This window comes from Magnolia sinica, chromosome 16, assembly GCF_029962835.1.
Source record: "Magnolia sinica isolate HGM2019 chromosome 16, MsV1, whole genome shotgun sequence".
NCBI lineage: Eukaryota > Viridiplantae > Streptophyta > Magnoliopsida > Magnoliales > Magnoliaceae > Magnolia > Magnolia sinica.
The window spans coordinates 20,125,538-20,197,626 of NC_080588.1; the positions used below are offsets into that span (position 1 = coordinate 20,125,538).

The window sequence follows — 72,089 nt, forward strand, 5'->3', positions numbered from 1 at the left end:
CATCGAACTAAAAGTCTTTCAATGTTTCCATTCATCGGCGCTGCCTCATATTCAAGTCACGCTGCGTGAAAATATACTTAAGGCTCTTGTGGTCGCAAAAGAGCTCAAACTCCTCTCCATAGAGATAATGTCTCCAGAGCTTTAATGCGAAAATGAAAGCTGCTAACTCCAGGTCGTGCGTAGGGTAATTCTCTTCGTGTTTCTTCAACTGACGCGAAGCATAAGCAATCACCCTGTCCTTCTGCATAAGGGCACAACCCAGACCAACGCGAGAGGCGTCAGTATAAATAATATACTTAACCCCTTGATCTGGCAATACTAGCACAGGGGCAGACGTCAACTTGTCCTTCAGCTCTTGAAAAGCTTCCTCCGCCCTCTCATTCCAAGCGAACTTCAAATCTTTCCGTGTCAACTCCGACAACGGTCTGGCTATCTTCGAGAAGTCTTGAATGAAGCGTCGATAATAGCCTACAAAACTCAGAAAGCTCATTACCTCAGTAACTGAACCAGGCTGCTTCCAGTCCTGCACTGCAGCTACCTTGGCAAGATCGACAGCTATCCATTCCTTGGACACCACATGTCCGATGAACTTGACTTCCTCCTTCCAGAAATCACACTTCTTGAACTGCGCAAAAAGCTGATTCTTCCTGAGAGTATCCAAAATCACTCTTAAGTGCTCCACGTGCTCTTCCCGACTCGCAGAATAAATCAAAATGTCATCGATAAAGACAATGATGAATCGGAACAAGAATGGCCGAAACACCCTGTTCATCAGATCCATGAACATGGCCGGTGCGTTCGTAAGACCGAATGACATCACAAGGAACTCATAGTGATCGAAGCTAGTCCTGAAAGCGGTCTTCTGCACGTCCTCATTCTTGACGCGTAACTGATGATACCTTGACTGCATATCAACCTTCGAAAAGTACCATGCCCCCTTCAATTGATCAAACAGATCATCAATCCTAGGCAAAGGGTACTTATTCTTCACAGTTACCAGATTCAACCTGCGATAATCAATACATAATCACAAGGAACCATCTTTCTTCTTCACAAACAAGACAAGTGCTCCCCAAGGAGACACACTAGGCCGAATAAAGCCCAATTTCAACAAACCATCTATCTTCTTCCTCAACTCCTCCATTTCACTCGGAGGCATAAGATAGGTGGGCAAAGAAATGGGCGCCGCACCAGGCATGAGATCGATAGTAAAATTAATCTCGCGCTAAGGAGGTAATCCAGGAGTCGACTCAAACACATCTTCGAACTCCCGAACTACAGGCGTGCTTTCAAACGCCAATCCAGCCATACAACAATTACAACACAACTTCAACGATAAACAACATGCATTCCATTTAACAAAATTTGTCGCAATACAAGTAGTGCAGCATTACATGAATCATGACAGGGAAAGCATGTGAACTACAACATCTAAAACTTCAAACAACAACAAACAACTACAAACAACTTCCAACTACAAAGCCAACAACGGCTACACACAAAAAGAAACCACAAAATAAAGCAAAGGATGATCACAACAACAACTACTCGTCGGAATCAGGAGATGGAGGCGGGGCACCCTTATCCTGCAAACAACATAGGATAGACTTCAGAGTTCGAGTCACCTTCTTAAACTTATGCTTCACAAGGCCTCGAAGATCCATGATATCCTGCCGTAGAACAACCTACCCTTCCTCAAGCCGAGCAATACGGGTATCCCTGGCAGCCTGATCTGCGCTCTGCTCTGGTGCCACAGGAGGAGAGCTCTCACTCGTATCCTGTGCCTCAACCTCTTCCTCGTCCTGCTCTGCTTCTTCTTCAATCCCAGCACCACCTTCAGCATAACTCTCATCCGTATCACTCTCTGACTCATCCTCACTCTCTGAGGCCTGTCGACGAGGACCAATCTCCACCTACTTAAGGGTCGTCAGATTAAGATGACGAACAGGAACTAGCTTCTCTGCTCCAAGCCTATAGCCAAACTCATGTGCAAGCTTACAGATAAGTCGGTCAAAAGGAATCGATTCGGTCCTCCTAGTCGAACGAGCGATAAGGATAATCTGACGCAAGATGTACGTCGACACACATAACTTCGCTCCTTTCCCCACCTGATACAGAAAATCTACCATCAAGTGAGTATACTCGCTGCGATTACTCCACCTCGGATAAACATTGAACGTACACATGTGGTGAAGCAAGCGGAAGTCGTCCGTCATGTTGGTAGCTAGAAGACTTCTATTAGGCTGTCATTTACCAAACGACCACACAGGAATCGGGTGCGACGATCCCTCTCGCGCATATTGTTCAAATTCTTCTCACTGACATGCACCTCACCAAGTGGCACATTCAGGAGTCGGGATATCAAAGCGACGTTGACCGTGGCCTCCCGACCGCTACCACAAGGAATCTTGAACTGCAGAGGCTCCAATGAAGGATCACAAATATTGGCATAAAAAGCTCGAACAGTACTTGCATTCGCGCGATACTCACCCTCAAACAAGGGACACCAACCAGCTTCTTCCAGGCGCTCCAACAACAGAAACTCGCCATATAGCCGCGGATCAACATGAGCCTCAAAAAGGACCCTACAGCCTTCATAGACTCTATGCGACAACTCCGCCAACAAGGTTCTACCAATGGGAGCTCGAGAATCAAGGTCTCGCTTGGTCTGGAATTCACGATCGACGGTCGTGCTCGCGGCGGCACCTCTCGGCCTCCGTGCACGGGTTGGGCGACTAGGCCTGGCTTCATCCACGGGTGTTCTCTTCTTCCCCATCAAAGAAAGAATGGTGGAGATGGAAAAGATGGCCGTGATAAACTCAAAGAGGGCCATGAGAAATGAGAGAAAGAGAGAAATAGGAAGGATGGTGAAGCTTCCACACACTTGAGATCCCAAAAGAGGATTTGAGAGCCCAAATGAGAAGAAAAGGAGATGTAAACAGCAATGGGAGGTGAGGTTTTAAGATAGGTTGGTAGGGTGTGCACGAAAATGGAAGAAGAAGAAGATTTGGAAGAGATTTGGTGAAGATTGGAGAAGAACTTGAAGGAAAGGAGAGCTTAGGAGGGAGGATTGTGAAGGAAGTAGGGTTTAGAATAGGTTTTAATCAACAAACCGTGGAAGGATGGGCCACACTAGGCCATACACTCGTCGGCCCGAGCCGGCCCGCTCGGCCTGGCCCGTTAATCGGTGAGGACATCGCCGGTCTCTGGACCGTCCGGCGATGGCTCGCCGTTCGGGCAAGGTCCTCCTGGTCCCTTAGCTCCAAAATGATGTGGGTCCCCCCTGGGCCCCACTGGAAATGCCCCGATCGGCCCTTTTGCATGATTCGACGCCTATCGAGCAATTCTGGCAGAAATCTGATACAAACAGAGATTTCTTAAAGATTGAAGGGTTGAAATGGGATGATAAACCATCTAATCTCATTAATAGATGGTCTAGGACAGGTTTCGGGTCGCTGTGTGTGATCAATAGAGAGCATAGACTCGATCTCGGCGATCGTTTTTAGTAAACTTTCGCCGATGGAAGCAACGGAACACAAACACAATCTACAATAAACTCGCACGCAAATACACTAAAGTGGTGACAGCGTGCTGTGTGTGACCATAACCCAGGTCCGGTTTAATCCAATTCATGCTCTGATACCAACTTGTAACGCCCTAAAATTCGGGGGTCGAGCATAACTCAGCTCCCGAGTTCCAAAACATCACTTATGCAACATATTTAATGATGGATGTATGTTGTCTGTATTAGTGCATAAAACATTGAATAAATTAAGCCAAATAGCAAATATAATTCAGGATAAGTGAAGAACGCAAGTGGAAGACTTAAAGAAATATATGTGTACATGTGTAAATCCCTGAAGTACATATACATACCGGGTCGTAATACAAGTGTTGTTATCAAAATTACAAGTATCAAATTACATCATTTAATTCCCAAAAGAAATTCCAGCATCCCGCGCATCAGAACAAGGCTCACTAGAACTCGTCTGAAAACTGCATAAAAGAGAAAGCAGCATCATCATCCTCGATCTCCGGCTCTGCCTCAAAGGTTGCATCAACATCTGCAACATCAGCAACTAAGACAAAGTCCGGTGGGTGTTTAACACCGCCCCAGAACGTGAGAGTGAGTGATCAACTCAGTGGAATAATAAAGCAAAGGTTAACATGTTATCAGTTCAATCAAGCAGTAATGATAAAGCAGAACAATCAAACATGTCCTAAGTACTCTTGTTAATGCAAGGATGTATGCAGAATGATGCGTGCCCTCGCGCGTACACCCTCAGCGTCTTCATCTTACGTTATGCATGACATCGCCTCAAAGTGCGCCACGTCTACAAAGCACATGCAAATGCGATGCATGAACATGATTACCAAGTTGTTATTAGTCATTTTCATATAGCAGGATTGGGAAGCTAAGGTACCTTCCTCATATCACCATCCAAACAGGTGATCCATTCTAGGGTCGTCAGTCCTAGACAATCTCATATGATTATATATTTTCAGGTCGTTGCAAAGGGCTCGTCACCAATCAATGCACACCTATCACACCTTCGTTACTACACTAAGGCTCGTCACCTCAATGCGGTATCCAGGTATGCTCGAGGTCACTACAAAGGGCTCGTCACCAATCAATGTAGGCCAACAGTACGAATATAGTGTCTCATACCACCATAATCGGCTCACGAGTTTGATTGCTCACTAGTCACTGCGGGGAGGATTGTCACCCCAGCGTAGGCCGACAGCTCGACCACGGTGTCCCATACCACCATGTCCGACTCATGAGTCTTAGCGAATCAAGGTACCATGGTTAATAGGATTTCATCGGTAAGTTTGGTACCTAGATTCAAACATACATAGTGAACATACATCGAATAATCTGGTTACTTGACGAACTCGACTAGCACGAGCGCACGTTGGGTTAAACGACATAGAGTGCGCAAACACTCCGTGTGGCCAAACCACTGCCGACAACTCTGATACGACTCGGGTTCGTCTAATCACGTCCTACATGGCGAAAGCAACCTCAGTCACGAACTTAAGGCCAATTACCGATTTCCTGGACTAACTCATATTCCCACACACATTCCACTACAACAGATATTCATATCTACAATTTAGAATAGTAAAGGAACAACAACTCAAATCATGTAGTACGTAAGCATTTGAAGAATATCAACTTAACATGGATTTAAGCATAAGCAAGACTTGAAATTAAACAACAAAAAATATGACTTGCATGAAGGAAATCATACACACTAGTGGGAGAGTTGAGAATCGCTTCTCAACGCCCATACTAGGTTGATATATCACACTTTAGATCATTCAGATATTTCTACAAACACTTAGAATACATAATTCAACATACATGACGTATGTTGGAATACACACATTCGGACAATTCCTTCTACCAAGGAGTTGTCGTAGATACAGTTAGCATAAGTACACAACAAATAATCATGGCAATCACATGTTCAAATTTTATACGTATACGGTACTTTATACATACACAGAATACATAAATCTCAATGTAACACATGCATATCAGGAACGCAAAATAAACATAACATTTGGCATGTGAAATGTCATCCATAACAAGAATAAATCATTCACTGGCATTGAAAGCCTTGAAAACCATAACCTATACGATTAAAGTCTGCACCTTAATCCAGAAAAGAACACCGAACTGATTTTAGACGATTTGTCTTCGTCAACGGCGACAAGATAACCTAAGGCAAAAATAGAAATGAGCTACAACAACACAAAGACTCTTCTAAGCTCTAACACAAATTAGGGTTAAGTTAACTTACCCAAGGATGAACTTAGAATTGCCGAAATAACGATTCAAAAGTGAAGTTTTAAGGATGAAGAAGAACAGGAAAGAATCTAGGATGATTCACCAACTTCTCTCTCACTTTCTCTCTCTTTCTTAGCTTGGGTTAGGAAATTCGTATGGAAAAGAGAGTTAGGGTTTTAAGGTATATATATAGGCCTAACATTGATGAAAATAACCCCAGGGCCAAGGTATACTTAGGTTATAACCAAAACAAGCCTCTCTCGATCCAACGAAGCACTACCGGTGAGCCTATTACCACGAAAGGTCGAACTTAAGCTCACTGACCATGGATCTGTCAAGCTGAGTTTTCGTACCGATCGGATCTTCAGATCAGCCACGGCGGACCACACTCAATTCAACGGTCACCGAATCTCGATCAGGTCCACAAGCACAAGGACATGCCTAGGCCACCTTTCCTGATCAGAGGGTGAAATTGGGTCAGAATCCAACGGTCAGATTGCTTAAAATCATGGCATAAGCAACATGACTCAGATTTCATAAAATCTTATTTAATTTCCAACTGTTCTCACAATCTTCATTCCGGACTCAATCAAATCGACCGAGAACATCACATGGACTTGATTTTTGAGGTGATGGCCAAGTCCAACATGGTGACCGCAACAGCCTAAGATCATCGCTATCGGACTTTCGACGCGCGGTCCAGGTCCGATCCAGAACTTCCAAAAATTTCCAAGAGCAACTAGCTTTAGCGATGAATCCCAGATTTCAGAGTAACCTAGCGCTAACTATTCTACAGATTTTGAGTCATGCAGATCAAATTTAAAGTGATTGATGCAAATTTCACAAGCAATCGAGTTAGCGCTAATTACCCCAAAAAGCTTCTAAGGAAAACAGAGGTAGTACTCGGGTCTTGGCACAAAATTTTTCGGGTCATTACAATTACCAAGTTACCGAAGACAAGGAAGGGACACGACTCCATTTGGGTGATTATGGACCGATTGACCAAATCGGCTCATTTTCTCCCTATTAAAGTTTCGAACTCTACAGATGATTTAGCCAGGCTGTATATAAAAGAGATTGTACGACTACATGGAGTTCCTATGAAAATTATGTCAGATCGAGACACGCGATTCACGTCTATCTTCTGAACTCAAATCCAAGAAGCAATGGGGGTAAAACTGAAGTTCAGTACCGTGTTCCACCCACAGACCAATGGGTAGACGAAACGAGTAAATCAGGTATTAGAAGATATGTTGCGGACATGTGTGCTCGATTTCAAGGACAGTTGGGATGACTGTCTTCCCTATGCTGAGTTTGCTTATAACAACAGTTTTCAAGTGAGCATTGGCATGGCTCCATACGAAGCATTGTATGGGCGTCCATGTCGAGCACCACATTGTTGGGCAAAGGTTGGTGAGAAGAGTCTGATTGGCCCAGATTTAGTACAGGCGACCTCAGAGAAGATTGACATTATCAAGCGTCGACTTCTAGCAGCACAGAGTAGACAGAAGAGCTACGCCGATACCCGACGACGACAACTATAATTTGAGGTTGGGGACCACGTGTTTTTTAAGGTTTTCCCCATAAAGGGAGTACTCCATTTCAACAAGAAGGGGAAGCTTATGCCGAGGTTCATAGGCCCATTCCAGATTCTAGACTGAGTGAGTGTGGTAGTATACCGCCTCGCCTTGCCCACACCACTCGCAGGCGTGCATAACAGATTTCATGTATCAATGCTGAAGAAATATGTTCCTGATCCTACTCACATTATTAAGTGGGAGCATGTATAGCTAAGTGAAGATGCTACAAACGTACTTCGACCAACGCGTATTCTTGATAGGAAGGAACAAGTACTACGCAGCAAAGTTATCCCGCTTGTGAAGGTATTATGGACACACCATACTGAGGAAGAGGCGACCTAGGAAACAGAAGCCGAAGTCCGTAAGAACTATCCTCAAATTCTCGAGGAGTACGAAAAGGTACTAATTTCAAGGATAAAATTTTTCTTTAAGGGGGGTAGATTGTAACATCTCGAAAAAATTCATACAAAGACCCAAGTACCACCTCAGGCAGAAATCCATAATGACCGAATCCTTTAGAAATTAGACGAAAATTAATTTAGTGATAAACTAAATTAATCAGTGAATTATCTTGAACCACTATATATACGAACTGCAAGACCCAAAACCATTAGAATCGCTAACTCAACATTACCAAAAAACCCAGGAGTAATCTCAAAACCCAATTACTCTCGGGAGTGCATTGAAACTCTGTATCGGACCTGAACCGTGCGTCAAAAGTCTGATTATCGTGAAACTATAAGGTTATCACCACCTTATTGGGCTTGACAACCATCATGGGAATCGAGCCCAAATAGTATGCAAAAGCGTACAACTTGAGCCTTGAGCAAAGTGTGTGAGAAACACGAATATCTTTAGAAAATGAACCAAAACTTAAGTGAATTGAACCATTCACTTACGGGAAAAATTGAAGACTTCGGATCGTCAGATTCTGACCAAACAATACCCTTGGATCAGGAAGATTTCCCTGCACAGGTCAATATACTTGTGGCGCCGATCGGGTGATGATGACCGTTGAACTGATGCGGGTCCTCCACGGTCGATCCACAAATCCAATCGAACCAAAACCTTAACCTAGCATAGATCCATGGTCAGGGAACTTACTCCATAATGTAGGTGAGTAATCAGCCTTCAGATGAGTCTTGTTTGCCCGAAATAGACACCCTTTGGCTATAACCTAAGTATATCATGGCCCTGGGGCCATTTGAACTAGTTCTGGGCCTATTTAAGAACCTTAAACCACCCCTCTTATTCCATATGAATTCTCTAACCCTAAGAGAGAGAAGAGAGGAAAGAGGAGAGAGTGAGAGATCTGTGAATTGTTGCTGGGATTCACTTCCACTGCACCACGAGCCGAATCATCTCTCCCGCTTCACTATACCATTGATTTCAAATACAATTTGGGTAAGAAATCATAACCCTAATCTCATTTTAGGAATCTAAATAGAGGAATCTACATAGTAGCTAACCCATTTCATGATTTAGGTAGCCATTGTACTGTAGACGGGGACGTAGTGTACGAACTGAGTTCATAGCAGGCGTACCAACGAAAGGTGGAGACTATAAATGTTTAGGTTATGGTTTTCAAGGCTTTCAATGTTAGGAATGATTTATGTCTAACTTGATTGCTGTCATACTACCTTAGTTACGATGTATTCGATAAATTATATATGTGTGCGAACTATGTGAATACAAAATGCTTTCTATGTGTTTGTTAAAATGTTTGAATGAATGCAAAATCCTGATTTGTACTTATCATTATTTCTAGTCTTAGATACATGCCTGTTATATACTTTATAACCTGTGTTGTGAAATGAATTGCTAAAATTCATTTTGTAACAAGTCTAATCTATATACTTAGGAATGTATAGTCTAAGTGTTTGTTAAAATGTCTGAAAGAGATGTTGTTGATGGATTGTACTTATTAAGTGTATTAAGACGGGATTCTTAGTTTCCTTAGTCGTATGAATAGTTTCCTCCATGTAATGTAAATTACTATTAATTGCTTTATGTATAAAGTGCCTATGTAAAATGACATGTTCTATGTGTTTGATAAAATGCTCAAATGATTACTGAATTTGAATTATTTATAAAATGCTGTTATGATTAACATATGTGATTCTCTTTTGCATTTAAGTATGATTGGGACTACTATGTAGTCCAGGAAATTGGTAACGGTTCCTGAGTGAGTGGCCGAACTAGTTTTGCCACATTTGATACGTTTGATGAATCTGAGTCGTACGGTGATTGTCGATAGTGGTTAGGCCACGTGGAGTGCTCATGGGCTCCATATCGATTAATTTAATGTACGCTCATACCAATCGCACTTGTCAATTAACCCGATTGACCTATTGTGTGTTTACCATGTCTAGATACTACTGCTTGAATCTAATGTACCACTTACCAATGTAAAGACCGTTTAACCATGGTACCAAGATCTGCTAAGACTTCTGAGCTAGACATGGTGGTGCATGGGACACTGTGGTCGAGCTGTTGGCCTACGGTGGGGTGACGAGCCTCCCCGTAGTAACTAATAAGCAACCCAAACTCGTGAGCCGAATATGGTGGTGTATGGGACACTGTATTCGAGCTATCGGCTTACGTTCAGGTGACGAGCCTCGCGTAGTGACCTCGAGTATAAAAATAGGCCTACGTTCGGGTGACGAGCCTCTTCGCAGTGACCTCGAGTGTAAACTCATGAACTTACCTATCTACTGCTTTCATCAGGTGTGATGCCTTACAACTTGCCTATCGTATATACTTAACTATGATTAACGACCCTAGATGGATCATTGTTTGGGTAAGTGATATAAAGGGAGGTACCTTAGCTTCCCAAATCTGTTGTATAAATAAGCCTAATAAATTACTTTGCTAACACGACCATGCACTGCATTGCATGTGCTTTAGCAAGGAAGGGCACATTTAGGGAGTTTGGCATGCGCGATCGTGAGATGATGTCGCTGAGGGAGTGCAGGCGAGGGCATGCATCATTATAACATACCATTCCTGCATTAATAAGAGTACTTAGGATGTGATTGTTGTATTGCTTTATCATTACTGCTTAACTGAATTAATAACATGTTAACCTTTGCCTTATAGTACCACTGAGTTGATCACTCACTCCCACTCTGGGACGGTGTTTTAAAACATCAACCAGACTTTGATATAGATGTAGGTTGTGATGCGGCTTACGTGACGGAGCCGGACTTCATGGATGAGGAGGAGGAGTTCTCCTGTATTCAGCTATCAGGCGGGTCCCTGTAAACCTTGTTCTGATTCGAAGGGATTATAGGATTACTTGGATTAATAGGACAGTCACATTTTTGATATTTTATAAATTTTGGAACAAAAACATGTATATATTCAGCCCGGAACAGATTCATACTCCGGATGGTGAACACTTTTATGTTGTAATTCAAATACTTAAGTCTTCCACTTGCTTAATTTAATTGCACCTGGAGTATGATATGTTATTTTAGATTAATCCCACTCATGTTTAATGCACTAATATGGACATCATTAAATCATCATTATCTGTTGCATAAGTGATGCACCGGAACTCGGGAGTTGAGTCTTTGCTCGACCCTCAATTTTTAGGGCGTTACATATTTAGTATTTGATTAGTCGGATGGTCTTTGACTAACCTTCACGTAATATTGTTTGATTTAGATGAAGAATCAGGTATATTAATCACATTGACATCATCCTAATTAGGACTAGGTGTAATCTGTTAATCATCTATCATAACATTTATAAATTCTTGTATCACCCTAGTTCTTTTGTTAAGAACACAGTATGCTCGACTATTTAGAGCATAACCTAGAAATATTCCATCATCACTCTTGGCTTCAACTTTTCCCAAATTTTCTCGGTTACGTAAAATAAAACATTTACTTCCAAAAGTTTGAAAATAATTAACTGCGGGCTTTTTATTAAACCATAATTCATGAGCTGTTTTATTTTTAGCTTTTCTAATATAAACACGGTTTATTGTATAGCATGTGGTACTAACAGCTTTAGCTCATAATTTTTTTAGTAGATTCATGCTATTTAGCATTACACTAGCTGTCTCTTGAAGAATTCTATTTTTTCTTTTAACAATTCCATTTTGTTGAGGCATTTTTGGAGTAGAGAATTCATGCAATATACCATGATCATTGCAGTACTTCTCAAAGTTGCTATTTTTGAATTCGGTAACATGATCACTTCTATTTTTTTACCACAGTTAACTCTTTTTCAGTCTGGACACATTTTAAGATTTTCCTAGCCTTATCAAGAGTATCTAATTTCTCTCTCAGAAAGGCTACACAAGTAAATCTAGTGTAGTCATCAACTACAACTAGAAAATATTTCTTTTTACCTGTACTCTTCGTTCTAGTTGTTCCGACTAAATCCATATGGAGAAGTTCAAGAGGAATAGTCGTGGCTAAGGAGTTCACTTTCTTGTGATTACTCCTAATTTGCTTACCAATTTGACATACGCTACAAACTTTTTCTACCTTTTTCAGTTTGGGTTGGCCAATTAAGTGGTCTCTTTTACTCAATTTATATAGATCTCTATACTTTACATGTCCAAGACATTTAAGCCATAGTTCAATCTCGTCTGTTGGACCATGTAACATGAATGGTTTGTTGAGGAAGAGTTGTTAATTATATTGCAATTTTTAGATGTTCTACGACCATTTAATATTACATTTTCTTTTTCATTTATAATCTTACATCCGTGACCTAAAAATTTTACACTATAATTATTATTACAGATCTGAGATATACTTAAAAGATTATGTTTTAATCCTTTAACATATAGCACATTTTCAAAGAGAGGTAAGTTAGAAAGTTGTACATTACCTTGGCTAATTATCTTGCAGTTGCTTCCATCTCCGAATGTAATTGAGTCGCCATTTACTTCATTGATGCTTGAGAATATCGCCTTATTACTTGTCATGTGTCTTGAACATCCACTATCCAATACTATCTTGAATGGTTAATAACTTTAAAAGCTACGTGGGCAATAAGACACTTAACCTTTGAAACCCATTTCATTACAGTTCTACGTTTAGGAGGATCTCTTGTTTTTTGTTATATTTGGGAGTTAGGATTTCTCTTTTTTCTATATACTCTTGTATTATCCGAGTTGGATTTCAATAACTCTTTAAGCAAGTCCATAATTTTTTCAACCAAGGGAGGTTTATTTTCTTTTGATGTTTATAGCTGATGGCATTATTATTTATTTTAGAGTCTTGAAAAGGTTTTGATTTTTTGAAGTCATTCCTTATATAGTTAGAATATCTTAGAGCCTTTCCTTTAGAGTTCGAGAATACTCTCTCTTACAAAGATAGGAGCAGAATCTTTGATTTTCAAAGAGTTATTTTTAATATAACCCAGACTAGACTTGTCACCACATCGCGTTGATGAGGTTGACAGTTTTTCAAGTTTTTGGTCACCAAGGGCATATTTCCAAGTGTCCTTAGAACTCTGAAGGGAAGAAACTTCAAGTTTTAGTTTCTCATTTTCTGTTTTAAGTTTTTGCAATTCAGAAGACTTAAAACTCAAATATAATTTTTTTTTTTCAAAACAATCGAAAGCATGAGATTTTTTTAAAACAACTTTTTCAAGTTCTAATTTTTGTTTAGCATAATTTTCTTTCTGAATTTTCAATTTGACAGCTATTTTACAACTCTCTGTATAGGGCATTATAAGCATCTTGAAGATCATCTTCATTTTCAAGGTCACTTCTTAGAGTTTCATAGTTAGACATATCACAGCTGTCTTAAGAAGTGACTCTTGCTATTGTTATAAAGGTTTTCACATCGTTTGCATTTTCTTGGTCTGATTCACCAGATTTAGAGTTAGTTTCAAACTCTGACGATTCATCCCAAATAGCTATCATGCCTTTCCTTTTAAATTTATCCTTTTTTAGGACATGTAGAAGCTAAGTACCCATATTCATAGCAGTTAAAACATTGATTGTCTTTTGTTTTAGATTTCCAAAATTTTGATTTTCTTTTTCTTTTATCAGATGGTTTTTGAAAATCTGCTCCTCTTAATTTTGAAATTTCTATAAAATTTCTTTGTTAACATTGCCATATCATCTTCATTTTCAAAAATCAGAATTTGCACTAGTTTCTTTTGAATTAGATTTAGAAGATTTAAGATCAATGGACTTAACTTTAAGAGCTTTGAAATTCAGCTCATAAGTTTAAAGAGAACCAACTAACTCCTTAACTTTCATAACATATATATCACTTAACTCCTGTATAACAGTAACCTTTGAATTAAACCTATCAGGTAGTGATCGCAGTATTTTTGCGCAAAACTTGTTTTCAGGGATTCTATCTCCAAGACCCCACATGGAATTTACTATGTCATTCAATTTCATATAGAAGTCCATAAAGGACTAATTTTCTTCCATACGGATCTCCTCAAATTTGGTTGTGAGGATTTAACTTTTAGATTTTTTTTTACTATAGTAGTTACTTCATGTGTCATTTCGAAAATATCCCATACTTGTTTAGTTGTATCGCAAGAAATAATTCTTTTGAATTCATCAGGTGATATAGCACAAGTAATAGCATTTAAGGTTTGCATTTGCACTGCTTTTACTTTTCTGAACCGTAGTCCAAAAAGAAAATGTGGTTTCTTTCATTGATATGGTTCCATCATCGGCTAATACTTCCATCATAGGAGGGATCCATTTAGTTATAGTGGCTTGCCACACACTTTCATCTAAGGATTAGAGGAAAATCATCGTCTTGGCTTTCCAATATGAATAGTTAAATCCATCAAATGTAAGTGGCCTGGTAATGGACAAGCTATCGAAATTTGACATAATAAAGCTCTAGATCTAGCTCAAGGAAGTAAATCTAAATATAAAAAAAAAGAGCAACCCTCTCTGATACCACTTGAAAAGGAGAGCTTAAGATGTCCTAGAGGGGGGTAAATAGGACAATGCCAAATAATCGAAATAAATATTGAATATGTAAATAAAGCAAAGTCTCAATTACTTAAGTATTGAAATGTTGATTCCAAATAATTTGTAGGACAACCTTCACCTAAAGTTTTAGGCAGGACAACCTTATTTCATGAATTTCTTTAAAATCAAAACCTCAAACTTGTAAAAGTAAACTTAAAATATTACAACATTCACCACTCAACTGAAAATAAATACAATCAATCCACCACAAATAAAATAAAGGCATTCACCACATGGCACAAAGGATTATAGTGGTTCAATGCTTTAAAAATAGCCACACCTACTATACTCCTAAAATTACTTCCCTCATAATTTTGGCTTTCACTATTAAAAGATTTTCTTAGGTTCATCTTAATAACCTTATACAATTCTTGTGATTTTCATGGGCTATCACAATCAAACTCAAACTGAGATTTGATAAGCTATCTTAGACAAAACCTTAACTAAAAATTTAACAGGCTATCTCAAAAAAACTTAAAAGAGTTTAGAAGGTATACTTATATTCACCATAGAAGACGTATCAGTAGGTTATAGCTGAAGAATCTCTTTCTTGAATGTAAATTGTTCCTCGTTCAGTCAGATAGAAAGGGTCTAGGGTTCTATTGATTTTAATTAAGATAAACACAATGGCTACTTAAATCAATTCAATTAAAATCAACCCAATGGCTACTTAAATTAATTCTCTTAGATCTCAAAAGAGAAGTATAGTTTACTCTCTTTAGAATCAAACTTGAAAGATCTGATATAAAGTGAATTGAAAAAAGCTATATAAATTAAATTATACATACCATTTAATAGCGTGCTAATAACTTGAGTTTCTCTCTCTCTCTCTCTCTCTCTTATAGAAGGATTCTGATAATTAACTTGTATACTTTGAAATGAGATAAGAACTCAATTTATAGAAAAAGAAGTTAAAACTTCATCTAACTCAAGTTAGTCTTTGACTAGCTCGAGCAGACCGGATTCAGTTTAATGGATTTCAGATTACATGGGATAAGATTTATCCAAAATTTGGCTGGCCCAAGGACAACTTCAGCTGGCCGAACAGCACAATTTAGCTAGCTGAATTCCCCCAAATTCTAAAAGATGATGTTGCTAGAATTTGACCCAAACTTTCTCGGGCTAGCCGAATTTCAAGCTCAGGCTAGCCAAATTTGCAACAAAAATCAGTTGTTGTTACGGGTTTGAAGTTTCGTTGGCCGAGGAAGCTTAGGCTGGCCAAATTTCAGGCAAAACAAGCATAAAAATCCAAAATTACACACTTTTTAAAGCACCTGGTCCTAAGGTCTTTCTAGGGTTTTATAATATCTGAGATATATCAAATATCTAATTCTTCTTTGTCTTGAAATTAGTCTCAGACTCCATCTTGAATTTGAGATGGATCTTTTCTTAAACATTAGTCGATCTTGAGCATAATCTTCTCTTGAGTATGAACCGGTCTTGAGCTTGATCTTCTCTTGATTTTGAGCTTGATCTTCTCTTGATCTTGAGCTTGATCTTCTATTGACATAAGACGATCTTAAAGATCTTTTATCAAGTTGTTTTGTCTTTATGAAATTTGACAACTAAAGTGTGCTCAACATCTTAGTACTTACAATCTTGATGATGGTTGTGGGGCTGTCTTGGAAAAGTGTGAAACAGTCGACCACAGCCTCATCCATCATGAAAGCTGAATTCATAGCTTGTCATGAAGCATCAAATCAGGCACTATGGTTATAGAATTTCGTCTCAGGTTTGTGGGTGCTAGAGCATATCTCGAAACTATTGAGAATCTTTTACGATAATTCAGTTGTGGTTTACTTCTCTAGTAACAACAAGCTTTCATCAAGGTTGAAGCATATCAATATCAATTATCTTATTATAAAGGAAAGAGTTTAAAATCATCTAGTGTTTATGGAGTTCATTGATCCCACGGATAATTGCGAATCCGCTTAATAAAGGGCTCCCTATCACACCATTTCAGGAGCATGTAACATTTATAGGAGTCATTGATCCCATAGATGTATTCAGTTAGTGGGAGTTGATTGTGTTTCATTTTCATAAACATTGAAGAGATCTCATTGATAAAGTTTTGATGATTCTGATATAAAGTTAATTTCTTCTTCCTCTACATATGTGCAATTTGTTTCAAGTGAGTAGAACTAAAGTCATATCTCGTTGAAGACATTTTAAAACTCTCGGACCTCTTAAGGATAAACACATATGATCAGACTATATGTGTAATCCTTATACCATGGTTCCTATTTATTAGTCTATGTCGTTAAGACTGGTAGTATTTGTAACTGCGCTTAGTCTTACATTTCCAAGATTAAATATTGAGATGGCTACCATGATCCGATACTAGCAATCTCGATGGACCATATTGTAATAGCATTGCCCGTATTATCCAACAATTATATTTATCCAACAATTATATTGGTTAACCATTTGGATATTTTTTTCTAAATTAAAACATATTTCTAAAATAATTTTAAAGATTAATTATTGACATTGATCAGAGTGGCCCAAATGGGAGAATGTAAGAATTCTATAAGGTGAGCCTTATTAATCAACGGTCTGGATTGTCCTAAGGGTTGGATAGTGTGATCGAAAGTACCAGTGGACCCCACTCAGTTGTGATTCATCTAAAATCGTGTAAGGGGTGGTGCACTACAACTGTGTTACACGCATAGTGTTTTAGTTGGAATAGGATTGACAAATTTGTGTGGAGCCTAAGGGAGAAGAGTTTCGATGAGTTTCAAACTCCTTAAACCTTTAAATTATATAAACAGGGCTGGGTCCCCAAGCCTATAGACAACTGAAGCTTTTCATCCCATTATAGTACTTCTCTAAAGGGTATAAGGTATGGAAGACTGCAGCATAAAGCCTACAGTAATGGCGTCCCAACTACATACATAATTAATTCAGTTATTAGATCTCCATACCCAATGCATAGCTTGATCCCTTTCAATTCTGCATAAAGTCTACACTTTTTACATGCTTAATGAATATATTGTTTTACCTTATTTCATGAGAACATGAATTACTGATTCTAGAACATACCAAATTAATACACATGATACTATTTAAAATTTTCTTGATCAAAACTTGATAACTTATTGTATTAGCCTTGGTAATATAAGCTGATTTTGGTTGTAACCTTCAAGTCACAATGCATGTATATCATGCATACTTATGCCCTAACTAAAAATATGAGTCGTTAAGAGTGAAAGAGAGGTCTTAGGTGTAAGACCCGTAACTTCGCTAGACCTGTCATACGCTTCTACTCAAACAACGGCATGTTCCCAGTGGACCAGATCGACGAGTTTTTATCATTACACTATTTTTGTACAACGATACCACGAGACTTGTACCCTCGCAACCGCGTGGGTGTTACGATTCCAACGGCGCATGGCACGTCCCATTTCGACCCCTATATTGGAAGTTACAATTTTGGCACAATCCAAGGTGGGCTACACAACGCACACGGACCCCACTTGAACAAATCCGCATGTTGTCAAATCAATCAATCAAGCCATCCATCACTCATGTCACTCTCTCCCCATTAGTCAAACATGCACATGCCTTTCTCGTGCAACCCATACCATCATTCTTTCATTCTTTTTCTCCCCATCTTATTCCTCTCTCTTTTCATAATTCCCTATCTACCCAAAAATCTTTACCACAAAAATTCCCTAACTCCCTCTCATTTCTACCATTTTCTAGCAAGAGTAGACAAACATTAAGAGAGAAAGAGAGAAAAGAAAGAGAGCTTGTGAGAGTATTAGAAAGGATCGAGAGAGTAAGAGAAAATAGAAAAGAGTGATTAGAAGAGGTAATGGGTGGAAAGGAGCTTGGTAGACCATCAGATCATCGATCCGAGCCGATCCAACTATCCATACTTCTAAGTGAGTGCATGGGAGGGTTAAAACCCTCCCATTCTTTGTGATTTTTTCTATTTTGTTGGGCCCACAAGGGTGGGACCCAGCTTGATCATGTATTGAGTATGTGGTAAACCCCATAGTAGAAGAAGGCCAACTCAATAGTGCATGGGAGGGTTAAAACCCTCCCTTCATTTTCCTTTCTTTTCTTACTTTCATGGTGTTGTGGGGCCACAAGTGGGAAACGCTATTGGAAAGCATGCTCTACATGCTAGCACAGCGTGGACCACCTTGTGTGGCCCACAGTGATGTGTATTCTCCATCTAACTCATAACTTAGGACACAAATTTTGAATGGTGGAAAGGGGATCAAAATCGATTAATCTAAAGCTCCTTGTGGCCATCTTGAGTTGGCCAACTTGTTAGACGGTTCAGATCTCTCTTATGGACCCAACTACATGCCTGATTTCAAAAAAAAAAATGTATATACAAAAAGGTCCAGACGCTGGAACTATTCGGAGTCCAAACACATAGAGGTTTCAGGGGAAGGGTGGAGCTTCCACTCGTGGGTCCACCATAACTTATATGCTTGATCTACACCATCCATCCATTTTTTTCAACTAAATTTTGGCTGTTGCTCCCAAAAATGAAGAAATCCTGTATCTCAAGTGGGCCACACCACAAGCCTAAGGGTTGGGAGCACCCGCACGTAATTGAGGCCATCTGCATGGGCTATGGAGTGGGTTTCCACTTGTGGGACCCATATTGATGTATTTATTAGATCCACACCATCCATCCAACTCCTGGATCATTTAAGCCATGAATCCCAAGAATCAAGCCGATCCAACCATTGTTTGGACCACGCCACAGCCCACTGTGGGGTGGGAGCACCCCCTCACGTCAGCCATGCAAACGTGGGGTGAGGGCATCCCAACTGTGAACCCCACATTGATGTATATGTTTAATCCACATTGTCCACCACCTTCTCCATATTATTTTAGGCTATGAGCCGAAAAATGAGACAAATTCGAATCCCTAATGGACCGCACCGAGGGAAACAAAGTCCCATTGTTGGAACTTTCTATGGCTTACTGTTGTGTGTTTATGTGATGGAACCTACCCAACATTGGACTCATTTGGTCCATAGAGAGCTAGCCAACATAATATACAAAAAGGATTATCCATTCATGGACCCCACATAGCAGAAAACAAAAACATATAAAGAAAGAAAGAAAAACAAAAAGAAAAGAAAGTGTTACTGGGCACCCAGTAAAGTGAGGGCAGAAGCCTCCTTGGGTTGTCCCCACTCGTGGACCCCACCATGACGTATGTGTTTAATCCACACCATCCACCATCTCCTCCAGATAATTTTAGGGGATGGGCCAAATTTTGAGGTAGATCTGAGTCTCTAGTAGGCCGTAATAAGGGGAATAATGTCCATCTGTTGAAACCTTTTAGGGCCCGCTATGGAGTCCCTAATCATCCAAAGCAGCCCAAACCAGAGTCTATTGGACCCCACGTGAGCTATCCAAGACAGTGGACGGATTAGATCATCCACTTGGGGCCCACCTTAATAGTATATGCAAAACATAAAATGTAATAATAATAATAATAATAATAATAATAATTAAAAAAAAAAAAAATTAATGAATGCCATGCTTGTAGGAACCATTCTTGCTAAATTTTGGATCTCACATGTGAGACCCATCTTATTGTATATATCTAATTTGATCCATTCACCACCTTCTCCATATCATTTTAGGCTATAAACCAAAAGATGAAACATATTCAAGTCTCAAGTGAGCCGCACGGAGGGAAACAAAATTCCATTGTTGAAACCTTCCAAGGCCTAGTGTGGAGTCCCTATTTATTCAAACCAGTCCTAGTCAGGCCCATTGGGCTCTGCTCGAGCTGGCCTACATGGTGAACGAAGTATATCATCCTTGTGGGGCCCACTTTGATGGTGTGACCAAAACCAAACATATATATATATATAATAAAGAAAATTGATACCTCCAGTTGGTGTCTTGGGCGGGTAGACGCCCACTTGGGGTGTGGAGTGGGGCCCACACATGATGAGATATGGCCACACCACTAGAATAGTGGGGACAATGATACCCATCATTGCAACCTTTATGTGGCCCACCGTGTGGATTGTATACCATTTAATGGTGGCACGGGCAACTATCAGCTTGATTCAAAGCATTTAGGGGCCACACAAGGGGACCCACTGCGCACACTGTCCAATAGGGCTCACCTTGTGGGGCCACCCCAATGTATCTATTTGATCCATGCCACCCATCTGTCCCTCCAGTTCATTTTAGGATGGGGCCTAAAAATGAGGCCAATCTATATCTCAAGTGGGTCACACTTCAAGGAAGAGAGGGACAATGGTGTCCATCGTTGAAACCTTCCCAAGACCCATCGTGATGTCTGTATTTTATCCACGACCCACCATGATATATCTATTTTATCCATATCGTACATATGTTTTCCATATCAGTTTAGGTCATGAGCCGATAGATGAGGCCGATCAGACCCTCAAGCGGGCTGCACCAAAGAAAAGACAGCCATTCGATGTCTCCATCGGAATATTCCTAGGAACTAGTATAAAGTTTAATTACGACCCACACCCTTAGTGGGAGCCACCGTGAACCCTGACCTGGAGCATATATTGCATAGTCGGGCTATCCATCCACTTGACAGCCCATGATAGGCGTGGCCCATGGTAGCCCTACCTTGGTTTATGCATGTTACATTCACCACATTCTTTCATTGTTAGCCCATCTATATGGCATATTTGAGATTCTAATAGGCCGCCTTGTGGGCCTGACTTTAAGGCGTTATACTCCTCACGTTAGTGTCATTTAAGGGACCCACCACGATTTTTCGGTGAACCCCATATGTCACGCCTTTCTAGATTGCTATGAGCATGTTTATGTTATAATTAGAGGCTACGACTGGCACCCATCTTGGACTCTTTATGTGCCCACATGGCTCGCTATGAGTGGGCCTTTCGAATATAGGCCCACCTATGTAGGAGCATGCGGGGCCCATTAAGGATAGATTCAAGTGGATCCCACCTAGTCATATCCGTATTAGATTTGTGGAGCCCATAGTGATTTTATTTGCAATCTAACTTAATCGTGGGTCCTCTTTAGGGAATAAATGATGCCCACACCATGGGTTTCCTTGTTGTTCATGTTATGGTTGCCCGTTAGGCCTGCCTAGATTTATATGTAGTAGTTGTACCATGGGCCAACCATGTGGTTTGTGTCGTGTTTCTACCATTGAACTACCATTTGGGTTCCATACATTGCATGTATTGAGCCCATCGTAGGCCTGTGTTTGGTTGGTTGCGGGTTGCCCTCTTGGGCCTTCCTTAGGGATAGTTATATGGCCCACTTTGATAACCATTTTGGGCCCACTATGATTGTTTGTGGATCTTACAATTTGTTACACCATTTGGATGCCGATAGTTGTATGTTTTGGCCACTTGGGTTCAAGCTTATTGAATGGGCCCATTAGCTTATAAGACCACTTAAGTATAGCCTTATGGGCCTCGATAAACTTAGTTTCCAAGTAGGTTCCACCCATTATGAATGATGAATTTCCATTATCATGTGGTGCGATATTTTACATGTGTGTTGGTACAATATTTCCTTGATAAACTTAGTTTCCAAGTATTACCTTAGTGATTTATGAGATGTTTATGCTTATGATTGCTATAATACTTCCTTTATGTTGATATTGTGCTTTCTTTATATTGATGCGACACTATTTTATATTGGATGTAGCATTGTTTTTACATTAAAGTTAACATTACTTTATATTGATTTAGCCTTGCTTTATGTTTGATATGGTATTACATACCTCATGTATAGTGGTTATGATCGTATGTTATCATATCACCTTGGTATCATGTGTGCATGACTTTGATGATAGCTAATTCATATTTTTGACTAGCCTATGCGCAAAAAGGCTGCATTAACGACTTTACAACTTTAGGCATTTTCAGGGGACCCATAAGAGATGGGGTCACCTTTCATGTATGCACAGCTTGCATGACATGGTTGCATGACTCGGATAAATGTCTAATGCATTCACGCATTACATGATGCATTTGCATTCACACCCTAATGACATCAGGGCTGTGGCCACCACAGGATTATCGTGCTTGGCAGCTTGAGTATGGACATCGGAAATCTAGTTACATTTATAGGGCACATAGGATGTCCCTGGGTGAAAGTCCCTAACCATGTGAACCAACATGATGCTTCAACGTTGAGACCAAGTGGATAATATAAGCGCCTGAGTGTCAAATATCAGTAGGCCGCGTCTCTCACTATGTCGTGGTCGGTTAGAAGGGGGCGTGACCTTACCTGCCTAGGTGAAGGGGTCTATATGCTAGGTCGAGTCTGACCAGCTCGTGAAATGGGTCCACTATTAGCGAGTCAGGTGGGGATTGATATGCCACTGATGAGGCGGATAGTGAGGTCTCTTCCACTCGCTGTGTCATGCGCGTGATGGGGCGACAAGCTAGTGTTAGAGTGTACTAGACCCCGATGATTCCAAATGAGAACCGTACTGAGAAGTGGATTTGCATATTGCATTGCATCCTCAGCATATAATATTTGGTCTAGTTTGTCTTTGCATCGCATAGCCTAGACAGGCCCGATGGTATTTATGAACTTGTCAAAATTTGCATATTGCATTGCATCCTCAGCATATGACATTTGTCCCAGTATATCTTTACATCGTATAGCCTAGATAATGTTGATGGTATTTATGGATTTGACAGTTTGGCCTCCATCATTCTGCTTAATCTGACATTTGTATGTTTGGCATGTGCATTGCGCACATACGCATGCACTCTTTAAGGTTCGTAGTAAGCTTATGCACGTTCGTTACATACAGGTTATTTTAGACTGTAGCAGCATTGAGGCAGGAGCATGTGCCCGATCTTTTGGAGTTTTGTTATATCATGTATTTTCCTTTCAGCACTGTACTTAAAGATTATATTAGTGGATATGTGGTGATGATGTTTTTGTGATTTTGATAAATTTGTGGTTATGCTCCTTTATATATTTAAATAAATAAATAAAATAAAATAAAATAAAAAAACCTTCACCCTAAAAATCCTCCTTATAAGATTTCAGGATCAGAAACTGACGCATGGGAGCTGGGAGCTGAAAATGAGGTATTACGGAGACTGTCGGCACCGGATTCAGTGGCCTGAAATTTTGTGAGCCTAGTTCCCGAATTTGGGGGGTGACATTAGGGATTAGATGCAAAAATAAAGAGTGAGAGAGGTCTAAGGATTGAAGACTTGCATCAACGAGTTTTATTTTTTTGGCAAAATCTATTTCTTCTCTAAAATTGGAAAAAAATTAGATTTTATTCTCTTGGATAAACTAGAATCTAGATTTTCATACTAAGATTGGAAAATCACAACTCACCCATGCATGGCATGAGAGCGGAGACGTGATCTCCTTCAGTCTATGAAGAGGAGAGTGCACGTCCCATGGGCGTTAGTCATGGAACGAGAGAGAGAGAGAGAGAGAGAGAGAGAGAGAGAGAGACGTGGAGATCTAAGCCGTTCAAAGAGTGGGGCCCTATTCATTCTACAAATCTGTCTGTTGACAACTCCTAATCAAGTAAGCATTTTTTTTTTCAAAAAAAAAAAAAATGTAATTTTACATTTTCTGATTTCTTGATCAAACCAAGAGTTGATCTTGATTAAAAATCTGATTTTCACTGATATAAGCAATAATCCAAACCCTTGAGAGCTTGTAGAAAGTACTTTTCAGCCCAATGGTTGAACAAAGAGGAAGTCTACATAGTTGATCTTGTTAATTAGTTGATTTTGAGCCATTGGAAAAGGGTGATCGCTGGATCAAGTGGGAACCACATTAGATTAGTTTGGATAACATTAATTACGTCAGCAAATGAAGCCATCAATGGACCTCACGGTACCCAAATATGGACAGCGTCTGTACAGCCACTAGGGACGTTTTCCCACGTGCTCGGCACTGATTTGAATTTGGGAAATTGACTGTACTAGCCTTGATGAACAGTCGAATTCCCCAACGAGATTCAACCTTTTAAATATTCCGAGAGTGGCCTTCTGACAAGCTTCCGTAAATTACTTGGGATCAAAATGCTCGTCCTTGTTTCAGTAGTTATACGGTTTTTTAGAGAATAAGAAGTTATGTCATATTTAATGCCAAGAAAGTGATGTGTGCAGAACCCTTTTTTGTGCGTGGGCAAGGACCAAACTAGTGGGGCCCACATTGATGTATGTGTATAATCCATACCGCCCATCATTTTTGTTGTGTCATTTTAGGGCTAGGGCCGAAATATCAACCTTCTCCAAAGCTCGTGTAGACCATATAATTGAAAATAATGGCGACAATAGAACCCGCTGTTGAAACTTTCCAGGCCCAATGTGATGTTTGCTAGAAATGGACACTGCCTAAGTCATGACTTTTTAGGCCCACGGCGAGCAGGCCGACAAGGTGGATGGAACGGATCACCCCATTGTGGGCCTTAGGCTATTGTACCAATGGTTATCCTTTCATTTGGCAGTAAAGGAAGTGAACATGTAACAACCGTGACCCATATCATATGAGAACCACGACCCATATAATATGATAATTACAACCTATGACAACCACGACCCATATAACATGATAAACACGACCTATATAACATGACAACCATGACCCATGTCAACTACGACCCTTACCACATTACAACCACGACCACATATAACATGACAACACAACCCATATAATATGACAACCATGACCCATATAGCCTATATTTCCTGCTCCTGCAGTCTATCAATAGTCATCTCATATTCGAAAAACGTCAGGCTAGCTTTGGTACGGATTTACACGTTACTTTTCTAACTTTGTATGGTATAACTTCATGAGGATAAGATCAACACCGTCTGTTAGATGTCCCACCTTATATTTAGATTGAGACCCAAAGATGAGAATGATTCAATAGTCAGGTGGGCTCAGAATTCTACTCCATTCTATATGTTATAGTCCATTTAAGATATATATATTTGAATGAAATTTAGTATCCACGGTGTAAATAGATCGTTTTATCTGATGGACGGTAAAGATCTTATGTATGTTTATTCCATATAGTCACCAAGTTAGTGCAAGTCATGCCATAGTTGTGCAAACGATATCTATATAATAGCATAGGTCACATCAGATGGTTGTAATGCAGTAAGGGTTGTGGTTGTAATGTGGTAAGGGTCGTAGTTGTCATAGGTCATGGTTGTCATGAGGTAAGGGTCATAGTTGTCATGCGATATGGGACATAGTCTTCATTTTATGTCTTAGCCCTAAAATGAGAACCACAACCCATATAACATGAGAACCACGACTCATATAACATAATAACTACGATCCATGACAACTACAACCCATGACAACCACGACCCATATAACATGACAACCACAATCCATGAAAACTACGACCCTTACCACATTACAACCACGATCTATACTGCATTACAACCACGACCCAGAAAAACCACGACCCATATAACTTAACAACCTCGACCCTTGCTACATGAAAAGCACGATCCATTCAAAGGGTCATGGTTCACATGCACAATGAATCGCAGTTTGTGAACTCCCCAACTACGGTGGTTTATCAAACTCTTAAGAGTTACAGAAACCATTTGCATAAGTCCACCTGCTCCACTACTTATGAGCTAAAACTGTGTGTGCTCCACTACTCATGAGCCTAAACTGTGTGTGGCGTCTTAGATACTAACTTGAACTCCAAAATAGTTACGCCTATTGAAGACAAATACCATATATGAGATACTAACAATAAGATGTGTTGTTACCTTATTGTGTTGCGAATTGTATATCTTACCAAGCGTACAATTATAAGTCTTGAATTGATGAACGAGAATTTAATACGAATATATGTTCACCTCACTATGCTATTAGCCTACAAAGAACATGCTGCTTATCATGCTACGATCATGATTAGCTTTTAGTATGAAGAAAACATCAAAATTTCATTTATATGGAATTGAAATACATGATTAAGAATCAAAATTGTTACAAATCTTCTGAGACACCTAAAGCTGTCATATATCTTTGCAAATCTTGTTTTAACTAAACTGGAGCAGCATCACTCATCAGTTCAGCTTCAAGGATAATCTTGGCTTGATCAGGTGCATCAGCCAATTCTCTCTCCAAGATAATGATCGTTTCTTCATTCTTAGCAATCTCAGATTTTTCAACCTCAGTAATGTGGACATTAACCACCATGTCTGCCTTAACTTATGTTCAACTCCTCTTCTTGCTTTCAGATCTCAAGCTGGGCGATCTGCTATTTGAGAAAGGCTATCTGCTCATTAATGATTTTCTTGTCGTGTTCGGAGGCCTTCAAACGTTCTTGAAGAGACTTATATTCAGAGAAATAATGAAAAGTTTTAGATTGGAATGTATTTATCCCTTGTGTAGTCCTTTGCTCTTCATATACGGTCTCCATCTTTTCAATAATAGAAGCTATGACATAATTGAATATGAGAGGCTTTTCTACTATCCACTATCCAGATTGCAGTCCATCATATGTAACATGCATTAACCAAGGTTTAACCAACTAAATTGTGGAAACAACTCCTAAGTCATGGTTACAAATTCTAATTGGTTCAACAATTTTAACTACCGTTTCCGTCCAATAAACATCTGCCAATCTTGCTAGTCAGATAATTAAATATGCCTAATTTGTTTGTTCATGATAAATCTAAACGGACCATAATTTGGACGGTTTAATTCGACCAACCGACTTGCATGTCACACGTTCCAAGTATCTGACTGATTTCTAAGTGCCTGACGATCATCCTTCAGTCTGTCATAATATCAAACACTTCCGTGTGGCTACTCAAAGGAGAGATGTGCCCCTGTTACTGTAAACTAAGCTGGTACCAAATAGACGTGGACAGACGTGACGTGACGCATGCATAAATCCAACCATTCCATCATATGTGTCAGCACTTGTTACTCCAAGGCTTTAAAATCACGGTGAATCGGGTCGACCACACCCACAGGGAATGCTGCATATATGAAATCCAGAACATTCAGACGCTTCATCTGTTTTGATATTTGATATTCAGGTAGGCCCTTGTAGAAATTAAGGGTGGATGTCTTGTTCCCTGTGTTGGGGCACAGTTGACTGTTGGATGGCCTTCATATATCACACGGGCCCCACATCTGCCCTGTACCACCTTAAGCTTACCGTGATACTGGTACCACTCAAGCATGCCCCTTCGAATATTTATAAAAATATTAATTTAATCATTGAATATTAAGTCAAGGAAATACTCGTCCTAGTCTTTAAGTGGAGTTTTCTTGTTTTTTTTAACTATGGTTTTTACGGCTACCATATGATCTCCCTTTTAAGGGTGACAAAGACGTGTTATTTGATACATTTGCTCTGCCACCATACATACGAAACACATTGCTCAGACCACATTCCCAAAATCATTTGGCCAATGTGGATCAGTTCACAAGCTGAAAACAAAAATGACATATAATTCCAGTTGATTGATTTCCATCAAATGGTTGTATCACAGTGAGGAAAAAGACAAGTGGACAATAAATAAATAAAAGACCATTTTCAAGAGGAGCCCTCTTACATTAAAATTTCAACCTTCCTTTATGTCTATAGTAGAAAAGATGAGGAAAAGACACATAGGTGCTACCAGATAAGCTGCAACCTTTAGCATCTCCTCAGTCTCCCTTGTAATTGCACCAATCCGAGACCAATCCCCACTATACCTGAAATAGCCGATTAGGAATATGTTAATGAAGGACGGGTAAAAAAAAAAAAAAACCATTAAAACGTGCAATGGTCACTAAAAGATGGTAAATGTTATTTCGTATTGGGGTATGGCATGTGCAACACACATGAAGAGAGGAAGGGTGAGAGAAATTGGGAAGAGAGGAAGGGGGAGAGCGATGCCAATTTCCTGAAACCCCCACATCTGTGGGGCCCGCTGCAATGTCCATCTGACATCCACTACATCCATCAGTTTCTTGTGCTTAAAATAAAAAAAATAAAAATAAAAATTTAAAAAAAAAAGAAAAATCATTTCAATTTGAACCAGCACCTGTACATTCGGGCACCCCTTTACATAAAGGAGGGGGACCTATCGTAATGAAGGCAAAACCAAAAAAACTGCACAAGTAAACTATAGAGCATCACAACATCTTAATAGAACATCAGTTTCTTGTGCTTATTTTAAGAGAGCCCCAAGAATGAGGCAGATCCAGAACTCAAGTAGCCACAGCTACAAGAAACAGTCGTAGTGGAAATGCTTGCCATTAAATCCTTCCTATGGCCCACCATGATGTTTTTATGCCATCCAACCCATTCATAAGGTTATTACCACCAGAATAACAGGAAAAAGAAAAAAAAACCAAGCAAACAAATATCAGCCTGATCGAAAACTTGTGATCCCCAAGAAAGGTTTCAATGGTGGGTGTTCAATCCCACCGTTTCATGTGGCGTGGTCCACTTGAGTTTTGAATCTGCCTCAGTTTTAAGATCATAACCTACAATGAACTGGCAAAATTGATGGACAGAGTGGATGTCATATGGATATGAAGGCGGGACCCATAGAGCTACCCCACATGGGGTCACATGAAATTCAAGTCTAAGAGAAATATGGGAGAGGGACAGAGGCATTTGCTGTTAAAATCTTAGCCATTTCTTCACCTAACCGTGTAAGACATCAGCCACATTTTCATGTTCTAAATACTCCTTTAAAATGTTTTCTCGTCCTTGAAATAAACAAAGTTCTCCACCCAGGGAAACAAACACAACTCATGTTGTGATTTGTATACGGTATAGATGAAACATGCTCATGAGAAGGTTAAAGAAGAATTGATTCACCTCAACATCATCATCTAAGCCTTATCTCAAGTGGGTTGGCTGTATGAATCCTGTTCCCCAGTTCCACTCTACCGAGGACCATATCCTCAGTTAAAACATACGTTTTCAGATCCTTTCCTACTACCTCCACACATAATTCCACCTGATTTACCTATTTTCTTGCAAAATCTTTGGGAAATATTCTTCGTTACGAAAATTGACATTTTTGTTCATGCAAGTAGCTTTTTCCTCCCCTCTGCAACTCGAGGTTTAGTTGAAGACTACCTGAAATTATAATCTGTATGATGTCCACTGCGGGGGCCACCATCAGTTAGTTATCTTTCACCTTTCAGCCCAGTTGTCCACTATCCATGGGTAAAGGATCTTCCAGTCTGTGGGATATGTGCCCCTATATGGCTAGGGCCACCATCAATTATCTTCCATTTATGAGACTCAACCGTCTAACTCTGCACCATTAACGAACGTTACCAACTGCATGACAACCTGGACCTCCGGTGTGGCCCGGAAACGAATGATTAGAATATAAACGATTATGATTCAAATCCTTTGGTGGAACATTTAATTGGATGAGAACTGATCACCTACAGGCAATGGCCCCAAACTTGTCTTGCTTTACCATCTTTCCTACCAACAGGCTTGTGGAGTACCACGAAAATAGCAAGGCCCCACTGCCAGTCAGAAAACTCAGGCTGGTCTGGTCATCAGATGGGCCTCACAATTATAATTAATGAGATACATTATTTGGAAGTTCTGGAAACTTCTAAAGTGGCCCTCCTTTTCCACCATTTATTTATTTCACTGTATGTAAGAACAATTTTAACAAAAAGACACCACCATTGGGCTTTTATTTGCTAAGCCACATTCAAACCCAAGATTCAATGCAGAAGCAAAGGCTAGCTACCGTTGAACTCGGGGCCTAAACCCACACCATCATGGGCTTTAAGCTTGTTTAAGCCAAGGCTGGAAAATGGGTAACAGGAATTGGAATTGGGTAGGCTCTGTACTCTGAATAAGGCATAACAAGTTCATTTGGGACTCTGTATTTGTACAACGAATCTATACTATATATAATGTCAGTTGATTACAGACTTTTCTTCTTCTTCTTTTTTCTTTTTCTTTTTTTTTTTTAAAAATTATATTGAAAGATGATAATTTCATTGAAAGGCAGAAGCCAAAATATAGAAAAGAAAAAAACAAAACAAAAGGCAGCAATGCTGCTACCAACAAAATATCCGATACCGACACCCATTCTATTACAAACAATTTAGCCCTCGTAAAAACATCTATCGTTTTCCCCTTCTTTTGTTCATGAAACATCGATCATTCTTTTCAAGCCATAAAGCCCATAACCCCGCTAAAATGCTCAAACTCCATATCCTCGTCTCTGATCTCCCTATTCTCCCACCGTGCCACTCTAGAAGAAAATTGTCTATTGAATCCGGGAGCACCTAAAGAACCCCAAAAAGTTGGAAGAAGAGATCCCACATTTCCTTCGCGAAAGGACAATGAAGGAACAAATGGTTCACTGATTCTGCATCCTAGAAGCAAAGAAAGCATATGTTCGGAAGAATCATGTTCCTCTTGCAAAGATTATCAATAGTTAACACCTTGATCCTCCCCACAAGCCACCCAAAAGTAGCTACCTTCAACGGAGCCCCATAATGCCATACATGAGTCGTCAAAGACATCTCTACAATTTCCTCCTCATCAGTTAGGACCCGGTACAGTGATTTGACTGAAATTTTTCCTGATTTATCTTTTAATCATCTTAACAAATCTGAACCAGAATCAACCGGATAGACCTCTTCCAACACTAGAACAAGCCTTGAGAACTCTTGAAATTCTTCTTCATCACCCCTCCAAGAAAAACAACCACTAACTTTCATATTTTCTCCCAATGCTAACCCTGCTAACCTTGGAAAGCTAGATCTCAAAATACTGTCACCAAGCCACCCATCCTCCTAAAAAACAAATATACTTTTTTCCATTCCCCAAATCAAAACCAATCCTTACCCAAACCCTTTGTTGTAAGGATGCCACCAACTACCTGGTGCGGACATCAGTGGTGCACCATTTAGAGTGTACCAAAGAAGGAGGCATTGCCGACAGAGTACCGAAGCGGAGAAGTTGATGTGGATGGACGTTGGGTCCATCGGACCCATTTTCTAACGCGCTACGAGTACAGGAGCGGCATGACTGAATAGAGAATGGTTTGATGATTATAATGTGAAGAAAAGAGGAGAAATTGAGAGAGGAGGAGAAGAGTTTGGGAAAGATGTTGTGTTAGGCTTAGGCTATCTTGCCCTAACACACTATTTTATTATAATAGAGCATATAGTACACCACAAGAGAAGAGGAAAGTGTGCAAATGCACTAACACCAAAAAGAGCTACTACACTATACACTAGCATTCTCTATACTCCCCCTCAAGTTGGAGTATAGATATTGATCATGCCCAACTTGTCACGAACACGATGAAGAGCATCTCGACTCAAGGACTTTGTAAGAAGATCAGTAAGTTGATTCCCAAATCGAACAAAAGGAGTGATGATTTCCTTAGAAGCTACTTTCTACCGAATAAAGTGACAGTCGACCTCAATATGCTTGGTTTGGTCATGGAAAACCAGGTTACGAGCAATATGGATGGCCGCTTGGTTGTCACAATGAAGAGGAACATGATCCGAATGAGGAAAGCTAAGTTCTTCAAGAAGGTTGCGAAGCCTCACGAGCTCACATGTCGCATGAGCCATAGCACGATATTCTGCTTCAGCCGAGGACCAAGCAACAACTGGTTGCTTTTTGCTCTTCTATGTTATAAGATTGCCACCTAGGAAGGTACAGAAGCCAGATGTAGAGCGGCGATCATAAGTACTACCTGAACAATCAGCATCGGAATAACCAGAAAAATGAAGATGACCATGCAACTGAAAACGGAGGCCAAGACCCGGGGCTGATTTTATATACGAAAGTATGCGATAGACAGCTGTGAGATGAGAAGTATGGGGAGCTTGCATGAATTGGCTAACAATGCCCACCACAAATGAAAGATCTAGGCGAGTAATAGTCAGGTAAATAAGTCGGCTTACAAGTCATCGATACATCTCGGGATCAGTAAGGAGAGCACCATCATCTGGTCGAAGCTTCTGCGAAGTATCCATGGGAGTGGCAGCAGGCTTGCACCTTAACATGCCGGTATTCATGAGAAGATCGAGCACATTTTCGTTGTGACAAGACCAATCTGGATGATGAGCGGCCAACTTCAATTCCGAGGAAGTAGCGAAGAGGACCAAGGTCCTTGATCTCAAACTTAGTCTTCAAAAATTCTTTAACCTCCCTCATTCCAACCGAATCACTACCGAACAGAACAATATCATCCATATAGACAATGAGAACCATGATGCCCGTCGATCGACGACATGTAAAGAGAGAATGATTGGCATGACTACGAACAAAGCCGAACTCCAAGAGAGCCTGACTAAATTTTTTGAACTATACACGTGGGGATTGTTTGAATCCATAAAGAGCCTTCTTTAACCGACATACAAGCGCAGGGTTGTTAGAAGCAACAAGGCCAAGAGGTTGATGCATGTAAACTTCCTCTGCAAGGTCTCCAAGGAGAAACACATTTTTAATATCAAGTTGAAACAATGGCCATAATAAATTAACGGCCAAGGAGATCACAACACGAATCGAATTAAGCTTAGCCACCGGAGAGAATGTCTCGAAGTAATCCACACCATGAGTCTGTGTGTAACCCTTAGCAACAAGACGGGCTTTATAGCAATCAATGGAGCCATCTGGAAGAAACTTGATCGTATAAACCCATCTATATCCAACAGGTTTATGCCCTAAAGGAAGTGGCACAAGGTCCCAAGTATGATTCTTCTTAAGGGCAGACATTTCTTCTATCATCGACTTCGTCTAGTCAGGACTTTGAAGATCATTTGAGAGAGACCGAGAAATAGTCTGTGATGAAAGAGAAGCTGCAAACGACTGAAAAGACGGTGAAAGATGATCATATGAAACGAAATTATTAATGGGGTGTTGAGTACAAGATTGAGACCCTTTGTGTAAGGCAATGGAGAGATCTAAACTCGAGGCAGGAGAGTCACCTGAGCCAACATCCAAAGTGAGCGGAAAAGTGGATGGCTGAGTGTGTGAAGATTTATCTCGACAGTGATACACCCGCAAAGGCTTAGGCTCACCCAAATCACCAACAAGATGCTTAGTGGAGGGGAGAGGAGTTTCCCCATGATCATTAGTGGAAAGAGGAAGAGGATAAGAGTCATACTCCCCCTGACTCGTAAGAAGATCACAAAGAGATCGGCCTGGAGCTGAGAAAAAAGAAATATCCTCATAGAAGGTTACATTGGCAGAGACATATTTCTTGCGAGTCAATGGGTCAAAGCATTTATAATCTTTCTGACTTCAAGTATACCCTAGAAAAACACATTTAATTGCTCTGGGGCTAAGTTTATCATCACTTCCATCCAAAATTTGAACAAAGCATGTGAGGATTTGTAAATGGATATGTGAGGGTATACAATATAGTAAATGAAGATTTGTAAGACAGGATATGTGAGGGTATACAATTAATAAGAAAAGTAGCAGTTAGAAGAGCATCGCCCCAAAAATGTTTAGGTAGTTGCATACCAAGCAGAAGGGTGCGAGCAACTTCAAGAATATGATGATTCTTTCATTCTGCAATACCATTTTGTTGAAGTGTGCAAGTACATAACATCCTAGACAAAATACTATGTTCCTGTAAGAAGGACAAAAAGGCAATAGACATGTAGGAGGGTTTTGATGGAACATTGAAATTGAGTGCACACTTCATGATAAAACACTTTAAACGCATTAAACACTTCACTTTTAGATTTCAAAAGATAAATCCAAGTCATGCGTGAATAATCATCAATAAAGGTAACAAAATATCTAAATCCAAAAGTGCAGGTAACTGGATTTGGTCCCCAAACATCCGAGTGAACCAAAACAAAAGGTTGATATTTCCTCCCAAAAGAGCTAGGAGGAAACATAGCACGATGATGTTTAGACAATTCACAAATATCATAGCATAACGGTTTAGTGACAGATAAGAAGGGAAACAAAATTCGCAATCTAGCTATTGATTGGTAGCCTAAGTGGCAGTGCCACCGAGTCATGGACTCTCGATCTAGAGAAAGAGTACTACAAGCGGCAACGAGTGTATCATCGAGAAGATAAACGCCTACTCGCTCATAGCCCCCACCAATCACTCTCTTCGTCTGTAGGTCCTGAAACAAACAATAAGAAAGGAAGAAAGTAATGGAACAATTTAATGATTTAGTAAAAAAGCTAACAGACAATAAGTTTAATGGAAAATGAGGCACATGTAAGACTGAGGACAGAGATAGGGAAGAAGAAAGAGGGATGGAACCAATCCTAGAGATGGAAGTTTGGGTTCCATAAGCGACTGTGACATACTGAGTGTGGAGAGGAGAATAAGAAGAAAAGAATTGAGACTTACCAGTCATATGGGAGGAAGCTCCAAAGTCTATGACTCAGGAGGTAAGAGAGGATGACCCAAGAAGAGCAGTACCTAATTGGGCCAAAGCTGCGTGAGATGGCTCAGGAATATCACGAATGTGAAGCCGCATAAGGGCATCATATGCAGCCCGAGAAATGACAAAAGACTCCCCTGAAGTAGATTGCTCAGCTGTCGAGGTGGAAGACTGTCCCAAGAGCAATTGTGGATGCAACAAAAGCAGCGGCATACGTAGGACGACCATGTATCTGCCAGTAATAATCAACAGTGTGATTAGTTCCACCGCAATGTGAACAAATGCGGGAACCATTACGTCCTCTTTCACATCCACCACGACCACGAAGACTACGATCGCCACGTCCGCGATCTCCCTCGCAGCCTCTACCACGACCACTAAAACCAGAAATGCGCCCTGAACTCAAGGATGGTACCCGAAGGCCAAGAGAGGACCGATCGCCAGCAAAATGTGCCGAATGCTCTGGTGGCACAAATGAATGAGAACAAAGAGTAGCGACAGTAGTACACTGACACATGGCATAGAATGTCATCAATGGAGGAAGAAGATCATGCATAACAACCTGACCTCGAACATAAAGATAATCGGAATTCAACCCAGCTAGGAACTGCATGATACAAGTATCATCCCGCTGCTTATGAGCATGTTCATGATCCTCTTTACATTTGGAAGGAAGATGCTGATACATATCCAACTCATCCCACATACCCCGAAGCATCGAATTTCACACCCTACCACACGAGTGTTTTAGTTTTAGGCGTTTTTTTGTTCTTTTCCTTATTTCGGGGGCTTTATTGCACCTTCTTTACTTTTTGTCTTTTTTTGTTATTTTTCTTGTTTTCAGGGACTTTAATGCACTTTTACTTTTTCCATAGCTTATATATGTGTTGTAAGAAACCCTATTTTCATTATTATTGAATGAATAGAAATTTGTCTCTTTTCTTCATCTTTATTCAAGAAATTGGGGTTTCATGATTGGCCCTTGGGTGTTGAGGATTCTACCCCAATTTCAGGTTTCCTTCTTTCTAGATCTTCGAGGTACAGGAAAAGGTAAGAATCATCCTCCTTTTCTTTTAACACGTCAAAAGGACCTGTACCTCTTCATCTCGAACCCTTCATTCTTCACCCATTTCGTTCCTCTGGATATCCCCTTTCTAGTTTGAATGGAAAAGAGGGATGGTTAGTCAGTAGGATCAGATCCAAACTTGACTGTGGACTGACTTATGCTAGATCTGGGATATCCTCATATCCCTAGGTCCTCCCTTTTTACTGTTTACGTGATTTTATGCTAAGGGGCATGATCCTGACAGAATGACCTCATCTTTGTTTTGAAATTTACCTAATCCCTTTGAAAGGAAACAGTTAGTTAATTAGTGTATTTATTTCAACATTCTTTAACCTGATTATATATGCATCTAAGATTAGGTCATCACATCCCTACGTCACTTCCATAGATAAGAAGCTTGATACAAAGAAGGTTTGGTCCACTATCCACTTACATCTACTCCATATTTTCTTTCTAACGCCACCCTCCATCTACTCTAACCTTCTCAACCCAGCTACTCCTTGGATCCGAGGTTTACACACCACTTCCTACTTCATAAGGTGAAACTAATGTTTCTCATCTGAACCTTTCCACAAGAAATCCCTCGTAATCTTTTCCAAGACATTTAAAACTGTCTTCGGGCACTTGAATAAGGACAAGATAAACTGGAAGATTCAACATAGACATTTGGATCGACATCATACGCCCACCCATAGATTTTGGATCGACATCATACGCCCACCCGTAGATATCTCGATTTCCACTTGGACATCTTCGTTTCGCATCGCTCAATGACTGTGTCCTACATGTCTTGTCGGCTTACCAATACAAAGAGGAAGCCCAAGATAATTAGTCGGAAAAGAACTCTCCCTACAACCAAAGATGGACGCAAACCGATGGGTTTCTTCTTTAGGAAGACCAGCACTGAGAATCTCACTCTTGCTACTGTTCACCTTTAGTCCAGAGACCGCCTCAAAAGCTATGATAATCGATTGAAGATTTTGCACTTTGAACATGTCTGCCTTGCAAAACAAAAGTGTATCATCCGCATATTGGAGATGTGAAATCTGAAAATTAGAACTGTCCACCCCAAATCCTTCCACTAAACCTATCTCTTCTCCTTTCTCTAACATCTTGCTAAGGGCCTCCATCACTAATGCAAACAAATAAGGAGACAACGGATAGCCTTGGCACAACCCTCTAGAAGCTGAAAAGTAACCATTCGGCGAACCATTAACTAGAATTGAGAATTTGGCCGATCTAATTACACCTTGATCCCCTCTTCTTTTGCAAGAATCAATGCATTCGTTAGCTAGTAAGGATCCGCCAACAGTCTATCTCCCTTCCACAAAGGCCCCTCAAGTAGCCGAGATTATATCCGCCAACACCGTCTGAAATCTAACCATCGCCAATATCTTATATGGACCTCCTAGCAAACTAATAGGGTGAAAATCTTTTAGGCTTTCGGCACCTTCCTTTTTGGGAATCAAGGCTATGAACATGGCCCCTAATTTTGTTGTTATGAAGCCTTCTTTAAAAAAATTATTCATGAAACGCAGAACATCTCCCCTCACCAACTCCCAAATTTTCTGAAAGAACACCAACGGAAAACCGTCTGAACTCGGAGTTTTATCACCGCCCAATTCTACCACTGCTTTCTTTCTTAACTTCTTCCTCTGAGAAAGATTTCCCCAAAGAATCCACAGCTTCAACCGAAAATACCTTAAAAATGCAAGTCGTCAAGAGGCAGACGATGCTATGCATCTTTTGATAAAAGATTTTTTTAAAAGTCAACTATAGCTCACCCAACGAGGTTTGGGCGAATGGTCTTCACTGTAGGTTTGCTCCCTATAGGTGAGGGTTCGATTCCCCTCCTTGGCTTTACCCGATACACGTGGTTGTGGGTGATTGCATGTATCCACAGGGATAAGTCTCACTTCAAAAATGAGGTGGGGACACCCTGTGTCTTCAAAAAAAAAAAAAAAGTCGACTATAGCTCCACTGATTTTAGCCTTCCCCTCTAGCACCACACCCTCTTCCATTAGAAAATTGATCTTGTTAATGCGCTCTATAGAACTAGCAATAGCGTGAAAGAACTTAGTATTTTTGTCTCATTCTTTTAGCCACAAAGCCCTCGATCTCTGTCTCCATTTAATCTCTTCCTCTCGCAATCTAGCATTATATTTAGCGCAATAAACCTCCCACCATGCTCTCTCCTCCTTCGATAGTTGCCTAGCCTCTTCTTTGATATCTAACCTCTGCATTTCCTGAAGCAGAGTGAACATTTTCTCCTCCCGAGCTTGCAAAACCTCTTTTTCCCACTCACCAATCTTCTTCTTCAAAAATTTAAGTTTTTGAAAAAAAGAAAAGTCTGCACCCCCGTAAAATGAAAAAAGAATTTCAGCACTATCTTATCCGCAAAACCTTCTACCTCTAACAAGGAAAGCTCATATCAAAAAGGGTGCATACCCCAATTCTCCTCATCTACCTCAAGCATAACCGGATAGTGATCGGAAAAAGGTCTAGGCAGCCTGATTTGATGGATCATTGGAAACTTATCCGCCCATTCTTTAGTGAAAAGGAATCTATCTAGCCTGGACTTTGTCGGTTTAGCCCGCCCATTCGACCATGTGAATTTGACACCTCCCATCGAAAGGTCCATCAACTCATTCTTAAAGATCCAGTCGGAAATTTTTTTTATACTTGTTCACATCCTCAAACACCCACCCCCCGCCCGAAACTGACCACATTGAAATCTCTTCCGAAGCACCAAGGTAATCCCCATCTGTTCCATCACTTGTCTAACTCAACCCAAAAATTATCACGTAATTTTGGTTTACACAGTCCATATTCTGATGTAAACATCCATGTAAATCCCGACGCGATCTCTTTTAACACAACTAACATCGAAAAATAATATATCCAATTGTCCTCTTATTCCATACCGCTGAGTTCTAAATCACCAAAATTCCTCCCGTTGAACCAGTCACATCCGCAACTACCCAGTCCTTTTGGTTTTGCCCAGCATACCGAATTTATCAACATCTTATCTATATCTTTCATCTAGTTTCTTGAAAAACAACCAATTGAATTTTGAATCTCTTACACATATCTTTAATCTGGCCTCACTTTTGTGCACACCCCAATCCCCTAACATTCCATGACAGTATCTTCATTTAACACTATCTTTACCCGAGTTTTGCCCACCCCTTGAATTCTCTGTTTCAATGCGTCCATTTATATTATTATCATCCGATCATATCATATTTGTACTACTGAACTGAACTTTCTTGGGAATTAACTAACTCAACATACTGAATTTATCAACCTCTTATCTATATCTTTCATCTAATTTCTTGAAAAGCAGTTAATTGAATTTTGAATCTCTTACACGTATCTTTAATCTGGCATCGCTTTTGTGCACACCCCAACCCCTAACATTCCATGACATTATCTTCATTTAACACTATCTTTACCCAAGTTTCGCCCACCCCTCAAATTCTTTGTTTCGATGCCTCCATTTATATTATTATCATTTGAGCATATCATATTCGTACTACTGAACTGAACTTTCTTGGGAATTAATTACCTCTCCCTTTCCTCCATGAATTCAAAATAAGCTATATAATCCTCAGGTCTATCGCCAAAGTAACCGAGCCACCTCCATCGTTACCATTTTAATTATTTTCATTCCTTACACCATAGAGATCCTTTTATTCTACAATTGAGACAACTCTGGAATAACAAAAGACCCTGCCTTAGAATGTAGCTTGTTTCCCGAAATAGGTACCTTACCGAATTATTGATCAATCGCCAAAGGGAACAGTAAGGAAGGGCTTTGTAAATCTCCTACCTCCAAAGCCATCACCACACCAGACAATTGTGCAATCCCTCAAGACTCATCGAAAAAGGATTGTACCTTATATGGCCCCTGGTCGACACTTCTAAGCTTTTGCATTGTGGTATCGCATTGTGGTATCAATTTAAATAACCGTGCAATTTCAAAGTCAAGTCTCAACTCTCAAATGGCAAGCACACACTCAAGATTCAAGTCAACCAAAAACAAAGTCTTATATTTTGTGTTTAATTGTAATTTCTAAATTGTAATCGTAGACTTGTAGTTTCTATTTTGTACTCAGTAATTTCTAGTTTGTAGATTCTAGTTTATTTTCTAATTTTCTAATTTCTAGTTTGTAGATTCTAGTTTATTTTCTAATTTTCTAATTTCTAGTTTATTTCAAGTTTCTAGTTTATTTTTAGTTTCTAGTTTATTTCTAGTTTCTATTTTATTTCAAGTTTGTAGTTTCTAGGATTCAAGTTTCAAATTCAACTTTCAGGTTCAAGACTTAAAAGTTCGAGAGAAGAACAGTTTTTAACTTTCAAGTTTCAACTTCCAAGGACTCCAAAAGAGTCAAGACTCTCTCTCTCTCTCTCTCTCTCTCTCTCTCTCTCTCTCTCATATACACACACAATTGTAACCCCACGATCACACACACAATTGTAACCCCACGACCACACTAGTGACACTCTCTACCTCCTTCTCTCTCTCTTTTAGTATTTTTACTATTTACTTTATTTAGTAGTATTTAATTACTACTTAGTAATTAGTAATTAGTAATTACTTGCTTACTATGCTAAATAATACTTAGTAGTACGTACTACTTACTACTTAGTTTGTTTAGTACTTAGACTCTAATACATTACACACGCACTGAGGCTTATACACACACTACAATCAATTACTCTACCCTACTAGGTAACTATAGTGTCATCATGTCTTCTTCCCAATCTTCTACTTTGAGGCCAAAGTCAAATGATCAGGGTTGGAAGTATAGGCACCATCGAAGTGCCAGTGATAAGTCCCATGTAGTATGTGACCTATGAGGAAATGTAAGTTTCGATGGTATTGGCTGACAAAAACATCTTGTGCACGGATTGGGAGCAAATGCAAGAGCATGTACCAATGTTACTCCAGAAATCTGTAGGGAAATCACGGAGTATATGGACAAGCATGCTCAAAAAAGACAGAACACATCAGCCATACAAGAAGAATTGATGAAGAGAAGCTTATGAGGACATAAATGTAGTAGATTTGGATGAATCTACACCACCTACATACACATTGTGATCTAGACCGCTGCCAAAGGGCTCATCGACATGGGCCATGGATAAGTGGGTGTATAACACATCCGGAAGATGTGGTTGGCCAAAGGGACAAAGGACCTGCCCAAACCATCATAGAAAACCAATATAAGAAGACTGATAGAAAAACCACGATTCAGTACATTACAATGTGGTTGTATCAAGCTAGTGTAGCTTTTAAGAATGTGCAGATGAAAATTTTTAAAGTAATGGTTGAACTTATAGGTCAATTTGGACCTGTCCTAAAACCCTGTCCATTCCTATCATGAAGTGAGGGAGAGTTGCCTTAAAAAGGAGGTGGAGTTTACTAGAAGTTTTATCTCTAAATACAAAGAAAGTTGGAAAATATATGGTTGTTCGTTAATGGCCGATGGATAGACCGATAGATCCGATCGAACATTAATAAACTTCCTTGTAAATTGTCCAACTGGGACTGTTTTTAAAGTCTGTGAATGCATCAGCACATTCCCACATGGCCGATTATTTATTTAAATTGTTAGATAGTGTAGTTAAAGAGGGAGAGGAATATGTTGTCTGAGTTATCACGGACAATGCAGCTACCAATAGCCAACTTATGGAGAAGAGGCGACGTTTATTTTGGACACCATGCGTGGCACATTATTAATAAGTTATCGAGTTGTTGACTTGTTAATTTTTATTTATTAATAACTTAGATAATATAGGTAATATTACACAAATTAGTTTAAAAATTGGTGGGAATAGTTAAGTCTTTATGGGGTAAAATAGAGAGATTTTTCCCAATTTTTTTGATTTTTTTTCTTCCTTTAAATTTTTCAAAAAAAAAAAAAAAAAAAATGTGCGATCGCTTATGCAATTGTGCGGTCGCATAAGCAATCACACAAGTTGGACTTCATATCTAGTGATCATCATGTTTATGCATATGATATTCTACATATGTGACACTTCATACCATCAGCCATCCATTGACATTAACCCTGGTCTCCCCCTATATGAGTGGACTTCATATCTAGTGATCATCATGGTGCATGCCACCTTTTTTATACATATGATATTCTACATATGTGACACTTCCACAAAAAGAATGGTTGTATCTTACTTTATGATACAGCCATTGTATCAGAACATTTCTCATAGGAAAATAGTTAACAGGAGTCATTTGATGCTCTGAAAGAGTGTGATGGTTGAGACCTAGCACTTATAAAATATACATGTGGCATGCAATAACTCAAGAAAACCGCCAGATTGAGGAACCCACGTTGTACATAGGATCTTCTCAAATCAGATTAGTTTTCAAAAATCCCAGACTAATCTTGGCACAAAGTTCTCTTAAACCAACATGTGCTGAATTTTGGACTATTTGCTACCAGTTTGGGGCTAAATTTCAAAGAATACAATTACTATTATTGGAAGATGTAAGTATTGATTTTAAAGATAGAGTTGCTGATTTTAAAGACTCTCTAAAGATGTTGAGGATGATTTGTGTAGTAGAGTTGTTGCCATCTTACATAGATTAGATTGATTTCAAAGCAATCTAATAGTTGGAAAGTCTTAATTAAAGATTCAATAGGGATTCTAGGTGTTGTTTAGGTCTATAAAAGGAGTTGTTCAAGGAGGGAAAAGAAATTACATTTTCCGAGTTTTGTGAAGTTTATGTAAAGTATTTGTAAAATGGGAAGAAGTTTCGATTTGAACAAAGTTGTTTATCACTCTGTATTCCACTATTCTTGCGAGTGTGTTCTTTCTCTATTCTTGTGATTCGTGTATCGAAATCTCACTAATTCAGTAACTGGATTGCATAATTTGGTATTAGAGTGGGCAAAACTCGGCAGTTTTTTACTCTACATCATTTCATAATGGCTTCAAAAGGGGTGAAACAAGAAGATTTTGCAGAACCCAACCGATCTGTGCACTCACAGAGCACGTAGATTCTCACACATGCAATAAGCAAGCTTACAAATTGAGTAAAAGAGCTACAACATAAATGGAATCCGGAGACTGAAGTTAGAGCACAAGGATCCGTAGGGAATTTCCCCACCGTAGTCCTAACCAATAATGGGAGGACCCAACTAGTGAAGACACCAATTACCGAATTCTTTTATTTTTAGAGTGCCATAGAGAGCTTAGACTAAAGATTGAAAATTCAAAATTCCACAGTTGCTTGCATGTGGATGACTTCATTGATTGGCTAAGCAAGATGGAGGTATTCAGGTACAAGAAAATCGCATGTAATCAAAATGTTAAACTAGTAGCCCTAAAGCTTTCCATTATGCATTAGCATGGTGGGACCAAGATATGGTACATTTGACTCAACACTTTGTCAATTTGTTATTAATACCACATTGCGCCTAATAAAACAGCTTCCAATTCCAAAATCTAACAAACAAGGGATGCAAAAATGGCCCAATATAGAAAAGTTCACAGAAGAAAGAAGACTGCCATTATTTTATGTCTCGGTTGCTAAAGAAGACGCAAAACAGTTAAATGTTCCACCTGCTATATGGAAGCTCCTTCATTAATATAGAGAAGCCCGAAGAACTAGATGGACTTCCTCCTATTGGGAGCATTCCAGCATGTATGCTCGCTATAAAAGGGTCTATAGAAGGGGTTGTTCTAGTAGGGAGAGGACACTACATTTTTCCAAGTTTTGTGAGGTTTTTATCTAAGTATTTGTAAGAAGTGAAGAAGTTTCAATTTCAATAAAGTTCCCTCTATTCCAATATTTTTATAGGTTTCTTCGTCCATTCTTGCTGCTAGGCATGACATTGATTGACAACCAAGGCACATCAAGGCTTCGGATTAATGACCATTGTCTACTGAATTCAATCTGTTTACTAGTTTTACTTTTAGCTATCATTAAATGTTCACTAATCGACCAGTTATATATGAAAATAAGAGTAATAAATGTATTATAATCCATCTAAATTTGCACCACAAGTTGGACAAATTATTTTGAGTTGCGTATATGCATACAGTAAAATATTCAATAATCAAGTATCAAGCATCACAGACTCCGCTAGGAGTATCAAAGATTTTCTCAAAGAGCAAACATTACAGCATAGGTTTGCTAAGCTCGTATGTGCATATGAGCCGATTCCTGCAATCCCCACCTCATGTGCCAACATGGCACACAAGCATGAGATCCAAGCTGTACATCAAGTGGATCCCACCACGTAGATTACATGTGCAAGAAATTAGGTTGGTACTCTTGTTAGTTGGAACAAAATGTTATTAAATTCCCAACCACTTTGAAAAACTGCCCAAACTTTTTTTCACTTTTCCATTTCTTTTGTAAGTTCTAATCAATCCGATGACTCAACCAGCATGAGTGTAGTGCCATAGCATTGAAATTATGGAAAGGACTTGATGAATGGCTTGGATCTCACACCTATATGATGCAGGCACATGGATTTGCGTGCCAAGGTGAGCTTCATGTGTGTGTGTGTGTGTGTGTGTGTGTGTAATAATAGAATTGCCTTCTACAGTGTAGTGATCATAGTAGTACTAGCCAGCCCTTAGGTATGTGTATACCTAGTGACTTTCCACCTCTTGGTTTTCATTCATGGCCATCATTTTCCATCTTTTTTCATTAATTGAACTAAATTAAATTTATGTCAAGATGACATCACAGATCAACCCATTTGGACCGGACTGCCACTAAAGTGAATCAGCCTTTGGTCATTTTTAAAAACATTGGTGTTGACTAATCCTCTAGTGTGAGTCCCATTGTGGATGGTGCATATGTCTAAAATCACAATAATCAAGTAATCTTAACCATCGAATACATGGCTATCAAAATGTGTGGTTAAGGGGACATTTGGCTAACAAAGTCACTTATATGTTGACCTATTTGGATGTAATATACAAGTCACTAACAACTAAGTTGGTTTTAGTGTTTAGGCAACCTATAAGTCTATTACAAATAAGTAACTGTATATTCACACCAAGTAGAGCTTTGAGTAGGGAATCATTCCAAAATTTAATGGACACATAAGAAAGTTTAGCACAAAGTACGTCATTTTGTTAAGCCCATCTAGATAAATATTTGAGTTGATTCTTAAGTTATACCAATCATCAGGTGGGCCATAAAAATGGACTCACGGATTTAAAATTCTTGTAATGTATTTTTATTTTTTTTTGTACATGACCTAATCATGGTAAGATTGAGGCAATGCACAATTCGCAGTCAACCACTCCAATCCACAATCCACTACAATCATACTTGTGCCCACTTGAACCCTACACATAAACATGAATCGTAATAAGAACCTGTACAAATCCTCCATATCTTACTATAATGTGAATTCCATTGTGGGCTTGACTACACATATAATCAATAAAGACCATTGGATAAGAGGATACACTACAAATGACTCAAGTAGCTATGTTGGGATAATCACAACCACAAAAATAAGGGCATCCAAAATGGACAGTAAGACTATTTTTTTATTGTTCATTATCACCTGAACATGGTGATATTTAGACCATTTGCAATCCACGGTCAACACTCCAATCCAACAGTCCACTGCAGTCATACATGGCCCCAATTGGGCCATGCGCATAAATCCAAACTGTACTAAGGCGCAAAGAATTAGTATTTAGTATTAGATCATATCTCCCAAATCCCAACAATAAATTCAAGAAGAGAAATGTGAAGGGAAAAAAAAAACTTCAACTTAATCAAAAACTTCTATGGACCATAAGAGCTTTTTAATGGTGGGCGTTCAATCACCACTATTTCCCATGTTGTGGTCCACCTAAGATTTGGATCTACTTCATTAATGAGTTGGCAAAACAAATGGATGGCGTGGATATAGAACACATGCAGTAAGGTGGGCCCCACGGTCATGACTTCATCAATCCTACATCTCCCAAAATGACCTCAGAATGACCCCGACGCCATAAACGCAAAGAAAAATAGATCAAAGCCCTACCATTGCTACTGGAGCTCGTTGGAAGAAGGAGAGGGGGGAGAGAGAGAGGAGTTGTTGTTGCTACTGCTGAGAGAGAGAGAGAGAGAGAGAGAGAGAGAGAGAGAGAGAAGAAGAAGAAGAAGAAGAAGAAGAAGTTGTTGCCTCTAAGAGAGGGAGAGAGGACCTCCCTCTTACTGAGCTTTGTGCTCTAATAGAGCATCAATGGCTACCTACCAGCTATTAGAAATTGTAATGGGTGGAGTAATGCCTGCCGTTGCCTTCCCTATTGTTGTCTAGTAGGTAGCCATTGATGGTTATATAATGGCTGGAGTAAGTGCATTTCGCCCTTCCACCATTTGATTTCAAAGTTCGAACGTCGGAGTGTTAGTAACTGACAAGTAAGTGAAATCCCACCCAAAGGCCATGTAAGTTGTAAGAAAGATTTATCTATAAGTGACTTATAGGTTATAAGTCACCTACAGTCATTGTTTAGAGTATCCCTGATATTATCTGCATCTCCACCTCGGCAATACCGATAACACTGGTAACAATACAAATAACACTGGTAGTATAAAAAATTCTAGGTATCAGCGATGTATCGCTAAGTATCGCCAATGTATCGCCAATATTTTTTACTATGTGAATTGCAGATGTTACTTGTATTGCCAATGTATCGGCGATATTTCAATAATGTTGTCAATGTATCAATATTGCCAAAATTTTGTTTATTAAAAAATTTCCATTTCAAATTATTTTATGGATGCATGGTTGTATGCAATGTTCAAATTATCGTTATCGCAACATGGGTGATATCAAGAGAAATCTTTCGTATCCTTTCCAATTGTCGACGATTTCTCGACGAAATATTGTATGTTGTCGGTATTCAGAGATATTGATGGATGTTTGTATGAAAGGTTGTATGATTGGATGGTTCGATGGTTGGTTGGATGGATAGATCGGATTGATGGGAGGGTTAGACTGATTTCTCATGCTTTTAGGCCCCCCATTAAATCAAATTTATTATGTATGCATTCTTTTTGCAATTTTTTTATTCCTAAATATGCAAATATGTGTATGCATTCTTTTTTAATGTTTATGGTGTCAAGATTGTTTCTAGATCTTTTTAGGGGACGCGGAATCGGTGAGGCCATGACTGTGGGGCCCACCTTAATGAACGTGTTGTATATCCACACCATTCATCCATTTTATGTTTATAGTGTCAGGATTGTTTCTAGATCTTTTTAGGGGACGCAGAATCGGTGAGGCCGTGACTATGGGGCCCACCTTAATGCACGTGTTGTATATCCACACCATTCATCCATTTTACCAACTCATTTATGAAGCATATCCAAATCTCAAGTGAACCACACCACAGAAAACAATGGTGATTGAATGTCCACCATTAAAATGTTCTCATAGACCACAAAAGTTTTGGATCAAGCTGATATTTGTGTTTTCCCTTCACCTTTTCTCTTCATGGATTTATTATTGGAACTGAAGAGATATGATCTAGTACTAATTCTTTGCGCTTTAACATGGTCTAAATTTATGTAAAGGGTTCAAGTGGGCCCGTGTATGATTGCAATAGACCATTGGATTGGAGTGGTTGATCGTGGATTACAAATGGTCCAAATATCTCTATGAACAGGTGATAACGGACAAAAAAGGTCATTTGGATGGTGGTAAATGGTTTATATCGTAAATGATTTACTAGTAAATTACTTGAACTGATTTACAACCTATCTGTTTAGCTTTAAGTTGTAAATTACAGTGTTTGGATAGCCCTTAAATGGTAAATGAAATATGCTTTATAGGCTTTTACTCAAAAAAATAGAGTCATTGCCATCTCCTCATTTACTAGTAAATGAAAAGTCACTTTTTCGTTGGTAAATGAGAAGGGGTCTTTGCTCGTAAATCATTTATAAGTAGTAAATAGTGTTTCAAATAGCACTCGTAGCGTAGTGGTAGCATGCACTATGCAAGGTATTCCGTATCGGTAACAGTGGCCGTAACAGTCACCACCATTACCGATACAGGTATCGGCTGTAACGGCTGATACAGGAGCGTAACGACTGTTACGACTACCGTAATGGTTGAAAATTTTCTTTTGCCCAAAAAATTTTGAAAAAAATATTTAGAAAATCAAGAATAATGTAGATATTCTAAATATGTATTCATTTTTTGTTTTGAACATGTTTATGAGAGTGTAACGGTCCACTCTTTGGTGAGAGTATTGTATCTAACTATCTAGTGAATTTGTAAACATGATTATATATATATCTAACGTTTACACATCACAATCAAGTGTTAAAACTAGAAATAAGAAAAATTGCATAAATACTACTTTTTCAAATTTTTGAAAAAAAAATGCCATCGGAGCTTCTATTCGCTCAAATCACTTCAATCTACAATTTTAATATTAAAAACTATTGTAAGAGAGGTCGAAATCTATTGTAAAATGATCTAGGAGAGTTTTTGAAATGAGAAAAGTTTTTTTTTTTAAATAAAATAACATTTTAAATTAAAAAAATGAAAAAAGGAGGAGAAAAATGGATTTAAATAGAAAAAAAAATGATCGTTTTTCGACCGTTACGGGGGTAACAGTAGTTATGCCTTGTAATGGCTGATATGGTCCCAAAAAAGCAACTGCCCCATTTCACCCTCGTATCGCGTGATAGTCATAGCTGTTACATATACGTATCGGCCTTTACGGGCGTGTCATAACGGATACGGAACACCTTGGCGCTATGTAGCATAGTGTGGCTATAGCACTACGTAGCATCCTAAATAGCGTAAATCCGGTCATAGCGTACGCTACAACTATGTAGCACATAGTGTACAAAACGTATGCTACAATGTATTTTTTTATTATTTTTTTCATGTTTTCTTTATATCTAATATTGAGGAATGTGACACTTGTATTGTACTTGATACTTTTAACATATGCGATTTTTATTTCTTTTTATAATTGTGACTCTGTTTTCAATTAAACATTATTAATTAAAGTGGTTTGCCTAGAAAGTTGTTAATGTGATAATTATTTGATTTGGTTTATATGTGGATTGACTTTTGATAAATGATAACTAATAACTTGTTTGAACATGTTTAGAATTAATAAAATGAATCATCTTTTAGGCATATTTATTTATTTTTTCCTTTTTTCCACTATTTATTATATTTGTCCTATTTTTAAATTAAAAAATAAGTATTGTGTAACTTACGCTACACGCTATGCATTTATGATACACGCTATAGAGGGCTGAGCGCTACGCGTCACGCTACCACTATTTAAAACACTAGTAGTAAATGATTTACTAGCAAATTAGAGAATCCAAACACAAGTAGAAAAATGATTTTCTAGAAAATCATTTACTACCATTCAAATGACCCCTAAAAAATGTCTTACGATCTATTTTGGATGCTCTTATTTCTGTGATTGTGATTATCCCGACATGGCTATTTGGGTCATCTATAATGTACTATAGATCCTCTTATCCAACGGTCTTTATTTATTATAGATGCAGTCAAGCCCACAAAGGAATTCACATTGTAATAAGGTATGGAAGATTTGTGTAGGGCTTTATTACAATCTATATTTATGTGCAAGGTCCAAGTTAGCCCAAGTATGTTTGCAGTGGATCATTAGATTGGAGTAGTTGACTACATATTGCACATGCCTCCATTCCCACTATGATTAGGTGATCATGAAAAATAAAAAATACATTACAAGTATTTTGAATCCATGGGCCTACATTTATGGCCCACCTAATGATTGGTTTAGCTTAATAATCAGCTCAAATATTCAACCGTATGGAGCTTAACAAAATGGCAAACTTTGTGCCAAGGTTTTCTATGTCTATCAGATTTTGGAATAATTCCCCTACTCAAAGCTCCATCTAGTGTGAATATACCACTACTTACCTTTAACTGACTTACGGGTTACCCAAACATAAAAATTAACTTACCTGTAAGTGACTTACGCTTACATCCAAACAGCACAACATGTAGGTGATTTTCACCTTTAAGTCACTTAACAACTTAGAGAACTTACGAGCATCCAAACGAAAACTTACATGCATCCAAACGCTCCCTAAAAGTAAAATAATGAGTGGTCCAAATTCAAACGGAAAATTCATATGACAAATATTATATTCTCAGTATAATTTTTCAGTTATGCTTTATCCACAATTGGGTCACCGATTCGAGGATAGTCTGGATTGCCGCACAACTATGCCATGAGTCTAACTCAAACAGGAGAACAGGACCTTCTAGTGATTCTACGCCAACCCAATTACTTAATTTGGCCATTGCAGAGAAACCCACGAAAAATAAACAGATATCGGAAGGAAAGAACTTACCCAGCATCAATAAATCCAAGCCCGAGAACAGCAATGGCAGATCGAGCAAGGAAAACGTTGGAAACTTTCAGAGGAAAGACGGAATCTTGGGATTTTGGATTCTCGCTGGTATCTTCCTTCTTTGAAAACTTAGAAATGTATTTTCTACCCCTTTTCATAAAAAAGAGATGAGGTGGATTCGAAGGGAGAGAGCATTTCGGCGACGCGAGCATTTTCCTCTCCTCGTGACCGGGCCGCTGCTGCTGTGCTGCGAATATATATTCCAGCGTCCAGCCCAGGATAAGGTCGACGAATCCTTGTAAGCAGGGATGCCAGTTGCCTTTAGCCGGGTGTCCCAGGAATCCCCTGTAACCAGGGGGTCAACAGGCCGGATTAGAGCCGGACCTAACCTCAAACCCAGCCCATAACATTTATATTGAGCCCGGCGGAGACGAGCGGTAAAGCAATTTTGAAAACTGAATCGCGACAATTTAGAAAACTAAATGTGGCACACCTTGAATTTTTTTTTAAGTGGCCACTGTGATTTGTATGCGACATCTACTCTAGCCATTAGATGTGAAATGTGCTAAAAAAAAATCAGGCTTATTCGTGATTCAGGTGGGCCCCACTAAAGGAAAAAGTTGTGAGAAGGATGCTCACCCTTAATTATTATAGGGTCCACCACGATGATTGTATAAAATCCACTAACCATTAGATGTGAGGCCAATATTTAGAATAATGTGGGCCATACTAAAGAAAAAAGTTAAAGGGTGAGCCTTGCCCTATATATTGTTTTGAATAGTGTGTGGCACACTTTAATTACAATGGGGACTGATTTTTGGGCCATGGACATGATGTGCAGACCTGATGGAAGGGGTGGATTTAACATCAACATTAAGGTGGAGCCCAATGTTGGAGCCCATCCAAGCTGCAGACCCCTTCCAAACGACTTGAAATATCTCCGACGCCTTTTCTATGTGTACTTAAATTCCTCTGGAGCCCTGCACTTATGAATGAATGAATTAAAGGCGAGAGAGTGGCATTTATAGGCCACCACACTTATGAACCCCATTTTCCGCACAACCACTCTCCTTTGCGCAGATGTGTAGGGTATCCATAGAGCACCACACAAAGAACCACTTTCTAGTTCGCGCAACGCATATATATTGTGCGCCACACAATGCTCTTACATTGCGCGGGTAAGAATTCCTTTAGTCTCTTTATTGATTTCTATGCCTCCATTACTCCTTTCTTTCTGGATTTTGTGCTCCAACACTCCGCTTTAGCTTTGGGGTGTTCTGCGCGTTTTTCTACCAGATTCTGTTTTGATGTAATCAATTTAGCCTCCAAAGCCACAATTCTGACTTCCAAGTTCTTGGTTTCCATCTCAGAAGCTTTCATCATAGCATCCTTGGTCGCGAGTTCTTGGGCGACCTCCTGCACATTGGTATCCTTGAAATTGGCTGCTTGTTCTTCAACTGTGGTATGAGCAACGACTGCATCAACTCAATAACACATATCGAGTATTCCCTAAAGCTCCAAGAGAAGTGGTACTTTGGCCACCAAAGCTAGATCCGACTGAGACAACATGTAGGGCAAATCAACTAATCGGTCGACCATATCGACCAATTTGGCATCAAAGGATTTAGATAACCCTTTTTCGGAGGAGTTCGTGTAACTCTGCCTGTAAACTTTGTAGATTATTAGGATGAAGAGGAGATTTTGTTGCAGACATCTCCCCAACGAGAGCTTTCTCAAACAAAGAAAGAATGTTATCGATGGGAGGGAGGTGGAAGAAGCAAGTGCATCATCTCCAAAGACGATTGCTGGAGAAGTCCATGGAGGAGAGCTTGCATCAACCATTTCGACCTCAACCGATGCTACGGAGATCTCGACCGGAGTAGGTTCAACCGGTTGGTCGATATTAACCAATTACAGTTCTACATTTTCAGTCGAAGCTGATCCTGGTACTTCTGTCGAAACCTCGGTAGATGTGTCCTCTTCGATCACAACCTTTCTATCTCGACCGATCCTTCTGGCGTTGTTACCTTAGCTACTATTGCAGGCTCAACTGAAGCTAGAATCTCCTCGGTCGTCATAGGTAATGGAAGAGGTAAATTTGAAGAAAGTATGAGGCGAAAAGGCCAAGTGGGTGATATTAAAATCCTTCGTCGAGTAAACGTTGTAGGAGAGGATTGTAGTGACTGCACTCATTCTGAATCAATAGGATCAGTGCTGACTTATGCTGGGCTGCTACAATGGAAATGTTTTACGCTGGCCGTTGCTTCTAAGTCTAAAGACATAACCTCGGTGGCAGTTAGAGTCGGAGCTTTCAAACCCACAAGAGTGGTTACAATTGTCATGCCCTAAACTCGGAAACCAGGCTCATAAAATTTCTGATCGCCAAATCCAGTGCTGACAGCCTTCGTAGCACCCATTCTTGGCTCCTAGCGTCCATACGCCAGATTCCGATACTGGGATCCTAAAAGGAGGATTTTCCAATGTACATTTAACTCGTAATAAGCATAACCACAAGTTTACCCAAATCACAAAGGCAACATCATCATCACATATCTACTAATAATACAATGCTAAAAGGGAAAATACATATATCAAAAATTAAAACTCCAGAAGACAGATGCACGCTCCAAGCTCAACGCTACTGCGACCTAACGCCACCTGCATGCATCTATCGTGCATAAGCTTATAGAAAGCTTAGAGGGTGGTGTAAGTGTGTGCGATGCACGTGCCAAGCATATAGATATCAGAGTAAGCAGAAATATTGGCAATCCATAAATCGTACAATATCAGAGTAATGCGAAAACATAGTAAGCCAAATATCAGATACTGAGGATGCAATGCAATATGAAAATCCTGACGAGCCTTCGAATACCGTCAACCTTATCCATGCCACATGAGTACAGAAACATAGTAACCCAAAATGCTATATGCCGCGGATATAATGCAATATGTAGTGCGAATGAAATGACCAAGTTGGAATGTGAAATCGGGATGATAGTACGTAGTATCGCAGGCTAAGAGGTCCAATGAAATTGCGGTAATGACCGCTTTAGTTGAAGTAGGAATATACCAATATGTCCTAGAGGGGGGTGAATAAGACTTTTTTAATTGTTTTATGATTATTTAAAATCCTATCAAAACCTATCTTGAGGAAATATTCATAAATCAGGATTTCTTTAAAGTAACTCTAGTGGTTTCCAAGCCAATTAGAGGATTCAATCATAAAAACTATTTTGAAAGATAAACAAGATGCAAATCAGAGTTTATGATGGATGTGACTGTGTGTGAGATGTGGTCCCAGATAATCAAATATGAAAGCATATAACCACATAGGAATGAAAGACAATAGCAATCACAAACACAGTCATTTTTATAGTGGTTCGACTACTTGTCTACTCCACTCCCGGCAACCGCACTCAACTCTTGAGTGTACCGGATTTCACTAAGGAGGTTTCATAACAGGTTCACCTCAAACCGGAGGTTTTAAATCAAGTTCACATCTAACCAGTACAATCTATACCTAGGCTGACAGTTTATGCTCCCACGAGCAAGGGTCAACACATAGCACCCGATTTTAGGTACATTGGCCAAGGATCCACTTAAGGAACCTCACTTGTTTATGCTCCTATGAGTAAGGGTACACCCAACTTTTAGACCACCCTGGTCAATGACCTACATAAAGGACCTAATGTTTATGCTCTCCACAGAGCAAGGGTCAACACAAAGCATCCACCACGTACACTCCGATCGGAAGCCTCCTACGAGGGCTTGCAAGGGGTAAGAAATACCTTAAACCCAATCCTACAAAGGAATGATCACAAGGGCCCTCTGAACTCTAATAACTTACAGATAACTAGATGAGTCCCTTTCAGCACATTGTTAAAGATCTCCTCCTTTGATGAAAAACTTCAACTTCCTTGATCCGCAACTTAGATGATGTACCAATACATGGCGATCGGTTGGGTCAAGGTTATAATGGAATCCTACTCTATTGAATATTTTCCTATAAGGGAGATAGAGCGATTTCAATCATCTATGCATTCAAGGCATCCCAGCTTAATGATTTTCCGTTAAGGTAGTAGCTGGAGGATCCTTGAATGCGGAAGTTCATTCCCTAATCCACTCTATTGAATGTCAATGATGGGGGTGGATTGGAGGATGAACTCCTATGAGAGAAAGGGCTTTGGGTATTTGATCTAAGGCTAAACACTCAAAAGCACTCTCTTCTTTCTCTACCAGCAACTAAAATCAAGCTCTCTATAAATAGGTAAAAGGTTCCAATAGATATAAAACGGTCACATTTATGACAGAGTTCGATATCATCGAGCAGGGTCGATATCATCGAGGGTATACTCTCGATGACATCGACTAGCCGCTCGATGACATGAACTCACATGTCAAACGCTTTTGAAACTTTTTGCCAGCTGATCGAGGAAATCGAACATGCGACGATGTCATTGGATTTTGAACTCCGATATCATCGACACAAGATTCGATTCCTTGACACTTTGAAAAATGAGAGAGACTTGCCATAGAAATATTTCAGGTTAAAAGAATGATCGAGGCACACTCGATATCATTGAAATTTGAATGTCGATGATATTGATAGTCCTGTCGATGCATCGATAAATCCAAAAGATTTTTCAGTTAAGCTTGCTGGACAGTTTTTGTCCATTCTCGATGCCATCAACTCGGCCTCAATATCATCGATATTTAAATATCGATTCTATCGAGTGACCCTCAATCCAAGATAGAACAACCTGAAAATATTGCCGAAAAACATAGTGTCCAAAACTGATATCATCGAAGTCCTTCCGATATCATTGAAATTTGAATTCCGAGGATATCGAGGAGAACTTCGATGTATCGAAGATTTTATGATTTTCCTTAGAAAAACAGGGACACATTCGATGTGCTGTCGATTTTATTGAGTCAATTTTAATAGATTCAAGATTCAAAGTTCGATGATATTGATAGGTATATCGATACATCGATAAATCCATCCAAAAATATGTGTGGTTGCTGGACATCTTTTGTCCTCATTTCGATGGTATTGATTAGTCATCGAGGACACCGACAGAACTTCTCGATTATATCGAGCAGTCTTTCGATAAATTGATAGAGGAAGAAAACTTAGAGATTTTCCGCAATTTTGAAAAAAGTTTTCTAACTCAAAAACCCTATGATATTCTAATCAATTTTAAGGGTTTTAATTATCTGGTGTTTTGGGACAAGGGATGTGAGGCTTAGATTTACCTGTGGTGAGTTCGGGCCCACATCTGATTGAGGCAGACGGTTGATTGATCTTCCTATGGAGCTTCTTTGTCTAGCCAACTCAACACTCATGCTAATTGACAAACCAGGGCACTTTTAATCTCCCCCTTTGTCAATTATGTGACAAAATACCAAAACACCCTAGAACAACTTCTATACTGACATCCTAAATTGTGTGTACATAAACTTTACATGATTGTACAATGCTATCTAGTTCATATACACAAACATTCAGAAGCTGCTCCCCCTAACTGCAAACTCCCCCTTTCTTCTTGCAGCTGCTCCCCCTAACACCCGCAACACCAATCACAAGCAGATACACACAATTTTCTTGCGGGGTGTTTGATTTGTTCTCCCCCTTTTTGTCAATCATTGGCAAAGGATAATACTATAGTTGATATTAACTCAAGTTGACACTATTTGGGGAGAACCAACATTCAGAAGACACATACATAAGATAGATAGATATTACCTGCATTGCATTCCAGAGAATATATATGCATCGTAGAAGATCAACTAGGGCAGAATAGTAAGCAGAGAGTGTAAAGACAAGGCATCACACACATCACATCCCATAGATGATACAAACTAAATAAAACAGGGGATCTCAAAACGTAAAACATAGTAGTAAAGATCGATGATTTATAGATTGCCATAACAAAAAAAAAAATTATCTAAACTATACATATACTGCCCAAGATTGGCAGTAGTATAATCATTCATCCCATTCCAAAATAAAATTCAGCCCATTCATGGGCACCCAAAAAGACCAAGACAACCACCAGTGTTAAGCCCATCCATGGGTACAGAAACAACACCACAAAAAAAAAAAAAAAACTGTTAGACTCTGCAAGTTAGGAAGCCATCACATACACTCATATAAACGTAGGGCATACAAAAAGATACCCATGTCCTGATGTTGAGATGAGAGTAGGGTGTATGTGACGGCACACAGACTGTCTTTTCATGGTGGAGGTGCAGAGGAGGATGGTGCAGTATCATTGCGTCGGCAGGTGAGTAGATCCACCAATTGTTGCACTCCATTTACCAGGCATTTCAAGACAGTAAACCGTGTATTCACTGACTCCTTTAACTAGGCGACATCTCGCTGTATTGCTCCAATCTTGTCTTGATGGAGCTTAAACCTTTTCGCATGCCCGGGCTCTGATGTGGATGGAGCTTAATGGGCCGCAGGGGGTTCATTCGCAGCCATTCTAGCCCCTTCAGCAGGAGCATCGCCTTCACCTCCTTCTCATTCTGCATGAATTCCTTCCTCCTGTGGATCGTCGAGAAACTTATGGAATTTTAGATCCATCCTTCGAATGTTGTTTTTGTTGAAGACATGAAGGGGAAGTTCCAGATCGTTGGAAGGTGGAAAGCTGATGGCATTGCACACAGTGTGCATAATCCAGGGATAGGGCAAGTGAACATCCCGGGATGTATGAATGGCATAGACTAACTGATGGACAATAAGGGTAGGGAGGCAGACCTTGATCCCTGTGGCTATGGAGTAGACTATCATGGTCATAAACCTAGTGAGATCGGAACGGTTGGTACTTCTGGGATAGATGTTTAATGTGAAGATATCATACAAAATCCGAAACCATGGTTCCATGAATTTGGATTTTAATGCATTTCCTTGGTACCAAGGAATGTCATGACCATGGTAGAGAAACTTAGTGACCATGGATCGAGTTTCAATATTTTCAAGATCCATATCTGGAAGACCGACCGGTGACAGGGTAAGACCAAAGATTCCTGCAATAGATGCAAGTGTGATCTCCATGTCATCACCATCGACAGACACAGTGATGGAAGGTGGATCAGACACAGGAGAATGACAAGAGGTAAAAAAATTGTACATCCTTTCATAGTGGCATGGCCCACTAAAGTCAAGAACAGGCAACCAGTCAATGTCAGTAAAAAGAGATTTCAGATTATACGGTAGTAGACAGTCCCTGTCAACCTTTCTCTCATGGATAAGCTTCCTACTGGTATATTTGGATAAAGCTGGATTCACCTTAGGTAGAGGAGGTGTCTGTGCCTCGGATTGGGACCTGCCACGTGTGGTCGGTCGTGTTCGTTGCCGAGTGGGTGTCCCACGATCAGTAGCTCTTGCTCTTTCTTTTGAAGTAAAAACTTTCTGTCGGGATGATCACAAAGATTCCCCAAGCTCGGTTGATTTCCCCTTGTCCTTCACCATTTTTTACACAACAGAGATTTGAGAGTTTTTGGGGAATGATCGGATAGAATTTCTTCTCAAGAGTCTAAGAATACCTAATCCAAAAACTAGATGGAATCTTGGAAAGAAGGAATGGAAGGGGCAATACTAGTTTAGAGGAACTTCTATGACTCTTGGATGAAGTTTTGTACGAACAGACGAAAGGAGATGAGCAAGAAGAAGGTAAAACGATTTTTAGATGAAAAATGTGATTTTTTCCGCTCGGCCGCCTTATATCGGGCAGCAATCTTTGATATCATCAACCAGTGATTTGATGATATCGAGAGACCCCACTCGATGTTATCAAAACTGTCTTCAATGTCATTCTCGATCATATGACTCTTCCCATTCCAAAGAGGCGTCGATGATATCGACATTTGATCGATTAATCGAGAATCCACATGACTTATCGACTGACATATCGAAGGTGAATAATTTTCATTTTTCCCCAGTACTTCAACAAACATTCATGAATAATGTAGTATATCTTTGAATCAATAGTATACACAGCAAAATTTTGTATAAGCATTGTACAAATCAAAATTATAAACATTAGAATGTTTATATACAAAAAGATTGAGGTGAGGGACCTCAAATGTATCATTAGGAGCTCAGCAAAAATTCCATCATTTCAGCAAATATCCAGATCTTGATGCATGACCTGGAGTTGTTTTTCTATGCTCAATATTTCTAGATATAGGGATCAGTCTTTCCTTTTCCTTTAATAACATAGCAATGGTTGTTTGTACGAGAACCTTTCATTATTGATCTTCTTGAAAGGTCTAGGATCTCACATGTTTCTTTGTTGAATGTAACCACATGCTCATTGTCACATATTTGAGAAATGCTTAAAAGATTATGTGTTAATCCTTTAATGCAAAAGGTATTCTCATTTTTTGAGCAAATTTATTCCTTTAATAATCCCCTGTCTAATTACTCTAGCGGTGCTATCATCTCCATAAGTGACTATCCCATTATTAAGATCTGAATAATTTGAAAGGAGGGATTTGTCACCTGTGACATGTCGTGAGCAACCACTATCCAGTTATCACTTAGTATCATTGCCTGTTATATGATTTGAATGGGTGACAAGGCAATTTTTCTTTTCTCTCACTACCCATTTTGTGACAGGATTGTTAATTGTGGTAAATTTAGTTTTCTTATTTAATTCAACCACTTGATTCACTCCTTCATTTATTTTGTTAGTCATTTTAGGTGGTGATGGATGTGTGTTTCTTCTATTCATATTCCTAGGTGGACTCTTGACATTTTGTATTTCTTTGGTTGGTTTGAATTTACTAATGTGATTTTGATCAGAGTTATGTTGAGTCCTCCTTGGTGTCAAGCATTCAAACTTATAATGACCCGAATCACCACATAAATGACAAACAGGAGTAGTTCTTATATTCTGCCTAAAGCAGCAGATTTTTCAATTATTGGTGCATCATTTCCAATCTTTGTTTTAAATTTATCATATCCTAAGCCACTCTTGTCCTTTCCAGGTCTTCCCATACCTAAGAGTTTTTCTAACTTCTCACCACTTTGGGAAAACTTATAGTTTAGCTTAGCGATTTTTCTGGATTCTTCTAAATCAAATAGGAGTATGATTTTCATTTTGAAGGAGCATGTTTTTGTCTTTTAACAGCTCAACCTGTTTGTTTAGTTTTTCAGACTCGGATTTAAGGAAGGTGTTAATTCTTTCTAATCTATCATTATCAGAATGATATTGCTATAGATCATTAATTAGATGTATATTAATTTCTAAGGTTTTATCCAGATCTTTTTTGCAATAATTCCTTTCTATTTTCAGATATTCCAAGTCTTCTAACTATATTGATGTTATGGATGTAGAGTTGATTGTAAGCATCTTGTAGTTTGTTCTGTTCTTCTTCTTCTTCCTTTTCAGTTTCATTATCAGATGGAAATGATTCAGTGGCTTGTGGTTCTTCCTCGTTCTCATTTTCAATGGGAATAATTGGAGCGGTGGAGGCCATAAGAATTTTCAAAGATTTTTGGTCTCCATCGCTCCTAGAGTCGCTAGATTTTGAGTTTGACTCTTCCGTAACATACCATGTGGCAACCATTGCCTTACCCTTAGTTTTTCTATTTGGGTATTCAGTAGACAGGTGTCCAAACTTCTGACAAACATAACATTGTGGTTCTTTTGTCTTTTTACCAAATTTCCCTGCAGAAGGCTTGTTGTCTACCTTTCTTCCTTTAAATGGATGACCACGATTTTTCTGAAAGAACTTCCTGAATCGTTGCACCAACAAAGCCACTTCTTCATCTTCATTTTCTCTTTCACTTTCAATGTCCTCATTTGGTGTATTCTTTAATGTTTTGAGGATAGTCGTTTTGGATTTAGAGGTTTGTTTAAAGTGTAGTTCAAAGGTTTGTAGGGAACCTACTAGTTCTTCTACTTTCATTTCATCTATGTTTCTACATTCTTCAATAGTTGTTACTTTAGGATTGAACCGTTCTAGTAATGATCTTAGTATTTTTCTATAGATTTTTGGGACCAGAACTTTCTCACCTAACCCACCCATGGAGTTGCAAATGATATTCATCTTTGTGAAAAACTCCATGAAGGTCTCATGCTCTTCCATTCTGAGACTTTTAAACTGTGATGTTAGGAGTTGCAGTTTAGATCTCTTCATAGTGCTTGTTCTTTGATGGGTTGTTTCCAACAAATCCCATGCTTCTCTGGTTGTCCCACATATACTAATTTGATTGAAAATATCTTAGGACATAGCACAGTAGATAGCATTCATAGCTTTACCCTCAGCAGTTTAGTTTTCTTTATCGAATGCTGTCCACTTTTCTTTGGATTTTAGTTTGGTGATAGTGCGCCATTTTCAAGTACTATTTGTTCAGATGGTGGCACATATCCTCTTTCAACTATATCTCAAATATCATGATCCAAAGATCTCAAAAAGTAGTGCATTCTAGCCTTCCAGTATGCATAATTTGATCCATCAAATACTGGAGGTCTAGAGATCGATGAGCCCTCTCCTTTGGCCATATTATCAACTTCAGTCAAGATCACTCTCTTGGCGGTGAAGCCCTTTAAGAGAGACCCGTTCTGATACCAATTGAAGTTGCGGTAATGACCACTTTAGTTGAAGTAGGAATATGCCAATATGTCCTAAAGGGGGGTGAATAGGACTTTTTCAATTGTTTTATGATTATTTAAAATCCTATCAAAACCTATCCTGAGGAAATATTCATAAATCAGTATTTCTTTAAAGTAACTCTGGGGGCTTCCAAGCCAATTAGAGGATCCAATCATAAAAACTATTTTGAAAGATAAACAAGATGCAAATCAGAGTTTATGATGGATATGACTGTGTGTGAGATGTGGTCTCAGATAATCAAATATGAAAGCATATAACCACATAGGAATGAAAGACAATAGCAATTACAAACACAGTCATTTTTATAGTGGTTCGACTACTTGTCTACTCCACTCCCGGCAACTGCACTCAACCCTTGAGTGTACCGGATTTCACTGATAAGGTTTCATAACAGGTTCACCTCAAACCGGAGGTTTTAAATCAGGTTCACATTTAACCAGTACAACCTACACCCAGGCTGACAGTTTATGCTCCCACGAGCAAGGGTCAACACATAGCACCCGATTTTAGGCACACTGGCCAAGGATCCACTCAAAGAACCTAACTTGTTTATGCTCCCACGAGCAAGGGTCAACACAACGCATGTCACGCCCCAAACTCGGAAATCGGGCTCACAAAATTCTTGATCGCCGAATTCGGCGCCGATAGCCTCCGTAGAACCCCATTCTCGGCTCCCAGCGCCCATTCGCCAGGTTCCGATCCTGGGATGCTACGAGGAGGATTTTCAACATCAGTTTGATTCGTAATAAGCATAACCAAAGGCATAACCCACAAACAATAACCAAAAACTCCATCACATTTTCACTATGATAAAAAACTGTACAAGTACAATGAGCATAAAGGGAAATACAATAATGATGAACAAAACTCCAAAATAATCAGCCACGTGCCTAAGCCTCAGCGCTACTGCGATCCAATGTCACCTGCACGCAACCGTCATGCATAAGCTTATAGAAAGCTTAGAGGGTGGTGAAAGTATGTGCTCACGGTGGTAATGCAGTTATGCAGTATCAGAGTAATGTGGAACATGCTGATGAAAGCCAAGAATACCATTAGCCGTACCAAGACCATGTGGTGCAAAGAATGATGTCGGCCATACCAAGGCCATGCAATGCGAAATGCAACTCAAGCATACAAATCCTCATCTTAGTCTATATATCAATATAGCTCAAAATTTGGAATATCACCGGGATCTAGTACACTCCAAGCCAGATTACCACCTCATCGCGAGCAATAAGGTGAGTGGAAAAGACCTCACTATCCGCCTGCCAATATCGGGCTCGGCTCATCAATAGCGGACTCATTCCTCGAGCTGGTCAGACTCAGCCTAGCATTGCCCCCCACTCTCGGGCGGGTAAGACCGCACCCCCTTTCAACAGATCACGACATAGTGGAAAGCGCAACCGTCTGGTAATCGGCACTCGACGCTCATGCACCCACTCGGTCTAGACGCTGGAGCAACCTCTTGATACCATAAGAGTTTAGGGACTTTCACCTAGGGATATCTATAGCACCCCATGTAGAACAAGATTTTGGGTATCCAATCCTGCTAACCACGATACGCCTGTGGAGGCTACGACCCTGATGTCGCTAGGGAGTACGGTAACCATGTCACACAATGAGAATGCATGAATCACACTATCCAGTCATGCAGAAATCCTGCGCGTGTCGTGCGCTCATGTAGGGCAACACCGTCTATCCAGGAGCCCTTAAACAATCTGCCCGAAAGCATATGCTATGATCAGTCATTTCTCATATCAAGCATACATATGATGCGTATGATCATGAATCATGGAACTATACTAATCATGTTATGAAGTAATGCATTATCCTTACAACGCAGATGGCCTAGACGGCCTACACACAACGAGTACATGCCTATCAACGGGCCATAAGGAGAGTCGTAATGTGGACGTTTAACCAACATTTAAACGTGCAATGTGGACGTCAAACCAACATTGCTCCCAAGGCACGACTGTCATAAACATCATTACATAAACCATGTTGGGATCACACATTGCAGGGATCACACATTGCAATGGACCTTAGGTACATCCCATTGGGCCTTAAATACATCAAATGGGCCAAATCACATGGGCCTTATATTCATCAAGTGGGCCACATCAATGGGTCGCACCAATGGGCCTTATGTACATTGCAATGGGCCATAACCCGTGGGCCTTAGAATGCATCAAATGGGCCTAATCTCATGGGTCTTATGTGTATCAAATGGGCCACACCAATTGGGCCCCATATGTACATCAAATGGGCCTCAACCCATAGGCCCCAATACATCGAATGGGCCTCATAACATGGGCCTTACATCCACATCAAAGTGGGCCCCAATGGACTACCATAGATAAATTAAGATGGGCCTCATCCACATACCAAGGTGGGGTCCACTTGAGCTATGGATCTGGCTCATTCTTTATGCCCATGCCATAAAATAAACTTTTTAAAATGGATGGACAGCTTGGATGCAACACCTGCCTCATGATGGGGGTCCACATGAAGGCCAACCAACAAATATTTTATATTTATATTATAATATATAATCTATATAATATCTACATATATATATATATATACATACATACATATACATACACACATATACACACCAGCCGTCCCACACGTGGGGGATGGGTCCCACCGTCCAGCCCTGGACGGTGTGGTGAAGACACATGCACCATGGTGGACGGTGTGAATAAAACAAATACATCACTATGGGTCCCATGTGGGGCCCACCATAATGCTTATATGCCATCCATTCTGTCCATAAGGTCACGCAGACCTAGATGAAGAGTAAAAACAAATTTCAGCTTGATCCAAAACTTCTGTCGACCTAACAAAAAGGGTTTCAATGGTAGAGTTCAATTCACACTGTTTCCTATAATGTGGGCCACATGAGTCTTGGATGGACCTGAAATTTGGAAGGTGGTCCACTGCCTTGAGGGCCCACCATATGAATGGATTGGATGACAAATAAACATCAAGGTGGGGCCCACGGCTACAGCCGTGGGTTACTGGCTTTCCGCCTGCTGCTGCTGTTATATATATTTTTATATATATATATATATATATATATATATTTTAATTTCAAGCCTTTTTTATGGTTTTCACAGGTGGGGTCCACATCTAGAGAATCCACTCCATCCAATGGCCTTCCATAGCTCCAGACAAGCAAAACAAGCCCAATATTGGGCATATTTCAGTGTATAAAAATATTAGGGAAGGTTTCAATGGTGAAAACCACCATTTGCTACGGTATGGCCCACCAGGACCTCCGGTTGACACCATTTTTCGGTTCAACGCGTAAAATGAGGTTAGGAAAGGAATGGAGGCATGGATTGAAGACATACATCAAGGTGGGGCCAAAATAAGTGGGCCACCCCCATTGGCTTGGAACCAAGCTAATATTTGTGTTTTCCATGCACGTCAGGGATGTTGGACGGTATGGGCCTCACACGCACAAGGTGGGCCCTGTTTAGGTGGGCCACCAAAGGGTAGGTGGTGTGGGTGCAATACATATAAGGTGGGCTCCACTTGAAGATGGTTTGGATAAAATACATGTTTCAGGGTGGGGTCCATCCTAGTGGGCCATACAACCCTGTTATGATCACATAAAAAAATGAAATAGAGAGGGAGAGAGAGAGAGAGAGATAGAGAGTGGGACACGCATGATGGAGGGACCCCAGCACTATGGGCCCTCCCTTGCAACCAAACATACATCAAGTGGGTCCCATTACATATGGGCCCATTAAATCAAAATCCAACGGTGGAGATCCCTTCTCCACTAAAATAGACGGTCTAGATGACCCTAGGTATGCAAGGAAAATAAACATCATGATGGGGTCCATGGAGAATGGCCCCATCATGGAATGATCATGATGATCTAAGTGGGCCATTGGACACATCTTAGGGTCCAAAGTGAGATCCAAACCATTGATTGGTTGGCCTCACTTGGCCCATCTTAAAAAAAATTAAAACTACCCTATCAAAGCACCCACCGCTTGATCTTCTTACTCCCTTGGCTTCCTTAGCTCATTGTGCTTCTCTTTGATGGAGGAAGATGAGAAATGGATGGCTAGGATGGGAGATCTAGGGATGGAAAGGTGGGCCTCACACATGCATTTTTCTCTCCATGGGAGGGCTTGGACTTGTGGAGTTCTTCCTTGCTTACTTGGGAAGTGAGTTGAGAAAAGAGAGAGAGAGAGAGTTGTAAAGAGAGATGGGTGATGTGTGATGGAGTGATGGATGGGAAGAGAGGGATGGGTGAGTAAGGCTTCTTTTGACTTTTGTGGTTGCTTGGTGTAAGAAAGGCATAGGTGAGTAAGAGACTTTTTGACTTTGGGGTTGCTTGGGGATGGGTGAAAGGTGATGTGTACTTGACATGTACTTGACATGATGGGATGGATTGATTGAGGTGACATCTCATAGATATTCTCTCGGAATTCACACGCGCGGCGTTTTCCTCGCACCGAACGCTGGCCCACATCTCCTAACCAGGGTATCGCCTCGGCATGCGAGTCACGGCATCGGAACCGGGGCGACGGCGCAGTCGCTATGGTAAAGGTCTTGGTTGAGTCGACTCGGGTTGACGGCATGAGAATCAAGGTCGTGCGCAAATACCGGTTAAGGGTCGAAGGTTGCCGGAATTCGACCGGGAAGACCGCGAAAGTCTATGGAACGGTACGGTCTAGGATACAGGGCTTACGGCTCTGCCCTCCTAATAAAAATTTTGTCCTCAAAATTTACATAATCATCGCAAATAAGCATAACTCATAAAGAAGAAGAAACATATTCATCATCATATAACATCAGAGATAACATACAAAATACAACACATGATCAATCACAAAAAAAGATGGGGATAACGCTCTTGAATCTCAGCCTCACGCTCCCAAGAAGCCTCCTCAACAGAATGGTGACCCCACTGAACCTTCACCAACGGAATGACCTTGGTCCGGAGGACCTGCTCCTTCCGATCAAGGATACGGACTGGTTGCTCGATGTAAGAAGCGTCCTCCTGAACCTCTAACGGCTGCCAATCTATAACAGAAACGATATCTAACCCACACTTTCTCAACATAGAGACATGGAAAACATTGTAGACGCCAGACAACTGAGATGGTAAAGCAAGCCGATAGGCCACGGCGCCAATGCGCTCAGTGATCTCAAAAGGTCCTATAAATCTCAGGGCAAGCTTGCCCTTCGCTCCAAATCACACTACGCCCTTCATGCCGAGACCTTGAGATACACATGGTCCCCTACATCAAACTCCAAGGGACGACGCCAACAATCGACAAAACTCTTCTGCCAGCTCTGAGCTATACACATCCTCTGCCTGATGATATCAATAGCCTTTGACGTCTCCTGCATAAGCTCAGGACCTAAGAGATGACGCTCTTCAACCTCGGTCTAACAACTCGATGATCTGCATGATCTGCCATATAGTGCCTCAAAAGGAGCCATGCCGATGGTCGCCTGATAGCTGTTATTATATGCGAACTCAGCCAATTGCAGATGCTCATCCCAGCTACCCCCGAAATCAATCGCGCAGGCTCGAAGCATATCCTCGAGGATCTGGTTGACCCTCTCGCTCTGGCCATCAGTCTATGGATGGTACGCGGTGCTGAGCTACAAATCAGTCCCCATCGCTCTCTGGAAGCTCCCCCAAAACTGAGACGTGAACTTCGGGTCTCGGTCAGAAACAATCGAGACTGGAACGCCATGCAGTCTCATAATATCCTCGATGAATAATCTCGCAAGTCGGTCCAAAGGCCAAGTCGCACGAATCGCAATAAAATGTGCCAACTTCGTCAGACAATCAACGACAACCCAGATGGTGTCATGACCGCGCTGAGTCCTCGGCAAGCCCATAATGAAATCTGTTGATATGTGCTCCCACTTTCACATTGGGACACTCAACGGCTGCAATAGACCAGGGGGTCTCTGATGATCGGCCTTGACACGCTGGCACGTGTCACACTCGGCTACAAAACTGGCTATCTGGCACTTCATCCCCGCCCAAAAATACTGTCGCCTCATGTCACGGTACATCTTCGTTGAGCCAAGATGGATAGAAAACCGCGATTGATGTGCCTTAGTTATAAGATCTCTACGTAACTTAGGAATATCCGGGACACATAATCGGCTTCTGAAGTGAATTCCACCGTCAGAACCAATCTGCCAATCTGCCTGACTCTCAGATACTGCCTCTGCTCGGTAATCCTGTAACGACTCATCTGCCAGCTGAGCCTCGATCACCCTTATGACAAGAGAGGGTTGAATCGACAGGCTCGATAACTGCACAATAGAAGATTGCAAGCCAAACTCAAAGTCGTACTCTGCTATATCCTCGAGCATCCTCCACTCCTGAATCATCATATACGCCACCAGGCCTCGTGGCTGACGGCTGAGGGCATCCGCCACCACGTTCGCCTTACCCGGGTGGTACTGGAGATCGAAATCATAGTCCTTCAGGAGTTCCATCCAGCGCCTCTGCCTCATGTTCAACTTAGACTGCGAGAAGAGGTACATCAAGCTCTTGTGGTCAGAAAAGATCTCGAACCTAACCTCGTAGAGATAGTGTCTTCACACCTTCAGTGTGGAGACAACTGCAGCCAACTCTAAATCATGCGTGGGGTAGTTCAGCTCATGGACCTTGAGCTGAAGAGACGCGAAGGCCACTGGTCTCCCGTGCTGCATCAGGACAGCACCCAAACCAATATGTGAGGCATCGATGAATACAATAAATCCATCACTCCCAGAGGAAAGAGTGAGGACAAGAGCAGACGTGAGGCGGTCCTTTAACTCCATAAATACTCACTCGCAGGCATCACTCCAAATAAACTCTGCGCCCTTTCGGGTCAACCTGGTCAACGGGGCTGCAATACGAGAGAAGCCCTCAATGAAACGCCGGTAGTAGCCCGCTAAACTAAGAAAACTGCGGATCTCGGATGCAGTCGTGGGCTAGCCCCACTGACACACTGCCTCAACCTTCGAGGGGTCCACTACGACACCCTCCCTCGTCATCACGTGACTGAGGAACTTCACCTCCTCCTGCCAAAACTCGCACTTCTCCAGCTTCGCATACAGCTGGTGTGCGCGAAGGGTTTGCAACGTAACCTCCAAATGCTGCTCGTGCTCCTCACGGGTCCTCAAATAAATCAGAATGTTGTCGATGAAGACTACAACAAACTGATCGAGATAAGGGCGAAAGACCTCGTTCATCAACTGCATGAAGACCGCGGATGCATTGGTTAGTCCGAAGGACATGACCTGAAACTCAAAATGACCATAACGCATCTTGAATGCTGTCTTCAGAATGTCCTCCTCTCGGACCCGAATCTGATGATAACCGGAATGCAAGTCGATCTTCGAAAAGAACTGTGCACCCTGTAGCTAATCAAACAAATCATCAATCCTCGGGAGCCGGTACTTGTTCTTGATTCTGACCTTGTTGAGCTCGCGATAATCTACGCAGAGCCTCAGCGAGCCATCCTTCTTCTTCACGAAGAGTACTGGTGCTCCCCACGGTGAATTACTCGGACGGATAAAGCCCAACTCGCGTAACTCGTCCAACTGCTTCTGCAGTTCCCGCAACTCCAACGGTGCCATACGATACGGGGCCTTCGAAATAGGCACGGTACCGGGCACGAGATCAATCTGAAACTCGGTGAGTCGGCGAGGCGGTAATCCCGGAATCTCCTGGAATACATTAGGAAAATCGTAAACCACAGGCAACTGGTCGATGCTCACCGTTATAGGCTCCTCTATGACACATGACATTAAATAAGACAACGGCTCTCCTCTGGGCTCAGTAATGAACTGGAACTATGGCAAGCCAGGTATACAAAATGTGACTGTCCTCGCGGAACAATCCAATATGGCGTGGTACTCAACAAGCCAATCCATGCCCAGGATGACATCGAACTCGAACATTGGTAATGCAAACAGATCGGCAGGCAAAAAGATATCCCCAACCAAAACGGGGCAAAATGAGCAAAATCGGCCCAACACTGCAGTCTTTTCCAAGGGAGTCGATACTGACAAACCCAGTCGATCAGCAAAAACTCTCGGCCACAAAAGAATGAGATGCACCAGAATTAAACAACACACATGCAATGCATGTAGATACTGGAAGTATACCCTCAACGACTCCTCCGGATGACTGCGGGTCCTGCTAGCCCCATAAAACCTAGCCTGAGCCAGCTGGGGAGGTGCCTGTCCCCTCTGAGCATGCTGTTGCTGCTGCTATCGCTGAGGTGGTCGAAACTGCTGCCTTTACTGCTGCGGCCTCGGAGGCTGGTATTGATGCTGCTGCTGAGGTGGCCTTGGTGGTGGGGGTTGCTGTCGCTGCTGCTGTGGGGGTCTCTGCTGCTGCTGTGGTGCTGGAGGCTTCTATGGACCTCTCTGCTGCTGCTGCTGCTGCTGGGGGCGAGGACACTCCCACATACGATGCCCCCGTCGCACCGCACCTAAAACAAGAGCCGGTGAACTGCCTTGGAGGTGGTGCTGGAGGTGCTGCTGGCACTTGGAAGGCTGGGCGACCTGTGCGCCTCTGCTGTGGTTGACCCTGCTGGGAATCACTGGAAGGAGCCTTCTTCTTCCGGTCTCTCCTCTGACCGCAATCAGACTGAGAACCGTCCCACTCAGCCTCAAAAATCTGGGCCTTTCGTACCACTCCCTCGAAAGTCGGGAGCTCATGCCCAATAACACGGCCTCAAAGACCGTAACGCAAGCCGCCTTCAAATCGACGGGCTCTCCGCTCCTCATCATCCACCAAGTATGGTGCAAATCTGGACAATGCTATAAAACGAGCGACATACTGAGCCACCGTCATATCACCCTGCACCAAGGCCTCGAACTCCAACGTCCGCTGTCGTCGGATGTGATCAGGAAAATACTGTCGGTCAAACTGATCTACAAAATCCTCCCAAGTCCATACAAAATCAGCGCCCACTGCTCGAGAGACTGACGTGATCAGGAAAAGGCCAAGCTATATGTCCTAGAGGGGAGGTGAATAGGACAATGCCAAATAAAACTTATAACAGCGGAAATAAAAAGAAAATGATAGCCAAAGTAAATCACAAAGCAGTAAATTAAAATAACCTCAAAATTCAGATCTTGAGAGGTTGATACAAACGTTGTTCTAAGGACAAACTTACACCAAAAACCAGAGTTTATGGTAGGACAACCTTATTTCTAGAAAGATCTTTGTATCAAATCTCAAATCGAAGAGGAATACAGAATTAAATACAAACTGAATAAATTGTAATTAAAAATGTATTGTTCTAGGGACAGCCATACACCATAAAAATGGTAGGGCAACCTTGCTGGAACAACTTTCAAATGAAATTGAAAATCAAGCTGATAAAGGAATAGCAGAAAATAAATTCTAAGCTATTACAACATTCTCACAAAGCTTGAATTAAATAATTACAACATTCACCACCATACATACATCCCATAAAAATTAATTAAAGATTAGAAGAATAAATCAACCACAACACAAGGGTTTATAGTGGTTCGCCTGTGTGTTCACCAACTGTTATACAACAGCCACACAAAATGCTACTCCACTCCTAATATCCTCACACAGGGGATATTAGCGTTCACTAAAAATAGGTTTTCCCAGGTTCACCCAAAACCTTTACAATTGTGTCTTTGTCTGTGGGCTTACACAATTAAAAAACCCCACTTCTGAGTTTTCCTGGCTCTCCTCAGAAAACCAATACAACAAGATTTTTCTGGCAAATCTTGAAAGAAACCAAAATAGAAAGGGATTTACAATTAAATGTAAAATACCTGATTATCTCCTTCGTTGTAGCAGCCCGGTAGAACCAAGTCATAGTAGATGATTGAATGTCCAAGTTCAATGTCTAGTACTCAATTACAATGGTTCTAATTCTAATAGATTTTAAATTAAACCGAATAGGGCTTGCCTTAATTGATTTTGATTCCAAAGAAAAGGGAATAATAATTCCTCTTATCAAATCAGATTGGAATAGCAGAAACAAAATCAATTAAATAAAGCTAAGGAAAGAGAATATTAAATAAGCACACTTAGCTTAGATGGAGCACAGAATTATCTCTCAGAAGTTCGACGAAGATTGGCTTGAATGAATTAATTAAATCGATAATTTCTTCTGAGATTTGTGCACTATTTATAAGTGAGAAGATCGGGTCTTCGACTGGTCTAGAGAGCTCTTCGACTAGTCGAAGCAATAACAGATATTTGAAAAATCTGGTGGGATATGCTTTGACTGTTCTACGACTGGTCGAAGCTCTCCTACGACTGGTCATAGGTCACCTACGACTAGTCGTAGGTCCTGAAAAACTTCGCTGGAATTCGAGTCGAAGATGTTCGACTGGTCGAAGATGCAGTTGACACTGTTCCTACGACTGGTCGAACAGATTCCTGGACTAGTCGAAGCCTAACATATTTCATCCGAAATTTGTAACAAACTCACGACTGATCGAGGAATTTCTTAGACTGGTCGAAGCAAGTCTAGGACTAGTCGAAGAAGGCCTAGGACTAGTCGAAGAACAGACCAATCATATGTAAAATAAACATTCGGTTTATGTATCCGAAATGACCTACTTCTAAGGTCAACCTATGGTCAATCAAACCTCAATCATGAAGTATGGACATTGAAAACATTAGGAACAAGTGACCTTGAAGTATCAGCCTTGAAGTCTTGATGTAGATCAATCTTGAAATCTTCATGTAGCTCAATCTTGAAAGGGTCTTGAGTTCTTTACCAACTGCCTTGTACTCTTCAGCTTGAGTCTTGTCTTGTGAGCTTAGCTTGTTCATGAATGTTGATCCTTGAGAGAGCTTCACTTATGCAAGTTATATATAACATAACAGTGATTTATGGCACCACAAATTTGACAACAGACAGGGATATAAACTAGCACTTACAAGGATCCTTAAATGTGGAAATTCATTCTCCATCCACTCTATTGAATGTCAATGATGAGGGTGGATTGGAGGATGAACTCCTATGAGAGAAAGGGCTTTGGGCATATGATCTAAGGTTAAACACTCAAAAGCACTCTCTTCTTTCTCTACTAGCAACTAAAGACAAGCTCTCTATAAATAGGCAAAAGGTTCCAACGGATATAAAATGGTTATATTTATGAAAGAGTTCGATATCATTGAGCAAGGTCGATATCATCGAGCGTATACTCTCGATGACATCGACTGGCCGCTCAATAACACAAACTCGAATGTCAAATGTTTTTGAAACTTTTTGCTAGCTGGTCGAGGAAATCGAACATGCGTCGATGTCATCGGATTTCAAACTCCGATATCATCGACACGA

At 40.3% G+C, this 72,089-nt stretch overlaps 1 protein-coding gene across 2 annotated transcripts; it reads right to left on the reverse strand.

Moving 5' to 3' along the window:
* Positions 1-27,776: 27,776 nt before the first annotated feature.
* On the reverse strand, positions 27,777-50,549 carry LOC131229341 (uncharacterized). 2 transcript variants are annotated; one of them, XM_058225280.1, is made up of 3 exons: positions 50,125-50,549; positions 33,801-33,909; positions 27,826-28,030 (listed from the first exon to the last, which is right to left on the reverse strand). In XM_058225280.1, the coding sequence occupies exons 1-3, from the start codon at positions 50,334-50,336 to the stop codon at positions 28,025-28,027; spliced, it is 327 nt and encodes a 108-aa protein (XP_058081263.1). In that variant the 5' UTR covers positions 50,337-50,549; the 3' UTR covers positions 27,826-28,024. The 2 variants fall into 2 exon arrangements, with proteins under 2 accessions (XP_058081262.1, XP_058081263.1); XM_058225279.1 differs by lacking the exon at positions 33,801-33,909 and having other exon boundaries at positions 27,777-28,030; positions 50,125-50,513.
* Positions 50,550-72,089: the final 21,540 nt, after the last annotated feature.

Bases quoted from the DNA above. Each gene is read 5' to 3' on its own strand.
- LOC131229341 (XM_058225279.1), bottom strand. From the start codon at position 50,336: ATGCTCGCGTCGCCGAAATGCTCTCTCCCTTCGAATCCACCTCATCTC. The intron at 28,031-50,124 runs GTAAGTTCTTTC...CGGCTATTTCAG, and splicing joins CTTGGATTTATTGATGCTGG to GTATAGTGGGGATTGGTCTC.